The 69631-nt window shown below is 50.8% G+C and overlaps 2 long non-coding RNA genes across 2 annotated transcripts; both read left to right on the top strand.

The window, feature by feature from the left end:
- The first annotated feature begins 9353 nt into the window (after positions 1–9353).
- Positions 9354–11035, top strand: LOC138107095 (uncharacterized). The gene is made up of 3 exons (XR_011149222.1): positions 9354–9433; positions 10166–10248; positions 10910–11035. It is a non-coding gene; the product is annotated as an uncharacterized lncRNA (long non-coding RNA).
- Positions 11036–39838: 28803 nt separating this feature from the next.
- Positions 39839–41520, top strand: LOC138107094 (uncharacterized). The gene is made up of 3 exons (XR_011149221.1): positions 39839–39918; positions 40651–40733; positions 41395–41520. It is a non-coding gene; the product is annotated as an uncharacterized lncRNA (long non-coding RNA).
- Positions 41521–69631: the final 28111 nt, after the last annotated feature.

Below are 69631 nucleotides of genomic sequence, written 5' to 3'. Positions count from 1 at the left end.
AATTCCAGGCTTTACAACGCCAAAAATGCAGTACCAGAGAGTTCTGTTGTCCCGAGGACTTGGGGGATAGTTGGCAAAAATTTCTGGGGGCCCAGGCTGGACCGAGCTTTTCACACTCCCCGGATTCACGGGATCGGGGATTCCAGCGTGCCCTGCACGGGTGTTTCAGGGAAGTCCCAAATCCGTGTGAGCACGAAGCAGAATCCCCTGGGAGCTGAAGGCAACGGGATATTTCTTGGGAATTTTGAAGGATTAGGTGAGTCCTCAGTGATAGGTTGGAATGAACGCAAATTGTCCGGGAGTTGCTGGTTTAGGGATGGCCAGGTCTGGATTTGGATTTGTGGGCACCGAGCGTTCCTTGTGTCAGCTTTAGGTCTGGGTTGGTGGGAATTGTCGGAGAAAAGAGAAGGGAATTGCAATGCAGAGCTCCATTCCTGGAGAAAGGATCAGGATGGGAGAGGAAAGGCTGTGGAGCTGCTGGGAGCTCCTGGAGACCAAAAGGATCTGAGGTCCGGAGGCAAAAGCTGTGGAACAAAGCCTGAAAAGGGTGCGGGGTGGGGCGGGAGGGGGAGGAGGGCACCGCGGGGGGTGGGGGGAAAGAGGGAAAGGCTCCCTGCTCCGGGAATCCAGCAGGGGCCAGGAGAGGATCATTTTCCATCCACTGCTCTCAGTGGAATCCTAATAAGGAAGGTCGAAGGAAAGTGATTCGTTTGTTTGTTCTTAGGTTTGGAATGAAAGGTGCTCTTCCAGAGGGGAATATTCACCTGTTAAAATTCTGTTGGATCCAGGAAAAGAGGGAGGCAGCAGCTGGGGAATGAACGGGTGGATTTTTGGCGGATACAGGCAAAGGCATGGGCAGGGGCACTTAGGTAAAATACACTTCATGGGCAGCACCAGGAAAAGCCTCAACTGCCCTTTTTTTCCAAGCTCTGACATTCCAGAGGAGTAAGCAGCGGTCAGCACATCGCTCTCTAGAATTCCTTGGATGGCCAGTGCTTTGTTGGGAAGAGGTGACATTTGGAAAGGAACAAATCCGGGGATATAATTCCTGATAGTGAGGCCCAGGTTTTGATACCCTTCCAGCACCCGAACGCAACCGAGGGAATCCTGGAGGAGGAGGTGGAAAACGCTGTCGCTCCGTTGGTGGAATTCCTGGGAAATGGAAAGCAGCAGAAGCAGCAAGAACAGAGTTGGAAGCAGGCTCCAGCCGGGTAAGGCAGCCACCAAATCCTTTGGAATTAGAAGTGGGCAGGGGTGGGAAGAATTAATTCTTCAATTTGTAGCCCATGGATTCCTGAGCAGGATCCTGGCAGGGAAGACTGCAGGGATCGGCCTGGGGACTGTTCCCGGCTGGGGGCAGCGAGGCTTGGAATTGGCTGGAGGGAAGAAAGGGGGATCCTTTGAGCACAAGGATCAGCTGTGAAATGTGGAGATGGCATCAGACAATTCCTCGGGAGGGTTCGGTTCCTGGGCCAAATGGACCTCCTGCCTTGTGAAGGAGCTCAGAGATCTGGGAATCTCCCTGGCTATTCCCTGTGTGAGTCTTCATCTCCATCCCGCCTTATCCTGATCAAATAAGGGCCTGAGATGTGTTTAGCAGCAAATGCATTCCTGTAAAGAAAGCCAAGAGCAAAGAGCATCCAGATGCAGAGAAGTCTTTAGAAAAGCATTCCAGACGTGCAAATGAGGGATATGTCTTCCTGCATCTCCCGTTGTTTTTCTCTGTCAGGTTTTGGAGGGGTTTCTCTCCGTGATTTCCCGCAGTCCAGGTGCGTCCCTTCTTTTGTCCAAATCCAGTGCCAGAGGATTGAACAGCTGACGAGGGGGGTCTGGGATGAAAAGGGTTCTCCTAAAATGAGGGAAACAATGCTGGAAGAGAAATGAGCATCCTTTTAATGCCTGGAATAAAAATGCTGGAATGCTGAGGCGTCCCAGGGAAGGCTGAGGCGTCCCCTGCCCGGGGCACTCGGCAGCAAATCCCTGATGTTGAGCGGAAAAAGGAAAGTTCTGGGTTAGTGGGAGGAGGTTTCTGGAATGGAGTTGGGACAGGTGCTGATCCACGCAAGGAATCACGGGGTGGTTTGGCTTGGAAGAGCCACCAAGATCATTTACGCTCTGTTTGTTGTCCGATTCCGCAGCAAAGAACATCCAGAACTGGCACCTCACCCTCACGGACAGCAGGAATGTCTTGCATAGCTGTTGTTTTGGAATGGGAAGGGCCGTTGGGAGCTCTGGCAGGAGCAGGTAAGAAGAGAAATGGGATCATTCCGGCTGCTGCTGGAGGTGGTTTTCTGCTTTCAGGCTGTTCTTCTGACTGATCCTTTCACAGCACTGTTCTAGGGCACATTTGAGGGTAATTCCAGGAATTTCAAACCAGATGAAAACTGGTGGGGAAAAAATGTGAACCTGATCCATTTCTGGTAATTCCAAGCTTCTCCCACAACACCGTTCCAGGGGAAAGCTGATGAAAGGGTGAAGATGCAGAGGAGCAAGTGCTGTAAACCCCCCTGGCACTCAGACAGAGCAGACCTTGCCGTACTCCCAGCAGATCTCTTGGAGAAAGTGTGGGATGGCAAGGTTTTCTAGGAAAGCAAAAGGAGGGCAGAGATGAGGGAATAGGCTTCCAGTTATTCCTTTAGCTGAAAGCCTGGGGGAATTGAGAGGGGCCACAAGAACTGTTTGTGTAGGAAAATGGGAGTTTGGGGGCTGAATCGGAGTTTCTCTCTGGGGCATTTTTGAGGGAAAAGCTGAGGTGCTGTTTAAGGGAGGGAATGCACATTTTTGGGGTGGAAAAGGTTTAATCAATATTGTAGAGGAAGTAAAATGTTGGGGGTAAAAGTGGATGCAATCTGGAGGGGACAGAATGAATATTTTGAAGGCAAAATGGGGAACTCGGTAGTGGACAGAGGGGGAACATTTTGGAGGCAACACTTGACAAACTCTCTGGGGTGGAGAACGAAGACATTGAGGGAAAAATGAGGTGGTGAGCAGTGGGCACGTAGGGAAGGTTGTGGGGGTAAATCTTGAGAAAAGCCCCGTGGTATTCAAGAAATTCTTGGAATCAGGACGGAGGAATTCAGCGGTGGAAAACCAGGGGAATTTTGCGGGGGTAAAACTTTAAAAGATCTAAGAGTTGAGAGTGAGTGTTTTTAGGTGAAAAGGATGTCTTGTTGAAGTTGGGCATCTGGATTGCGGCATTTATGGATCAGAGGGTGTGTTTCCAGAAAGTAGAAGATAAAGAAGACTCCCAAAGCCTCGGTAGCTGTGTTAAGAAATCCCTGCCAGGGAAGAAAGGTACCTAAAGCTCCTAGAAGTAGGGACTAATTAGCATGGGAAGGGAAAAACCCAGCCCAGTGGGAGAGAGCAGGCCGGGTAAGGGAAGAGAAGGATGCCCTTAAGAAGAAGCAGGGAAGGGGAATTTCTCGGTTTGCTCAAATGTATCAAAAAGTTTGGAATCTGGGTCTGTGTGGAGGCCGGGATTTTCTCGGCCACATCCAGAGCCCAGCACTAGGAATAAAGTAATTCCAGGCTTTACAACGCCAAAAATGCAGTACCAGAGAGTTCTGTTGTCCCGAGGACTTGGGGGATAGTTGGCAAAAATTTCTGGGGGCCCAGGCTGGACCGAGCTTTTCACACTCCCCGGATTCACGGGATCGGGGATTCCAGCGTGCCCTGCACGGGTGTTTCAGGGAAGTCCCAAATCCGTGTGAGCACGAAGCAGAATCCCCTGGGAGCTGAAGGCAACGGGATATTTCTTGGGAATTTTGAAGGATTAGGTGAGTCCTCAGTGATAGGTTGGAATGAACGCAAATTGTCCGGGAGTTGCTGGTTTAGGGATGGCCAGGTCTGGATTTGGATTTGTGGGCACCGAGCGTTCCTTGTGTCAGCTTTAGGTCTGGGTTGGTGGGAATTGTCGGAGAAAAGAGAAGGGAATTGCAATGCAGAGCTCCATTCCTGGACAAAGGATCAGGATGGGAGAGGAAAGGCTGTGGAGCTGCTGGGAGCTCCTGGAGACCAAAAGGATCTGAGGTCCGGAGGCAAAAGCTGTGGAACAAAGCCTGAAAAGGGTGCGGGGTGGGGCGGGAGGGGGAGGAGGGCACCGCGGGGGGTGGGGGGAAAGAGGGAAAGGCTCCCTGCTCCGGGAATCCAGCAGGGGCCAGGAGAGGATCATTTTCCATCCACTGCTCTCAGTGGAATCCTAATAAGGAAGGTCGAAGGAAAGTGATTCATTTGTTTGTTCTTAGGTTTGGAATGAAAGGTGCTCTTCCAGAGGGGAATATTCACCTGTTAAAATTCTGTTGGATCCAGGAAAAGAGGGAGGCAGCAGCTGGGGAATGAACGGGTGGATTTTTGGCGGATACAGGCAAAGGCATGGGCAGGGGCACTTAGGTAAAATACACTTCATGGGCAGCACCAGGAAAAGCCTCAACTGCCCTTTTTTTCCAAGCTCTGACATTCCAGAGGAGTAAGCAGCGGTCAGCACATCGCTCTCTAGAATTCCTTGGATGGCCAGTGCTTTGTTGGGAAGAGGTGACATTTGGAAAGGAACAAATCCGGGGATATAATTCCTGATAGTGAGGCCCTGGTTTTGATATCCTTCCAGCACCCGAACGCGACAGAGGGAATGCTGGAGGAGGAGGTGGAAAACGCTGTCGCTCCGTTGGTGGAATTCCTGGGAAATGGAAAGCAGCAGAAGCAGCAAGAACAGAGTTGGAAGCAGGCTCCAGCCGGGTAAGGCAGCCACCAAATCCTTTGGAATTAGAAGTGGGCAGGGGTGGGAAGAATTAATTCTTCAATTTGTAGCCCATGGATTCCTGAGCAGGATCCTGGCAGGGAAGACTGCAGGGATCGGCCTGGGGACTGTTCCCGGCTGGGGGCAGCGAGGCTTGGAATTGGCTGGAGGGAAGAAAGGGGGATCCTTTGAGCACAAGGATCAGCTGTGAAATGTGGAGATGGCATCAGACAATTCCTCGGGAGGGTTCGGTTCCTGGGCCAAATGGATCTCCTGCCTTGTGAAGGAGCTCAGAGATCTGGGAATCTCCCTGGCTATTCCCTGTGTGAGTCTTCATCTCCATCCCGCCTTATCCTGATCAAATAAGGGCCTGAGATGTGTTTAGCAGCAAATGCATTCCTGTAAAGAAAGCCAAGAGCAAAGAGCATCCAGATGCAGAGAAGTCTTTAGAAAAGCATTCCAGACGTGCAAATGAGGGATATGTCTTCCTGCATCTCCCGTTGTTTTTCTCTGTCAGGTTTTGGAGGGGTTTCTCTCCGTGATTTCCCGCAGTCCAGGTGCGTCCCTTCTTTTGTCCAAATCCAGTGCCAGAGGATTGAACAGCTGACGAGGGGGGTCTGGGATGAAAAGGGTTCTCCTAAAATGAGGGAAACAATGCTGGAAGAGAAATGAGCATCCTTTTAATGCCTGGAATAAAAATGCTGGAATGCTGAGGCGTCCCAGGGAAGGCTGAGGCGTCCCCTGCCCGGGGCACTCGGCAGCAAATCCCTGATGTTGAGCGGAAAAAGGAAAGTTCTGGGTTAGTGGGAGGAGGTTTCTGGAATGGAGTTGGGACAGGTGCTGATCCACGCAAGGAATCACGGGGTGGTTTGGCTTGGAAGAGCCACCAAGATCATTTACGCTCTGTTTGTTGTCCGATTCCGCAGCAAAGAACATCCAGAACTGGCACCTCACCCTCACGGACAGCAGGAATGTCTTGCATAGCTCTTGGAATGGGAAGGGCCGTTGGGAGCTCTGGCAGGAAACAGAAATGGGATCATTCCGGCTGCTGCTGGAGGTGGTTTTCTGCTTTCAGGCTGTTCTTCTGACTGATCCTTTCACAGCACTGTTCTAGGGCACATTTGAGGGTAATTCCAGGAATTTCAAACCAGATGAAAACTGGTGGGGAAAAAATGTGAACCTGATCCATTTCTGGTAATTCCAAGCTTCTCCCACAACACCGTTCCAGGGGAAAGCTGATGAAAGGGTGAAGATGCAGAGGAGCAAGTGCTGTAAACCCCCCTGGCACTCTGACAGAGCAGACCTTGCCGTACTCCCAGCAGATCTCTTGGAGAAAGTGTGGGATGGCAAGGTTTTCCGGGAAAGCAAAAGGAGGGCAGAGATGAGGGAATAGGCTTCCAGTTATTCCTTTAGCTGAAAGCCTGGGGGAATTGAGAGGGGCCACAAGAACTGTTTGTGTAGGAAAATGGGAGTTTGGGGGCTGAATCGGAGTTTCTCTCTGGGGCATTTTTGAGGGAAAAGCTGAGGTGCTGTTTAAGGGAGGGAATGCACATTTTTGGGGTGGAAAAGGTTTAATCAATATTGTAGAGGAAGTAAAATGTTGGGGGTAAAAGTGGATGCAATCTGGAGGGGACAGAAGGAATATTTTGAAGGCAAAATGGGGAACTCCGTAGTGGACAGAGGGGGAACATTTTGGAGGCAACACTTGACAAACTCTCTGGGGTGGAGAACGAAGACATTGAGGGAAAAATGAGGTGGTGAGCAGTGGGCACGTAGGGAAGGTTGTGGGGGTAAATCTTGAGAAAAGCCCCGTGGTATTCAAGAAATTCTTGGAATCAGGACGGAGGAATTCAGCGGTGGAAAACCAGGGGAATTTTGCGGGGGTAAAACTTTAAAAGATCTAAGAGTTGAGAGTGAGTGTTTTTAGGTGAAAAGGATGTCTTGTTGAAGTTGGGCATCTGGATTGTGGCATTTATGGATCAGAGGGTGTGTTTCCAGAAAGTAGAAGATAAAGAAGACTCCCAAAGCCTCGGTAGCTGTGTTAAGAAATCCCTGCCAGGGAAGAAAGGTACCTAAAGCTCCTAGAAGTAGGGACTAATTAGCATGGGAAGGGAAAAACCCAGCCCAGTGGGAGAGAGCAGGCCGGGTAAGGGAAGAGAAGGATGCCCTTAAGAAGAAGCAGGGAAGGGGAATTTCTCGGTTTGCTCAAATGTATCAAAAAGTTTGGAATCTGGGTCTGTGTGGAGGCCGGGATTTTCTCGGCCACATCCAGAGCCCAGCACTAGGAATAAAGTAATTCCAGGCTTTACAACGCCAAAAATGCAGTACCAGAGAGTTCTGTTGTCCCGAGGACTTGGGGGATAGTTGGCAAAAATTTCTGGGGGCCCAGGCTGGACCGAGCTTTTCACACTCCCCGGATTCACGGGATCGGGGATTCCAGCGTGCCCTGCACGGGTGTTTCAGGGAAGTCCCAAATCCGTGTGAGCACGAAGCAGAATCCCCTGGGAGCTGAAGGCAACGGGATATTTCTTGGGAATTTTGAAGGATTAGGTGAGTCCTCAGTGATAGGTTGGAATGAACGCAAATTGTCCGGGAGTTGCTGGTTTAGGGATGGCCAGGTCTGGATTTGGATTTGTGGGCACCGAGCGTTCCTTGTGTCAGCTTTAGGTCTGGGTTGGTGGGAATTGTCGGAGAAAAGAGAAGGGAATTGCAATGCAGAGCTCCATTCCTGGAGAAAGGATCAGGATGGGAGAGGAAAGGCTGTGGAGCTGCTGGGAGCTCCTGGAGACCAAAAGGATCTGAGGTCCGGAGGCAAAAGCTGTGGAAGAAAGGCTGAAAAGGGTGCGGGGTGGGGCGGGAGGGGGAGGAGGGCACCGCGGGGGGTGGGGGGAAAGAGGGAAAGGCTCCCTGCTCCGGGAATCCAGCAGGGGCCAGGAGAGGATCATTTTCCATCCACTGCTCTCAGTGGAATCCTAATAAGGAAGGTCGAAGGAAAGTGATTCATTTGTTTGTTCTTAGGTTTGGAATGAAAGGTGCTCTTCCAGAGGGGAATATTCACCTGTTAAAATTCTGTTGGATCCAGGAAAAGAGGGAGGCAGCAGCTGGGGAATGAACGGGTGGATTTTTGGCGGATACAGGCAAAGGCATGGGCAGGGGCACTTAGGTAAAATACACTTCATGGGCAGCACCAGGAAAAGCCTCAACTGCCCTTTTTTTCCAAGCTCTGACATTCCAGAGGAGTAAGCAGCGGTCAGCACATCGCTCTCTAGAATTCCTTGGATGGCCAGTGCTTTGTTGGGAAGAGGTGACATTTGGAAAGGATCAAATCCGGGGATATAATTCCTGATAGTGAGGCCCAGGTTTTGATATCCTTCCAGCACCCGAACGCAACAGAGGGAATCCTGGAGGAGGAGGTGGAAAACGCTGTCGCTCCGTTGGTGGAATTCCTGGGAAATGGAAAGCAGCAGAAGCAGCAAGAACAGAGTTGGAAGCAGGCTCCAGCCGGGTAAGGCAGACACCAAATCCTTTGGAATTAGAAGTGGGCAGGGGTGGGAAGAATTAATTCTTCAATTTGTAGCCCATGGATTCCTGAGCAGGATCCTGGCAGGGAAGACTGCAGGGATCGGCCTGGGGACTGTTCCCGGCTGGGGGCAGCGAGGCTTGGAATTGGCTGGAGGGAAGAAAGAGGGATCCTTTGAGCACAAGGATCAGCTGTGAAATGTGGAGATGGCATCAGACAATTCCTCGGGAGGGTTCAGTTCCTGGGCCAAATGGATCTCCTGCCTTGTGAAGGAGCTCAGAGATCTGGGAAGAGCCCAACCAGCACAGGGAATGCACTGGCAGATAAAACTGCTGGGGAACGGTGGGGAAAAGCATCCGAACAGGGGGCCTCGTTTTGTACAGGAATGGTACAAAAAATTGTCCGAAAGAGCAGGAATCCAATGGGATTTACATATTCCTTGGAGACCACATTCCAGTGGGAAGTCTGAGAGACGGTAACAAAACCTAAAAACGCAATTGAGCCCAATCTGCCCAAAGCCTCCAATGGCCACATTCCCTGGGATTGCTGAGGAATTCAGCCGAGCTCCAAGCAGAAGGTGAGCCCCTATGGAATCCTTTCTGGGAGACCCTATCCAGCTGGGACTCTTCCTGGAGAAGGCCATGGGATATGGGTTATCCCAGGTCCAGAGAATATGTCATTTCCTTGTGAAAAACACTTGGATCACTGCATCACTTATTGTTTTAGGCTCACCAGTCACCCGGGCTATCCAAGTCCGTCCTCCCCAGCAGGGAGAGCGGGAGCGCGTCCGGACATGGAGAATTTCTGGGAGAGCCCGGGAGAAGGAAGAAGGCTCCAGCTTCACAGATCTGTGTCATAACCCATCCTGTCGGCCGCTCCTGTTTAAACCTGGTGGATTGGGCCTCTTGGATTCAACCTGAGCAGCGCTAATTGCTGGGAATGAAGCAGCCTTTGGTACTTCTTTTCCACAAAACCTCTCCATCCCGCCCTTCAATCCTGTTGCAAACAGGGGAAAAACCTGAAACTCTGATTTTTTCCCCCTCACTCCTTTTCACTTTGCCTCCTCTTTTCTTGCAGGCTTTGGGCTATCCAGGCTTGGATGTGGATTAGGCAGAGCACCCTGTAAGCTCAGCTCCAGGTGGGATTGCAGCGGTGTTGGAAGCACCAGGGATTCTCCCAAGGTTTGGTGTGAGGAGCTGCATCTTGGGAGGGGCTGGGATTTTGTGCACTTCTGGGGTTTTTTTTTTCCTGTTTGCCTTTTGGGCCGGCTCAGAGAAAAAGCTGAAAACCGAAGAAGCTGAGGGGGGTTCCCAAATTCCTTTCCAGCCCTTCAGAGGAGGCACAAAGCCACGTGCAGCTGAGGAAAGGGATGTGAGGAGAATGGCAATAATGGAGCCTCGGGACTCTGCACTTCCTTCTTTTCACGTGTTTGGAGGTGCAGGAAATGCCAAACCCCACAGGAATTCTGTGTCTGTAACATTGGGTGCAACCTCTTGAAACCCAAGTGCTGAGAGTGGGGTTTTCCCAAGGGTAAATCCCGATGTGACATGGCAAAGCTTCAGTGAGGATTTCCAGGCTTGACTGCACAGCTTTTGGGAAAGCTCAGGAGCCAAACAATATCAGATTTCTATGGGATTTGGATCAAACGTGGCGTTTAAATGTGGGACAGCTCAGCTCCCCGGGTGAGAAAGTGCTTGGAGTAGCCAAGCTGAGCCATTTTTGAGAATTCCAAGGATTGTGTCCTTACGCTCCTTAATACAGCGTTTAAATAATTGATACAGAATGGAGACAGTATCAGGGGGATTTGTTAGCCTGGCAGGGATGTTTTTTCACCTGGCAGTGTGTTGGAATAGTCAAGACTCCTTATGTCAGAATTAATTGGTCTTCCTTCTTTTCCTTTCTTTCCTTTCTAGATTGTGGCTGAGTGGGAAGAATGTTTGGGGTAAAGAAACGAAATGCCCGAGGGAAGCTTCGTGTTCCTGTGGGGCTGCTTTAGGTACGTGCAGGTTCTGAGCTGCACCGCGACTTGAGGCTCCCACAGAAGCCTTCCGAAGCTGGAAGGGCTGGGAAAGAGAAATTCCAGGAGAGGTGTGGGAAGCGCTTTCTGCCAGGTCTGGGCAGTGTTTAGCCAGCTTTAGTTAAGTTCCTTTTGCACAGGTTTCGTGTTGCTTTGATGGTGAAGTCACCAAACCCTGAAGTTTGCTAAATTACCCCTGAAAAGCTTTAATGAACCAATGCTGAGGGAACTGGGGATTGGATATCTGGGATCTTATGGCCCTTTGAGGCCATGTTGGGTTTACGCCCTGATTTTGGTGCCAAGGGAAACTCCCAAGTTAAGAATAATCCAAATATGAAGCACTTCTCACAAAACTCAGCTTTGCAAACCTTTATTTGGGCTAAAAAATAAGAGATGGGAATGCCCCTGGCAGAAAAGCAGCTGTGAGGCCCAGCAGGCTTCAAATGCCTGTCAGCTTGAGCTCCAGGAGAAATGGCTGCTGGCTCCAGGCATCCTGGGCTTCCCAGGCAGGTTTTGTACTGGATTGCAAGGCAGTTTTCCTGCCTCTGGGGGGTGGCACCTGCATCCCACTGGAAAGGGAAAAATGTGGAGAGAGCGCCAAGCGGGAAGGCGGTTGCTGATGTGTGTCCTTGGATTGCAGTTCCTCCCGGTGGGTCTGTGCTGCTGGAAGTACAAAGGAGATCAGTCCTGGAGTACGTGTGGGTTCGCCGGTGGGGCTTGGGAGAGACGCTGGACGTGAAATTCCAGGGATGTTCCCCTTGCTGGAGTGAGAAGCAGTGGAAGCAGTTTGCTGTCTGCTTCTTCATCCCCTTCACCTCGGTCCCCTGGGGCTCCAGGTAATCCCCTCTCACCTTTGCTTTTCCAAGGGTCTCTAAATGAGGGCTTGAGCTTTGGTGTTGCTCCCTTTTACAGGGAAGATCTGTTCCAGGAAAGGTCTCCTGGTCTGGACTGATGGCGTTGCAGGAAGAGCAGGAAACCCCACAGCTCCTGTGGCTCCCTCATCTGATTTGGCTGCAGGCCGCAAGGCTCATTCCCAAGTGTCATCCCCTGGCTCCGTGACTCGGTGAGGTTGTGTTCCCCCAAAGGCCAGGGGCCGCTTTGTGTTGCAGTTCACGAAAGTCCAGCTCGGTGGTGCTGGGTTTGGTTTTTGTGTGCCATGAAGGCACTAAAACTTCCCCTCCTTCACTGGCACAGCCCTGGAGTGGGAGCAGATTCCCCTTATCCCGGAGTTATCCCGCTCCTGCCCTGGATCCCTGTGGTGCCGTGTGTTCTCCAAGCTCACAGCACTGCTGGCTCTAAACAAGAAAAACAATCCCTGTTCCTTCTCTTCTCCGTCCTTGATGTTCCCAGGCCCTGCATCTCCCTGGCTATTCCCTGTGTGAGTCTTCATCTGCATCCGACCTTATCCTGATCAAATAAGGGCCTGAGACGTGTTTAGCAGCAAATGCATTCTTGTAAAGAAAGCCAAGTGCAAAGTGCATCCAGATGCAGGGAAGTCTTTAGAAAAGCACTCCGGACGTGCAAATGAGGGATGTGTCTTCCTGCATCTCCTGTTGTTTTTCTCTGTCAGGTTTTGGAGGGGTTTCTCTCTGTGATTTCCTGCGATCCAGGTGCGTCCCTTCCTTTGTCCAAATCCAGTGCCAGAGGATTGAACAGCTGATGAAGGGGGTCTGGGATGAAGACGGTTCTGCTAAAATGAGGGAAACAATGCTGGAAGAGAAATGAGCATCTTTTTAATGCTTGGAATAGAAGTGCTGGAGAAGGGCACTTTTTATTTGATATGGTGTCATTCTCCTTTTTTTTCTATGGATAATACTCTGCGGTGAGCAATCAGAGCAGAAATATGAAATGCAGGAGTCTTGCATTCCACAGTGGGATTAACTTCGCTTTTCTGCTCTCTTTCAGGACAGGAGCAACCACTGAACTCGTCCTATCTTTGGCACCAAGAGCTTTGGATGTTGGAGCAGCCAAAGCCAGCTTGGGCCCCCCTTGTCCTGCCCGTGGTGTGGATGAGTGACAGGCTCCTCTTCTCCTCTGTGCTGGGATGAACTGCCTAGGGAATGCTATTTCTGACAGCCCGGTCCTAGCCATGGCTGCTGGAAAAAGGCACAGGTGAAGAGGCAACCTGCCAGAGTTCCTTGGGGATGATGGAATTGTGGTGTTTGGCTGTGCCCGGAGGGGCAGGTTGGGCATTATTTGTGTGTCTGAGGACTGGTTTGGGTGTTGGGGAGCCCAGGGAGCTGAGCTCTCAGTGCATTCCCAGCTCTCCCAGGGGTGGGAGCTGGTGCAGGGCTGGGTGACAGCCTCTGGTTGGGCTCGGGGCAGGCACTGGCCCCGGCACAGACACGGGGTGGTTTGGGGACGCTTGGGGAGCAATGGGAGGAAAATGAGGGATGGTGCTGGGCAGAGCGATCAGCCTGTGCTCGTGTCAGTGCAGCTGTGCAGGGCACTGGGATCTGGGTAAAACTCCAGCTCTCCTGGTGTTCAGGGATGCAAGGTCTGAGGGACTGGATTTACCTGGGGCTTTCCAGGCCAGCAGGAACAAGAGGAAATGTGGTGCCAGGGCTGCGTCCCATTAGGTTGCATTTCCCTCTTTCCCATTTCCATTTCCTCCTCCGTGCAGGTGTCCCCTACAGCCCATGAGCACGGGGCCGGTGACAACTCCCTGTCTGTAGAGGGATTCCTTATGGAACAAGGGCATATGATACCCCTGGAAAGATTGGACAACCCAGGGTTGCTGAGGAAAAGCCCCTGAACAGGCCCCTGACTGCAGGCAGCCCTGAGAGTCCTTGGCAAGGTATACAGCTGCCCAGTTCCCCCTCTGATTAGAGGCCATCTAGAGGGACTGGGCGTGAATCTTTGCAAAAGTAGATATAAGTTGGCATAGTTGAACACTAAGGGGAGAAGGATGCTTAATCGTATCGGGGTACGTGTCGTTTATGCGGCCAGCCCTCCGGACTCGGTCCCTAACACCTGTCCTCCTCCTGTCCCCCCGTGCCCCTTTTGTTGGACAAGTCTCAAATGGCAGCGCACATTCCCAAAGACTGTCTGCTTCCTTAAATCCACGGACCAGCTAGTGTTGTCACTCAACAGCTGAAATGAGCTTTCAGAGCCTAGAAACTAGCAGGAGTGACAAACAAAGGGATTTGAATCTGGAAATAGGTGAGTTCCACCCACGTGCTGCTGCTGATGCAGAGACTGGGGCTCAGGGCGTCTGCGCAGCCCTTCCCTTTGGCACTGATCCTGCACTAGAATGTTGTGTTGTTGCCAAACCGGGCCTCAAACCAGGAGAAGGTAAGGCCTGACCGTTTGCCCCTGAACCTGGCACACCCACAGTGTGTTATCTGGAGAGTGTGCCTCAGCTGGTGTCACTTGAGTTTCACCAGAGTTGCAAGTTGGCTCCTGCTCTGGGCAATTCTGAGCGACCATCGCATCAGTTCTGCACTAAACACCGTTTAGCCAGACCCAGAGATTTGGCCACACAGTGACTTCTGAACAGAAAATCCAGATGCAGGAAAAGTGCTTGGACCATGGACGGGCCTGGGTCTTTGTGGGTCACTGTCAATCCCGGCCCTTACAGTCTCTCCTCATCTTTCTTGTAGGTTCCCTTCAGGCACAGGAGCCCTTGCTCACTGGTGTTTTTGACTATTCTCTGTCAAGGAAATGAGTTGAATTTCCTTGTCAAATCTAGTAGGCTTTTATACTCGGGCTTCTCTGCTGTGGGATTCATACTCAGAGACTGGTGTTTGTGTCTGGACACTTCCAGAAGGTGGATGTTATCCCTGGATGTATAAAGAAAACGCCTATCCATCATCTCTTAGGCAATGAGACTGTGCAGGTGACTGGCATGGCAGCCTTTCCACCAGTTCACCGGTTGAGCTGGTGCCAAGGTGAGCCCAGTCTCTAAATTTCCCTTGCATGCCTCAAGGCGTGCATCGTAAGATTCGTGCTTGTTGGAAGGACAGGATTGAGCCGGTCTCCCGTGCAGTGAGTGTCAGGCGACGTTCTCTTTGCTGCACATTGGTGACTCCAGGGGGTTCTGGAGTAATACAGACATGCTGGCTAGAGAAGGCACAAAAGAGTGCTTTCCTTTCAAACACGGGAACTGGTGAAAAAGTGTGGTTTGTCTCTCACTGCCTGCGTTCCTTTCAACCCAGGGAGGCCGTATGGAGCCGATGACTTCCTGCCTGTGTTGACACGTGTGCTAGCCCAGTGTGATGAGCTGGAGACTGAAATCGAATACATGACAGAGCTGCTGGATCCATCCTTGCTGTGTAGAGAAGGTAATGGATTTTTTTATTTTTACTAGAACTGCCTGAAGGACCAGCGAGGGGACGTTCTTCCTCACAGCACAGTTGCTGTTCCCCTTGTTTGAATAAGAATGCTGTTAAGGGGAGACCTAATGACAGGGATGTTGATAGTGTAGCAGGAGAATGTCCTCATCATTTGCACTGCTGGGTAGCTCGCAGAGCACAGGCCCAGCGGCCTAAAAATGTGCTGCTGTGCATTGCTTTAGGAGCAAATAGGTTGTAGTAGTTCTGATGTTACACCCTTCTTACAGATAACAGAAGTTTCCCAAGAACTCTCCTGGAACAGGGGAAGAAGAGAAAGCACACAGACTTTCAACGCAATACTCTAAAACCAGCAAGAGATTTAGTCTTGTCTATCAAATGTCAAAAATCACACCCATAATTATGGAATGCTAATGATATAATAATTATGCATAATTGTAATTACAGTTTAAAAGATACTTCAAAAAACACCCCTGACAGTTTACCTGCAATTGGCATCAAATATCTATTATCCATAGGAAGGAAAGCCTGGTGCCCCAGTGTATCAGGTACAGAGGATGAGCTGTCCAGGGAATGAGCAGCAAATGCTTTCTGCACCTGCCCTCACCCTGGGACCAGCAACAACCCCAGGTAATGCAGCGTTTGGTGCTCGAGGCACGAGCTCTGGCGTGCCCCAGGTCAGAGAGAGTCCAGCTGCGTTACTTCTGCCTGTCGCAGAAGCAACTTCGGGATCAGGAAGAGAGCTGCTTGTTGGGCAAGCTAGCTGGCTTCTCGGCAGAGGGAACACAGCAGGAGCCGACGGGCTCGGCTCACGTTAGCTCGGAGACAAAGGAAAAGAGAGGCTGTTCAGGTCTGGCTTCTAACAGGTTTAATGCGATGGGATGATGATGAGGTCGGTCGGAGGGAAGGGATCGGATCGCTCCTTGGACCCTTGTCCTCAGTTTTATAGGGAATTTGAAAACCCCGGTGAAAGGGGAAAACAAGCAATGAGTTACAAGCCAGGGGGAGGATACAATTCAACAAGAACCACTGGGGTAAACCGAGAGGCGGGAGGTATAACAGAACCAGTGAACGACCGAGTAACCGAGAATTTTCCCGATCCGGGGGAGGTGGCTTGGACCCGGGCACAGCCCAGGGGGTGCAGCTTAGGCTTCTGAGCCGCCCCCTGAATCTGACTCTTCGGGGGACTCGATCCAGGGGAGGGGCTGGGATTGATTGGCACGCTGCCCCAGCCCTGCAGTGGGCTGGGTCACCCCAACACCCGGGTGTGAGCTGTGACGGTGAGGAGAGGGCAGCTCCTGCCGGGGGCTGTTTTAGGATGGGTTTCCTCAGCTCCCTTTTGCGTGGCGCTGCTGGAGGAGAGGGGCTCGTGGTGGGCTCCTGGGGGGTCTCTCACAGAAGGATGGTGGGAGCATCTCCCAGCGTCTTGGGGGAGCACTTGGATGTGGAGCATTGCTTAAAGGAGGTGCCAAGGGACGAACCTTTGTGCCAGGCAGCAGCAGGTGAGCCACGGTGTGGATTTGCAAGGGGGGGGGTGGGTGTCTTTCTCCTTTTGCCTTTTGATTTCATCTTGCCACACCTTCCCCAAGTGCCCCCAGAAAAAAGAGGGGTTACGAGGACAGAAGGAGTTTAAATTGAGGGAAGAAGCCCCATTGTCCCTGCTTTTTAAGGGTTTTAATTGAGGTAAAAATCGCCCTTTTCCCATCATTTGAGAGATTTGAGGAAAGCCCCTCTCTTTCTGATATTTCAGGGGATTAAATTGAAGGGGAGAACCCCTTTATTTGCCATTGTATTTGCTTAAATTGAGGTAAACACCCCCCGTTGCCTCAGTTCCAGGGGTTAAATTGAAAGAAACTCCAGCTTTTCCAGCATTTGAAGGGTTTAGATGGGGGCGTGCCGCTGCATTTGAGGGCGCTTCTGGCTGTGCCCTGGCACCGAATGTCTTGCGTGGGAGCACTCCCGGCCCCTGGGGAATTTCTGAGGAGGAATGGCAATTTGGGGGCTGGGCTGCCGACAGGGACCGACGGAGCCGCGCCGGTCCGAGCCGTGCGGAGCCGAGGCGAGCGCAGGCGGGAGGCGAGGCACGGAGCCGCGCCGCTCCCGGCCGTCCCGCCCGCTCCGTGCCGTCCGTGCGCGGGGCTCGGGCGCCGCCGGGTGCCCCTCGGCCCGGTGCCTCGCTTTTGTCCGGTGAGGGAATGCTTAGACATTCAAGGTTGTTGGAGAAATCCAAACTGTGGCACCGAAGCAACAGCGGACGCGTTTCTCCAGAGAGCTGCGGCAGCGGTTCCATCTCTGGCCTCTGGTTGCAGACTCAGCGCTGCGCTCGCTGCTGTCAGACGGGGGCAGTGGAGGAGTGGTTTGTGAGGCTTCAGTGAGAAATTTTCTTAGTTTCAGTGCAAAGCTGAGCTCGCCCAGAGGAAAGGGTGTCGCTTTGTACAGTTTAGGACAGGGGGACTGGAAGACCAGTCACTAAGTCTTGAAATAACAGGATCTGTATCAGCACGCCTGCGTTTCGTGGTAATCACTTGTAACTGGTAGATGGTTCAGAGGTTCAAGACAGCTTATCTGCTGTGTTGAACGGCGTGTTTTGTTATCTTTTGATGTGTAGGATGGTGCTAGGTTTGGATGGCTTTATCTAAGTTTCAGCTGGCACTGGGAGCGCTGTATAGAAGTATTTTACACACCTTTTTGGTCAATGGTTAGTCTTTTCTTTGTGCTGCAAAAATAAGGTTTCTAGTATGGCTTAACTTATAATGCAATCATTTACCAAATTGATGTCGGTGCTGTGGATTACTTTTTATCTTTCTGATTTTTGTCAGCGAATCCATTTTGTTGTTACAATAGGCTTGTAAGGTCTGGGGTTTTTGTGTCAGGTAGAACTGGACTTGTATGGATCAGAATCGAGACAACCATTGAAGCTTTTTCTTGCTGAAACTTCTCTTTTTCATTCACTTGCCACTCTAACACTTTCAGCGATACAATCATCATGTGGCACCAGCCCAGATAACCATACAAAATTAGTCATACAGTGTTTGTCTTTCTTTTTACTACCAGTGCTTGTAATTCTTCGGCTGGTACACTTCCTAGTCTTTCTTTTATCACTTGTGCTCTTGTTTCAACATTTCGAGCTATTGCCCTGTATTTCTATAACTGCAGGAGTATTCATTATAACCAATTTTGCTGTAGGGTGCGATATCACTGGGGTTGGCTTTGCCTTTGGTATTTAAATTTCGTCTTTGCGAGCAGGCAGAGCTTGGGGGGTTGAGGGACAAAGGGAACTGGTTTAATCTCTCCCTCAGGCAGGAGGAGTTTCTGTGGTCTATCTCTTTCTTTAGCAGTGTTAATGTGTATCTCCTGAAGTGGTTCTCTTGATTGCCACACGTACACACAGAGGTAATTCACATATAGGAACAGAGTTTTCAAAAGGGAAGTTAAAGCATCTGAGCGAACTCTGTGGCTATCGCAGGAAAATCCAGGAACATTTCTTTTTGGTGGGGAGTAGGTAGAGCATCTGCTTTTGTAGTTACAGTTTGATTCACTGGTTATCAGTTTTCAGGAGTTTCACCTTCGAGAGGGATTTTGGTGTTTTGCTGAAGGCAGCCACTCCTACAAACTGCCCTTTATTTATGTGTAAATGCATTTGGGACGGTTGTAGCGACAGGGTTTTGTGTTAGGATTCGGTTTTGAGAATCAATTTTTAAACACTGGCTTCTGCTTGCCTCTTTGATTAGTCAAACAGAAGAGTTGTAAGTAGAATGCGTTCTAAATATAGTGCTTCTTAATGATATCTCAACAGATTTTAGCCGTGTAAGAGATAACACTTTTTATTAGAGTTAGTTTCACCAATTCTAATTTTATTTTTCTAAAACTTCAGTTTAGTTTTTGGCTTTTGTAGGAGTACAAGGGGCAATCAGAAGCTGTTGAAATGCAGGAATGTGGGGAAGCTGGCTCATGGGTCATCTAGCCCTTAGGATGTGTGGCCTTTGCTTGCTGTAAAGGAGTGTTAGGTTGATGGGTTGGTTGATTTTAGTTTTTTTGTGAGGTGTTTGAATTGCTGCTTTCCCCCCCTACCACTCGGAAAGCAGGTTTTGGCACTTGGAAACTCAAAATAGTTGTTACCTGTTTGTATTTCATATTTATGTAATCACAAAAAGCAAGGAAAGAGTCAATGTGACTGGTTCCCACTATTGCAATGTGAAGGTTTTTGAAAGGCTGGTGTATTTATGTTCTATTTCTCCACTCCAAGCTTGGCTTTTTCCCTCCTTTTCCAGTGTCTGCTGCATTGGGTGTCCCAAGGAAGGCTGGATTCCTCAGCAGCAGTCTTAGGAATTGGTGCTAATTCTGCTTTTTCTGAAGGTGTATCCAAGTATGCTACCAAAATGGCTGTTTTCTCCGCTGAAAAGCTTTCCCTCTATGACATCAGTGCATGCACGTGTTTTAATCATGTAGCCAGATGTGCTAAGAATTGTACTTTCAACGCAAACACCTGCAGTAGGTTTCTGTTTGGTTTGTGTCTGTGAGAGGTGGGATTTGTGCTGGAGAGGTGCTCTTGAGTACAAAGGACGGAGTAAATCCGCTCCCTGGATGTGCAGTGAAGGACTGACTTGCAGGGAAGGGGAGCATTTATAAACCGCATCAATATTTCCCTGAAATTCTGGGTACTTGGAGTTGGCTTGGGCCTGTCAGGGTGAGCCATAAGCAACCCGAGCAAGCCCCTGAACCCTCAATGGATGTTTGAAACACTTCCACAGAAAGCCAAAGCAGTAACGATTCCAGAGGAGAAGTTATAGGTGATTGCTTATGATCGGTGGGGAATTTCCTTGGGAATTACTAACCTTGGACATACAGCATTTTGGAGGTGGAATTTCAGTTTCAGCCACAGGTACCTGGATGAGAAGGAGAGTTCTTTGCCAGAGGAAGGGGAGTGTTCTTTTGCTAGTTAGTGCTATTAGTGAAGTGATCAGAACAAAAGAATGACTTCTTTTGGGATAGGCTTATTTATTATATGGATGATAAGCAAGTAAGAAGAATGAACTACATGGATAAGAAGCAGTAACAGAAATCAAGGTAGAAAGGCAATGCATCAAATCATTATTATGTGTTACAGTAGCGATTAGGAAGGGATACAAGAGCAGTTACCCTAAAACGTTCCTGTCATCCTGGTCTGAACTTCAGCTGGGGAGTCCCATTGCAGAGAAAGAGCAGAGAACCCCTCCTGGTAACCCTTATGGGAATGATCCAGACTTGCTCCAAGTTGGTCTCACTTTGATATTGTTTCTTGTACAAGGGTATGTGATCACATGTTTTGCTTTTCTTTTTTGTGACCTGGGGCTCTGTCACACCCGTCCACTGGCCAGGAGTCCAGGTACATTGAGCGCGCAGCTCCTGTTTTCCTAAAATTGCAAATCTGGGTTTGAAAAGACATATGTCTTTGGAAGTTAACATAGGGTTCAACTTGAGTTGATGTAGTGATTGACTTAGGTTCAGCTTAAAAAAGGCCCTACCGACATTTTATTGTATCTAATCCCTGCTTTCCCCTGCGTTTTAGTTCTTGCCTCTCTGTTTCACAGGTCTGTACATCGTAGAACACTTACCTATGTGCTGTCTGGGTTTGAGCTGCCCTGCCCCGGCACGTAGGGTCACGGTTAAGTAGAAGAGTTACAAAACTTAGTGGTTCATCTCTTTTCTATGGGTTTTTGGGTAGAAGACTTATGGGCCCGGTGTGGGAATAACTCCTAGCCCTCGGCGGCTCGTTGGCTGCCTCACGTTGTCTCGCAGGTCCCCGAGGCCGCCTCGGATCTCTGCGGTCACCGACGCTACCGATTTTCCCAGAGCGCCCCGTTCGGCGTCGAGGAGCGGCATCCAGAAGCTGCGTCGAAGCATCTTCATGGCTGGAATGTTTTGAGTCAGGGCTGCAGTCAGGGTGTAAGCTGAAGGCTGTGTGACTGTGTGTGTGTGTGACTGTCTGTGTCTGTCTGCCTGCGAGAAGAGTGCGTGTGTGGAATGCTTCTAACCTTGTGGGTGTGAGTTTTGCCTTTCAGGCTTTTCAGCTACTTTTTAAACTTAGAGTAAAAACCACCCAGCTCTGCTGTCTGGGGTTTTTTTCCCTCCCAGCTGGTTTTTTTATCTGGGCCCCGGCCGCTCTGTGAGGTGACGTTCATCGCCAGGGGTTGGGTGCTGACCGTGCCGGGGCTGGGCATTTGTCAGGCGCGATGATTTTGGGGCTCCCGGGAACCGCCTTCCCATGGGGTGCTCTCGAGACGAGAGCGAGGGTGGGTTTGTGTGGAAGCTGAAGGAGGTGGGTGGTGGATGAGTGTTTTGTTCTCTGTCTGCTGCTGTTGTTTTGGGTTTCCTGGACCAATAAGATGTCATACATTTTCCAGAAAGAGAACAATTGTTAGGTTGTACTGCGATGGGGTTGGCTTGTGTTGCTCTGGATTTGTGTTTGCTGCTGCACTTGCACGTATTGCTCTGGATGTCACTTGGACTTTGACCAGTGTGCAGATGGATTGGATTTGTACTTGTGCTTGTGCACATTGTTGTTTCCACTTGCTTTGCTGAAGTGTAACTAAAAAACCCTCATTCAATAAAGTTGAAGAAACCCTAAAAAACCCCCCTCCCCCCTTTGGTTGCTCTCTTCCTTTGGTGTGCTTTAGTAAGTTTTTTGCCGTATTTCTTGCTTTGCTGCTCTGCTTTGCTTTACTTTTTAGTCTATTCCTCACTTGACTTTTTCCAACTCTTTCTCTTTTTCTCACTGTTTAACTCTTTCTGGATGTCTCTGTCACTCTAGTTCTCAGTTGCTCTTTTTCTCTTCAACACTACTTCTCTTTTAAACTCCATTTCTTTTTCTCTCAAACCCGATTCTTCTCTTTCTCTATTCCTTTTTCTCTCTATTTTTCTTCCTTTCTTTCTCTCTGACTTGCTTTCTGCCTTGCTTTCTTTCTGCCTTTCCCTTTCTCTGACTTTCTCTCTTTCTCTCTCTGACTTTCTCTCTTTCTCTGACTTTGACTTTCGAACTACCTTTCTCACCTTCCCTCCTTTGTTCATTTTTACCTTTCTACCTTAGTTTGTTTCTGTAGCAGCTTGGAAAAAAACAGAGACCATTCTTTCTTCAGGCACAATCTGCCCCAGGCTTTGTGTTGCTCTTTTGGGCAAGTTTGAAGAGAGTTTTGGGAATGGGCACAGGGCAAGACCAAACAGATCCATGCCCACACACTTGTCAGGGCAGACTTTCTGCCCCTTTTAGGCCACTGCCTCAAACATGAAAGCTCCCAGCTTTCTGGGAGGTGAAGGAAAAGCATTCCCACCTGCTGCTTCTAGCTGGAGTCATGGCCTGGTCTGCATCTTTCCCAAGAGAGCAGAAGGCCCTTCTCGAAGTGAAGATCAATGGAACAAGTTGCTCTTCTCCACAGGGCTCTCCTTAAGGCTGGAATGGCTGCTGCCAGCCTCTGCACTTTCTGCCTCTCCAACTTTCTACCTTTGTTCATTTCTACCTTTTTGACTTTCTACCTTTGTTTGTTTCTAACTTTCTAGATTTGTCCCTTTCTGCCTCTGTTTGCTTCTAACTTTGAAACTTTCTGCCTTTGTTTTTCTCCCCATTTTTACCTTTCTGCCTTTGTTGGTTTCTAACACTCTACATTTCTAACTTTGTGCCTTTCTAAATGTATTTTTTGCTTTCTAACTTTTACCTTTCTAACCTTGTTTCTAACCTTCTTAGAGTGGAGGCTCCTCTGGCCTCAGGCCCAGAGGGAAGCCAAAGCCTTAGGTTTGAATTGAAACCTTTGGACAAGCTGGCATCCGTGAAGCCACAGCAAAGTGCAATAGAACTACGGATTTTTAACTTTTAGTAGAAATAGATGCCAAGTGCCTTAGTCATGAAAAAGCTGTAGCAGAGATCTTCAGCACAGCTCTTGCTGCAGCAGTGTTACCTTTTCACAGAATTCTTTACTTTAGACAAAATCTAGATTGAGTGGCACTGTTGCCATTTTTTAGATGGAGTGTTCACATAAACACTAAGAGCTGATAGAAACTGTAGATGCAAATCTGTGTAACACAGATGTAACACTTGTGTGAGGCTTACGACTGTTAGAATTAGACCAGGGTGGGTTAAGAAAAAGAAAACTAGAATCGTGTGTGAATCTTACTGGTCAATTAACAAATATAATCCACACTTCTGTAAGCAAAAAATATAGGGTATGGAGCATATAGAAGCAGCTGGTTTTGCCTGCTGCTGCTGCTTGGCTTTATCATGTAACCCCATTCAAAGTCTGCCTTCAAGACAGCTGTGAGACTGTGAAATCAAGAACTTAGCAGAACAGCAGCCTCCTCTGCTCTTTCACCCTGGTCTGAGAAGGAAGGGTACCCTGTCAAAAGCTCAACACTCGCCTTTCTGACTTTGTCTCTAAATGTCTACCTAACTTTGGTTCTAATTTTTTTTTGTTTCTACCTTTGTTTTTAACTTTCAACCTTTCTACCTTTAGAAATTTGTTCGTTTCTTGTATTGTACCTCTTTGTTTGTTTCTAAATTTCTGCCGTTGTAACTTTTTTCCTAACTTTTTACTGTTTAAATTTCATTTGTTTTTAACTTTTTACCATTCCTCCCAGGGAGGGATGTGTGCAGAATACCAAAACCTGCTAAGGTCTTCATTTTGACATCTATAGACAAAGGCGATGGATTTAGATGTAGATTCATTTTGAAATAAGCCAGCCCTCTCGGTCTACTCTGTTGCATATAGGAATATAAGAAGCTGGGACTAGAGATGAGCAAGTTTTGAGCATAACGAGGCGGCGTTTTTCTGTAGGAAGGGAAGAAGCGAGTGCCTGGCGCCAGGAGCCGAGAGGCTCGGGCTGCAGGAGCTGCAGAGCGCCCTGAGCCGGCTTTTGCCTCTGCTCTGTCCGTGCCCCGCAGCGCGGCCCGGCCCCGGGCTGAGCTGGGCGGCGCTGCTGCCGCCTGGTGGCGAGAGCGCGGCACTGCCGGCCCCGGCACGGCGCCCCGGCGCTGCTGCCGCCCGGGGCCGGGGGAGCCGAGAGGGCGGCGGCCTCGGTGGCTGCCGAGCGTGGCAAGGGCAAGGAGCGAGCGGGGCCGCGTCTGGCAGCGGAGGGGAGGGGCGAAGGACGGTTCGGAGCGCCAAGGGACACGGGCGTGCATGAGCGGGGCCAGAGCGCTGCAAAGGAGCGGGCGCCGTGCGGGGCGGTGACCGCGACGAATGACAGCGCGGGGGGCGGCCCGGCGGGGCCGGTTTTGCCGGGCAGCAGAGGCGCGGTCGCAGCGCGAGCCGGGGCGGGGAGCACCGGGCGAGCACGGTGGGAATAGAGCCGCCCGCGTGCCGCTCTCAAGGGGGCGGCTCGGAAAGGAAGGCGCAGTTCGGCGCTTTCGGGACGGCGTAAGTGGCGTTTTTATTCGAACCTGCCAGGACCTTGCAGAGGGTGGATGACACTTCCGCCACACTCAAGATGGCGGACGCACTAGGCCCCTAAGAGAGGTGTCCCTGCCGATGCCTGCCGCCGGTCGCGGGACCGTCGCCCGCCTCCGGCGCCGGTGACCCCACCACCCGTGTCCTCGCACCGGGGACCACCGCGGAAAATCGCGCGGAAAGCGCGGGGCCGGCGTCGGAGTCCGGGCTGGATTCAGGCAGCTGAATAGACAGAAGCCCTTGTGAGGGGCGGGGGCCTTGTGCGTACCACACTAAAGATGGCGGCTCGACCGGAAGTGGCTTCTGCCAGCACCCAAGATGGCGGCGAAACCGGAAGTTAGATCATCGCCACACTAAAGATGGCGGTCGTTTACGCTGTTTTCTGACCTTCTCAAGATGGTGGCAGGGAAGGCCCCCTCTAGCTGCGTCTATTCGGCTGCCTGAACGCGACGCCGACACCAACGCCAGCCCAGCGCTTGCACGCAATTTTCTGAGGCGTTTCCCGCTATGCGGACACCGACTGTGGGGTCAGTGGCGCCTGGGGTAGGCGGGAGCATTCAGGCAGCCGAATAGACGGAGCGGGGTCCTCCACCGCCGCCATCTTGAGAAGGTCGCATCGCCACATTGGTGTGGTCCCGGTAATTTCCGCCCTTCTTCGCCCGACGCGGCAATGGCGGGGAGTCCGGGGAGCAGCGCTGCCGGGCCGGGGGCACCGGGGCGGGTGCTGCGGGCTCGGAGGTGAGCGGGGAACGGGGACAGTCCCGAGCGGACGGTGGGGGCCGCGGGGGATCGGTATTCCGGCCCAGGGATGGGTGTCCCGGGACAGGGGTGGGGGTCCCGGCCCAGGGATGGGTTGCTGGACTATCTAATAAGATTATATAACGATCATACAAGGAGAACTATGTAAAAAATCCTCCCTTGTTACCCTTCTCCCAGCCCCGCTGTGTTTTCAGGATCCTGGGGGCAGAGTTTGTGTCTGGACAAGGCTCTCGGGCACAGGGTGGGATTCTTGGGGTGCAGGACCAGGATGTGGACTCGATGCTCCCTGCGGGTCCCTTCCAGCCCAGGGAATGCTGCGATCCTGTGCCTCTGGGGGTGAAAGAAAGGGGATCGGTGGGGTTTTTGCCCGCTGTGTTCACGGCCCCGCCGGCTCCGGGCGGGTTAAAGGCGCAGCTGCCCCGAGACAGCGGGACCGGCCGGGGCTGCTCGCTCCCGGTGCTGCCGCCTTGTGGGGAGAGCCCGGCACTGCAGCCCGGAACGGCGCTGGACACGGGATCGGCGTGGAACAGCAGCCCAGGGAATGCTGAGGCGTCCCAGGGAATGCTGAGGTATCCCAGGGAATGCTGAGGCACACCAGGGAATGCTGAGGCGTCCCAGGGAATGCTGAGGTGTCCCAGAGAGGGCTGAGGCGTCCCCTGCCCGGGGCACTCGGCAGCAAATCCCTGATGTTGAGCGGAAAAAGGAAGGTTCTGGGTTAGTGGGAGGAGGTTTCTGGAATGGAGTTGGGACAGGTGCTGATCCACGCAAGGAATCACGGGGTGGTTTGGCTTGGAAGAGCCACCAAGATCATTTACGCTCTGTTTGTTGTCCGATTCCGCAGCAAAGAACATCCAGAACTGGCACCTCACCCTCACGGACAGCAGGAATGTCTTGCATAGCTGTTGTTTTGGAATGGGAAGGGCCGTTGGGAGCTCTGGCAGGAGCAGGTAAGAACAGAAATGGGATCATTCCGGCTGCTGCTGGAGGTGGTTTTCTGCTTTCAGGCTGTTCTTCTGACTGATCCTTTCACAGCACTGTTCTAGGGCACATTTGAGGGTAATTCCAGGAATTTCAAACCAGATGAAAACTGGTGGGGAAAAAATGTGAACCTGATCCATTTCTGGTAATTCCAAGCTTCTCCCACAACACCGTTCCAGGGGAAAGCTGATGAAAGGGTGAAGATGCAGAGGAGCAAGTGCTGTAAACCCCCCTGGCACTCAGACAGAGCAGACCTTGCCGTACTCCCAGCAGATCTCTTGGAGAAAGTGTGGGATGGCAAGGTTTTCCAGGAAAGCAAAAGGAGGGCAGAGATGAGGGAATAGGCTTCCAGTTATTCCTTTAGCTGAAAGCCTGGGGGAATTGAGAGGGGCCACAAGAACTGTTTGTGTAGGAAAATGGGAGTTTGGGGGCTGAATCGGAGTTTCTCTCTGGGGCATTTTTGAGGGAAAAGCTGAGGTGCTGTTTAAGGGAGGGAATGCACATTTTTGGGGTGGAAAAGGTTTAATCAATATTGTAGAGGAAGTAAAATGTTGGGGGTAAAAGTGGATGCAATCTGGAGGGGACAGAATGAATATTTTGAAGGCAAAATGGGGAACTCGGTAGTGGACAGAGGGGGAACATTTTGGAGGCAACACTTGACAAACTCTCTGGGGTGGAGAACGAAGACATTGAGGGAAAAATGAGGTGGTGAGCAGTGGGCACGTAGGGAAGGTTGTGGGGGTAAATCTTGAGAAAAGCCCCGTGGTATTCAAGAAATTCTTGGAATCAGGACGGAGGAATTCAGCGGTGGAAAACCAGGGGAATTTTGCGGGGGTAAAACTTTAAAAGATCTAAGAGTTGAGAGTGAGTGTTTTTAGGTGAAAAGGATGTCTTGTTGAAGTTGGGCATCTGGATTGCGGCATTTATGGATCAGAGGGTGTGTTTCCAGAAAGTAGAAGATAAAGAAGACTCCCAAAGCCTCGGTAGCTGTGTTAAGAAATCCCTGCCAGGGAAGAAAGGTACCTAAACCTCCTAGGAGTAGGGACTAATTAGCATGGGAAGGGAAAAACCCAGCCCAGTGGGAGAGAGCAGGCCGGGTAAGGGAAGAGAAGGATGCCCTTAAGAAGAAGCAGGGAAGGGGAATTTCTCGGTTTGCTCAAATGTATCAAAAAGTTTGGAATCTGGGTCTGTGTGGAGGCCGGGATTTTCTCGGCCACATCCAGAGCCCAGCACTAGGAATAAAGTAATTCCAGGCTTTACAACGCCAAAAATGCAGTACCAGAGAGTTCTGTTGTCCCGAGGACTTGGGGGATAGTTGGCAAAAATTTCTGGGGGCCCAGGCTGGACCGAGCTTTTCACACTCCCCGGATTCACGGGATCGGGGATTCCAGCGTGCCCTGCACGGGTGTTTCAGGGAAGTCCCAAATCCGTGTGAGCACGAAGCAGAATCCCCTGGGAGCTGAAGGCAACGGGATATTTCTTGGGAATTTTGAAGGATTAGGTGAGTCCTCAGTGATAGGTTGGAATGAACGCAAATTGTCCGGGAGTTGCTGGTTTAGGGATGGCCAGGTCTGGATTTGGATTTGTGGGCACCGAGCGTTCCTTGTGTCAGCTTTAGGTCTGGGTTGGTGGGAATTGTCGGAGAAAAGAGAAGGGAATTGCAATGCAGAGCTCCATTCCTGGACAAAGGATCAGGATGGGAGAGGAAAGGCTGTGGAGCTGCTGGGAGCTCCTGGAGACCAAAAGGATCTGAGGTCCGGAGGCAAAAGCTGTGGAAGAAAGGCTGAAAAGGGTGCGGGGTGGGGCGGGAGGGGGAGGAGGGCACCGCGGGGGGTGGGGGGAAAGAGGGAAAGGCTCCCTGCTCCGGGAATCCAGCAGGGGCCAGGAGAGGATCATTTTCCATCCACTGCTCTCAGTGGAATCCTAATAAGGAAGGTCGAAGGAAAGTGATTCGTTTGTTTGTTCTTAGGTTTGGAATGAAAGGTGCTCTTCCAGAGGGGAATATTCACCTGTTAAAATTCTGTTGGATCCAGGAAAAGAGGGAGGCAGCAGCTGGGGAATGAACGGGTGGATTTTTGGCGGATACAGGCAAAGGCATGGGCAGGGGCACTTAGGTAAAATACACTTCATGGGCAGCACCAGGAAAAGCCTCAACTGCCCTTTTTTTCCAAGCTCTGACATTCCAGAGGAGTAAGCAGCGGTCAGCACATCGCTCTCTAGAATTCCTTGGATGGCCAGTGCTTTGTTGGGAAGAGGTGACATTTGGAAAGGAACAAATCCGGGGATATAATTCCTGATAGTGAGGCCCAGGTTTTGATACCCTTCCAGCACCCGAACGCAACCGAGGGAATCCTGGAGGAGGAGGTGGAAAACGCTGTCGCTCCGTTGGTGGAATTCCTGGGAAATGGAAAGCAGCAGAAGCAGCAAGAACAGAGTTGGAAGCAGGCTCCAGCCGGGTAAGGCAGCCACCAAATCCTTTGGAATTAGAAGTGGGCAGGGGTGGGAAGAATTAATTCTTCAATTTGTAGCCCATGGATTCCTGAGCAGGATCCTGGCAGGGAAGACTGCAGGGATCGGCCTGGGGACTGTTCCCGGCTGGGGGCAGCGAGGCTTGGAATTGGCTGGAGGGAAGAAAGGGGGATCCTTTGAGCACAAGGATCAGCTGTGAAATGTGGAGATGGCATCAGACAATTCCTCGGGAGGGTTCGGTTCCTGGGCCAAATGGACCTCCTGCCTTGTGAAGGAGCTCAGAGATCTGGGAATCTCCCTGGCTATTCCCTGTGTGAGTCTTCATCTCCATCCCGCCTTATCCTGATCAAATAAGGGCCTGAGATGTGTTTAGCAGCAAATGCATTCCTGTAAAGAAAGCCAAGAGCAAAGAGCATCCAGATGCAGAGAAGTCTTTAGAAAAGCATTCCAGACGTGCAAATGAGGGATATGTCTTCCTGCATCTCCCGTTGTTTTTCTCTGTCAGGTTTTGGAGGGGTTTCTCTCCGTGATTTCCCGCAGTCCAGGTGCGTCCCTTCTTTTGTCCAAATCCAGTGCCAGAGGATTGAACAGCTGACGAGGGGGGTCTGGGATGAAAAGGGTTCTCCTAAAATGAGGGAAACAATGCTGGAAGAGAAATGAGCATCCTTTTAATGCCTGGAATAAAAATGCTGGAATGCTGAGGCGTCCCAGGGAAGGCTGAGGCGTCCCCTGCCCGGGGCACTCGGCAGCAAATCCCTGATGTTGAGCGGAAAAAGGAAAGTTCTGGGTTAGTGGGAGGAGGTTTCTGGAATGGAGTTGGGACAGGTGCTGATCCACGCAAGGAATCACGGGGTGGTTTGGCTTGGAAGAGCCACCAAGATCATTTACGCTCTGTTTGTTGTCCGATTCCGCAGCAAAGAACATCCAGAACTGGCACCTCACCCTCACGGACAGCAGGAATGTCTTGCATAGCTGTTGTTTTGGAATGGGAAGGGCCGTTGGGAGCTCTGGCAGGAGCAGGTAAGAAGAGAAATGGGATCATTCCGGCTGCTGCTGGAGGTGGTTTTCTGCTTTCAGGCTGTTCTTCTGACTGATCCTTTCACAGCACTGTTCTAGGGCACATTTGAGGGTAATTCCAGGAATTTCAAACCAGATGAAAACTGGTGGGGAAAAAATGTGAACCTGATCCATTTCTGGTAATTCCAAGCTTCTCCCACAACACCGTTCCAGGGGAAAGCTGATGAAAGGGTGAAGATGCAGAGGAGCAAGTGCTGTAAACCCCCCTGGCACTCAGACAGAGCAGACCTTGCCGTACTCCCAGCAGATCTCTTGGAGAAAGTGTGGGATGGCAAGGTTTTCCAGGAAAGCAAAAGGAGGGCAGAGATGAGGGAATAGGCTTCCAGTTATTCCTTTAGCTGAAAGCCTGGGGGAATTGAGAGGGGCCACAAGAACTGTTTGTGTAGGAAAATGGGAGTTTGGGGGCTGAATCGGAGTTTCTCTCTGGGGCATTTTTGAGGGAAAAGCTGAGGTGCTGTTTAAGGGAGGGAATGCACATTTTTGGGGTGGAAAAGGTTTAATCAATATTGTAGAGGAAGTAAAATGTTGGGGGTAAAAGTGGATGCAATCTGGAGGGGACAGAATGAATATTTTGAAGGCAAAATGGGGAACTCGGTAGTGGACAGAGGGGGAACATTTTGGAGGCAACACTTGACAAACTCTCTGGGGTGGAGAACGAAGACATTGAGGGAAAAATGAGGTGGTGAGCAGTGGGCACGTAGGGAAGGTTGTGGGGGTAAATCTTGAGAAAAGCCCCGTGGTATTCAAGAAATTCTTGGAATCAGGACGGAGGAATTCAGCGGTGGAAAACCAGGGGAATTTTGCGGGGGTAAAACTTTAAAAGATCTAAGAGTTGAGAGTGAGTGTTTTTAGGTGAAAAGGATGTCTTGTTGAAGTTGGGCATCTGGATTGCGGCATTTATGGATCAGAGGGTGTGTTTCCAGAAAGTAGAAGATAAAGAAGACTCCCAAAGCCTCGGTAGCTGTGTTAAGAAATCCCTGCCAGGGAAGAAAGGTACCTAAACCTCCTAGGAGTAGGGACTAATTAGCATGGGAAGGGAAAAACCCAGCCCAGTGGGAGAGAGCAGGCCGGGTAAGGGAAGAGAAGGATGCCCTTAAGAAGAAGCAGGGAAGGGGAATTTCTCGGTTTGCTCAAATGTATCAAAAAGTTTGGAATCTGGGTCTGTGTGGAGGCCGGGATTTTCTCGGCCACATCCAGAGCCCAGCACTAGGAATAAAGTAATTCCAGGCTTTACAACGCCAAAAATGCAGTACCAGAGAGTTCTGTTGTCCCGAGGACTTGGGGGATAGTTGGCAAAAATTTCTGGGGGCCCAGGCTGGACCGAGCTTTTCACACTCCCCGGATTCACGGGATCGGGGATTCCAGCGTGCCCTGCACGGGTGTTTCAGGGAAGTCCCAAATCCGTGTGAGCACGAAGCAGAATCCCCTGGGAGCTGAAGGCAACGGGATATTTCTTGGGAATTTTGAAGGATTAGGTGAGTCCTCAGTGATAGGTTGGAATGAACGCAAATTGTCCGGGAGTTGCTGGTTTAGGGATGGCCAGGTCTGGATTTGGATTTGTGGGCACCGAGCGTTCCTTGTGTCAGCTTTAGGTCTGGGTTGGTGGGAATTGTCGGAGAAAAGAGAAGGGAATTGCAATGCAGAGCTCCATTCCTGGAGAAAGGATCAGGATGGGAGAGGAAAGGCTGTGGAGCTGCTGGGAGCTCCTGGAGACCAAAAGGATCTGAGGTCCGGAGGCAAAAGCTGTGGAACAAAGCCTGAAAAGGGTGCGGGGTGGGGCGGGAGGGGGAGGAGGGCACCGCGGGGGGTGGGGGGAAAGAGGGAAAGGCTCCCTGCTCCGGGAATCCAGCAGGGGCCAGGAGAGGATCATTTTCCATCCACTGCTCTCAGTGGAATCCTAATAAGGAAGGTCGAAGGAAAGTGATTCGTTTGTTTGTTCTTAGGTTTGGAATGAAAGGTGCTCTTCCAGAGGGGAATATTCACCTGTTAAAATTCTGTTGGATCCAGGAAAAGAGGGAGGCAGCAGCTGGGGAATGAACGGGTGGATTTTTGGCGGATACAGGCAAAGGCATGGGCAGGGGCACTTAGGTAAAATACACTTCATGGGCAGCACCAGGAAAAGCCTCAACTGCCCTTTTTTTCCAAGCTCTGACATTCCAGAGGAGTAAGCAGCGGTCAGCACATCGCTCTCTAGAATTCCTTGGATGGCCAGTGCTTTGTTGGGAAGAGGTGACATTTGGAAAGGAACAAATCCGGGGATATAATTCCTGATAGTGAGGCCCAGGTTTTGATACCCTTCCAGCACCCGAACGCAACCGAGGGAATCCTGGAGGAGGAGGTGGAAAACGCTGTCGCTCCGTTGGTGGAATTCCTGGGAAATGGAAAGCAGCAGAAGCAGCAAGAACAGAGTTGGAAGCAGGCTCCAGCCGGGTAAGGCAGCCACCAAATCCTTTGGAATTAGAAGTGGGCAGGGGTGGGAAGAATTAATTCTTCAATTTGTAGCCCATGGATTCCTGAGCAGGATCCTGGCAGGGAAGACTGCAGGGATCGGCCTGGGGACTGTTCCCGGCTGGGGGCAGCGAGGCTTGGAATTGGCTGGAGGGAAGAAAGGGGGATCCTTTGAGCACAAGGATCAGCTGTGAAATGTGGAGATGGCATCAGACAATTCCTCGGGAGGGTTCGGTTCCTGGGCCAAATGGACCTCCTGCCTTGTGAAGGAGCTCAGAGATCTGGGAATCTCCCTGGCTATTCCCTGTGTGAGTCTTCATCTCCATCCCGCCTTATCCTGATCAAATAAGGGCCTGAGATGTGTTTAGCAGCAAATGCATTCCTGTAAAGAAAGCCAAGAGCAAAGAGCATCCAGATGCAGAGAAGTCTTTAGAAAAGCATTCCAGACGTGCAAATGAGGGATATGTCTTCCTGCATCTCCCGTTGTTTTTCTCTGTCAGGTTTTGGAGGGGTTTCTCTCCGTGATTTCCCGCAGTCCAGGTGCGTCCCTTCTTTTGTCCAAATCCAGTGCCAGAGGATTGAACAGCTGACGAGGGGGGTCTGGGATGAAAAGGGTTCTCCTAAAATGAGGGAAACAATGCTGGAAGAGAAATGAGCATCCTTTTAATGCCTGGAATAAAAATGCTGGAATGCTGAGGCGTCCCAGGGAAGGCTGAGGCGTCCCCTGCCCGGGGCACTCGGCAGCAAATCCCTGATGTTGAGCGGAAAAAGGAAAGTTCTGGGTTAGTGGGAGGAGGTTTCTGGAATGGAGTTGGGACAGGTGCTGATCCACGCAAGGAATCACGGGGTGGTTTGGCTTGGAAGAGCCACCAAGATCATTTACGCTCTGTTTGTTGTCCGATTCCGCAGCAAAGAACATCCAGAACTGGCACCTCACCCTCACGGACAGCAGGAATGTCTTGCATAGCTGTTGTTTTGGAATGGGAAGGGCCGTTGGGAGCTCTGGCAGGAGCAGGTAAGAAGAGAAATGGGATCATTCCGGCTGCTGCTGGAGGTGGTTTTCTGCTTTCAGGCTGTTCTTCTGACTGATCCTTTCACAGCACTGTTCTAGGGCACATTTGAGGGTAATTCCAGGAATTTCAAACCAGATGAAAACTGGTGGGGAAAAAATGTGAACCTGATCCATTTCTGGTAATTCCAAGCTTCTCCCACAACACCGTTCCAGGGGAAAGCTGATGAAAGGGTGAAGATGCAGAGGAGCAAGTGCTGTAAACCCCCCTGGCACTCAGACAGAGCAGACCTTGCCGTACTCCCAGCAGATCTCTTGGAGAAAGTGTGGGATGGCAAGGTTTTCCAGGAAAGCAAAAGGAGGGCAGAGATGAGGGAATAGGCTTCCAGTTATTCCTTTAGCTGAAAGCCTGGGGGAATTGAGAGGGGCCACAAGAACTGTTTGTGTAGGAAAATGGGAGTTTGGGGGCTGAATCGGAGTTTCTCTCTGGGGCATTTTTGAGGGAAAAGCTGAGGTGCTGTTTAAGGGAGGGAATGCACATTTTTGGGGTGGAAAAGGTTTAATCAATATTGTAGAGGAAGTAAAATGTTGGGGGTAAAAGTGGATGCAATCTGGAGGGGACAGAATGAATATTTTGAAGGCAAAATGGGGAACTCGGTAGTGGACAGAGGGGGAACATTTTGGAGGCAACACTTGACAAACTCTCTGGGGTGGAGAACGAAGACATTGAGGGAAAAATGAGGTGGTGAGCAGTGGGCACGTAGGGAAGGTTGTGGGGGTAAATCTTGAGAAAAGCCCCGTGGTATTCAAGAAATTCTTGGAATCAGGACGGAGGAATTCAGCGGTGGAAAACCAGGGGAATTTTGCGGGGGTAAAACTTTAAAAGATCTAAGAGTTGAGAGTGAGTGTTTTTAGGTGAAAAGGATGTCTTGTTGAAGTTGGGCATCTGGATTGCGGCATTTATGGATCAGAGGGTGTGTTTCCAGAAAGTAGAAGATAAAGAAGACTCCCAAAGCCTCGGTAGCTGTGTTAAGAAATCCCTGCCAGGGAAGAAAGGTACCTAAAGCTCCTAGAAGTAGGGACTAATTAGCATGGGAAGGGAAAAACCCAGCCCAGTGGGAGAGAGCAGGCCGGGTAAGGGAAGAGAAGGATGCCCTTAAGAAGAAGCAGGGAAGGGGAATTTCTCGGTTTGCTCAAATGTATCAAAAAGTTTGGAATCTGGGTCTGTGTGGAGGCCGGGATTTTCTCGGCCACATCCAGAGCCCAGCACTAGGAATAAAGTAATTCCAGGCTTTACAACGCCAAAAATGCAGTACCAGAGAGTTCTGTTGTCCCGAGGACTTGGGGGATAGTTGGCAAAAATTTCTGGGGGCCCAGGCTGGACCGAGCTTTTCACACTCCCCGGATTCACGGGATCGGGGATTCCAGCGTGCCCTGCACGGGTGTTTCAGGGAAGTCCCAAATCCGTGTGAGCACGAAGCAGAATCCCCTGGGAGCTGAAGGCAACGGGATATTTCTTGGGAATTTTGAAGGATTAGGTGAGTCCTCAGTGATAGGTTGGAATGAACGCAAATTGTCCGGGAGTTGCTGGTTTAGGGATGGCCAGGTCTGGATTTGGATTTGTGGGCACCGAGCGTTCCTTGTGTCAGCTTTAGGTCTGGGTTGGTGGGAATTGTCGGAGAAAAGAGAAGGGAATTGCAATGCAGAGCTCCATTCCTGGACAAAGGATCAGGATGGGAGAGGAAAGGCTGTGGAGCTGCTGGGAGCTCCTGGAGACCAAAAGGATCTGAGGTCCGGAGGCAAAAGCTGTGGAACAAAGCCTGAAAAGGGTGCGGGGTGGGGCGGGAGGGGGAGGAGGGCACCGCGGGGGGTGGGGGGAAAGAGGGAAAGGCTCCCTGCTCCGGGAATCCAGCAGGGGCCAGGAGAGGATCATTTTCCATCCACTGCTCTCAGTGGAATCCTAATAAGGAAGGTCGAAGGAAAGTGATTCATTTGTTTGTTCTTAGGTTTGGAATGAAAGGTGCTCTTCCAGAGGGGAATATTCACCTGTTAAAATTCTGTTGGATCCAGGAAAAGAGGGAGGCAGCAGCTGGGGAATGAACGGGTGGATTTTTGGCGGATACAGGCAAAGGCATGGGCAGGGGCACTTAGGTAAAATACACTTCATGGGCAGCACCAGGAAAAGCCTCAACTGCCCTTTTTTTCCAAGCTCTGACATTCCAGAGGAGTAAGCAGCGGTCAGCACATCGCTCTCTAGAATTCCTTGGATGGCCAGTGCTTTGTTGGGAAGAGGTGACATTTGGAAAGGAACAAATCCGGGGATATAATTCCTGATAGTGAGGCCCTGGTTTTGATATCCTTCCAGCACCCGAACGCGACAGAGGGAATGCTGGAGGAGGAGGTGGAAAACGCTGTCGCTCCGTTGGTGGAATTCCTGGGAAATGGAAAGCAGCAGAAGCAGCAAGAACAGAGTTGGAAGCAGGCTCCAGCCGGGTAAGGCAGCCACCAAATCCTTTGGAATTAGAAGTGGGCAGGGGTGGGAAGAATTAATTCTTCAATTTGTAGCCCATGGATTCCTGAGCAGGATCCTGGCAGGGAAGACTGCAGGGATCGGCCTGGGGACTGTTCCCGGCTGGGGGCAGCGAGGCTTGGAATTGGCTGGAGGGAAGAAAGGGGGATCCTTTGAGCACAAGGATCAGCTGTGAAATGTGGAGATGGCATCAGACAATTCCTCGGGAGGGTTCGGTTCCTGGGCCAAATGGATCTCCTGCCTTGTGAAGGAGCTCAGAGATCTGGGAATCTCCCTGGCTATTCCCTGTGTGAGTCTTCATCTCCATCCCGCCTTATCCTGATCAAATAAGGGCCTGAGATGTGTTTAGCAGCAAATGCATTCCTGTAAAGAAAGCCAAGAGCAAAGAGCATCCAGATGCAGAGAAGTCTTTAGAAAAGCATTCCAGACGTGCAAATGAGGGATATGTCTTCCTGCATCTCCCGTTGTTTTTCTCTGTCAGGTTTTGGAGGGGTTTCTCTCCGTGATTTCCCGCAGTCCAGGTGCGTCCCTTCTTTTGTCCAAATCCAGTGCCAGAGGATTGAACAGCTGACGAGGGGGGTCTGGGATGAAAAGGGTTCTCCTAAAATGAGGGAAACAATGCTGGAAGAGAAATGAGCATCCTTTTAATGCCTGGAATAAAAATGCTGGAATGCTGAGGCGTCCCAGGGAAGGCTGAGGCGTCCCCTGCCCGGGGCACTCGGCAGCAAATCCCTGATGTTGAGCGGAAAAAGGAAAGTTCTGGGTTAGTGGGAGGAGGTTTCTGGAATGGAGTTGGGACAGGTGCTGATCCACGCAAGGAATCACGGGGTGGTTTGGCTTGGAAGAGCCACCAAGATCATTTACGCTCTGTTTGTTGTCCGATTCCGCAGCAAAGAACATCCAGAACTGGCACCTCACCCTCACGGACAGCAGGAATGTCTTGCATAGCTCTTGGAATGGGAAGGGCCGTTGGGAGCTCTGGCAGGAGCAGGTAAGAACAGAAATGGGATCATTCCGGCTGCTGCTGGAGGTGGTTTTCTGCTTTCAGGCTGTTCTTCTGACTGATCCTTTCACAGCACTGTTCTAGGGCACATTTGAGGGTAATTCCAGGAATTTCAAACCAGATGAAAACTGGTGGGGAAAAAATGTGAACCTGATCCATTTCTGGTAATTCCAAGCTTCTCCCACAACACCGTTCCAGGGGAAAGCTGATGAAAGGGTGAAGATGCAGAGGAGCAAGTGCTGTAAACCCCCCTGGCACTCTGACAGAGCAGACCTTGCCGTACTCCCAGCAGATCTCTTGGAGAAAGTGTGGGATGGCAAGGTTTTCCGGGAAAGCAAAAGGAGGGCAGAGATGAGGGAATAGGCTTCCAGTTATTCCTTTAGCTGAAAGCCTGGGGGAATTGAGAGGGGCCACAAGAACTGTTTGTGTAGGAAAATGGGAGTTTGGGGGCTGAATCGGAGTTTCTCTCTGGGGCATTTTTGAGGGAAAAGCTGAGGTGCTGTTTAAGGGAGGGAATGCACATTTTTGGGGTGGAAAAGGTTTAATCAATATTGTAGAGGAAGTAAAATGTTGGGGGTAAAAGTGGATGCAATCTGGAGGGGACAGAATGAATATTTTGAAGGCAAAATGGGGAACTCCGTAGTGGACAGAGGGGGAACATTTTGGAGGCAACACTTGACAAACTCTCTGGGGTGGAGAACGAAGACATTGAGGGAAAAATGAGGTGGTGAGCAGTGGGCACGTAGGGAAGGTTGTGGGGGTAAATCTTGAGAAAAGCCCCGTGGTATTCAAGAAATTCTTGGAATCAGGACGGAGGAATTCAGCGGTGGAAAACCAGGGGAATTTTGCGGGGGTAAAACTTTAAAAGATCTAAGAGTTGAGAGTGAGTGTTTTTAGGTGAAAAGGATGTCTTGTTGAAGTTGGGCATCTGGATTGTGGCATTTATGGATCAGAGGGTGTGTTTCCAGAAAGTAGAAGATAAAGAAGACTCCCAAAGCCTCGGTAGCTGTGTTAAGAAATCCCTGCCAGGGAAGAAAGGTACCTAAAGCTCCTAGAAGTAGGGACTAATTAGCATGGGAAGGGAAAAACCCAGCCCAGTGGGAGAGAGCAGGCCGGGTAAGGGAAGAGAAGGATGCCCTTAAGAAGAAGCAGGGAAGGGGAATTTCTCGGTTTGCTCAAATGTATCAAAAAGTTTGGAATCTGGGTCTGTGTGGAGGCCGGGATTTTCTCGGCCACATCCAGAGCCCAGCACTAGGAATAAAGTAATTCCAGGCTTTACAACGCCAAAAATGCAGTACCAGAGAGTTCTGTTGTCCCGAGGACTTGGGGGATAGTTGGCAAAAATTTCTGGGGGCCCAGGCTGGACCGAGCTTTTCACACTCCCCGGATTCACGGGATCGGGGATTCCAGCGTGCCCTGCACGGGTGTTTCAGGGAAGTCCCAAATCCGTGTGAGCACGAAGCAGAATCCCCTGGGAGCTGAAGGCAACGGGATATTTCTTGGGAATTTTGAAGGATTAGGTGAGTCCTCAGTGATAGGTTGGAATGAACGCAAATTGTCCGGGAGTTGCTGGTTTAGGGATGGCCAGGTCTGGATTTGGATTTGTGGGCACCGAGCGTTCCTTGTGTCAGCTTTAGGTCTGGGTTGGTGGGAATTGTCGGAGAAAAGAGAAGGGAATTGCAATGCAGAGCTCCATTCCTGGACAAAGGATCAGGATGGGAGAGGAAAGGCTGTGGAGCTGCTGGGAGCTCCTGGAGACCAAAAGGATCTGAGGTCCGGAGGCAAAAGCTGTGGAAGAAAGGCTGAAAAGGGTGCGGGGTGGGGCGGGAGGGGGAGGAGGGCACCGCGGGGGGTGGGGGGAAAGAGGGAAAGGCTCCCTGCTCCGGGAATCCAGCAGGGGCCAGGAGAGGATCATTTTCCATCCACTGCTCTCAGTGGAATCCTAATAAGGAAGGTCGAAGGAAAGTGATTCATTTGTTTGTTCTTAGGTTTGGAATGAAAGGTGCTCTTCCAGAGGGGAATATTCACCTGTTAAAATTCTGTTGGATCCAGGAAAAGAGGGAGGCAGCAGCTGGGGAATGAACGGGTGGATTTTTGGCGGATACAGGCAAAGGCATGGGCAGGGGCACTTAGGTAAAATACACTTCATGGGCAGCACCAGGAAAAGCCTCAACTGCCCTTTTTTTCCAAGCTCTGACATTCCAGAGGAGTAAGCAGCGGTCAGCACATCGCTCTCTAGAATTCCTTGGATGGCCAGTGCTTTGTTGGGAAGAGGTGACATTTGGAAAGGATCAAATCCGGGGATATAATTCCTGATAGTGAGGCCCAGGTTTTGATATCCTTCCAGCACCCGAACGCAACAGAGGGAATCCTGGAGGAGGAGGTGGAAAACGCTGTCGCTCCGTTGGTGGAATTCCTGGGAAATGGAAAGCAGCAGAAGCAGCAAGAACAGAGTTGGAAGCAGGCTCCAGCCGGGTAAGGCAGACACCAAATCCTTTGGAATTAGAAGTGGGCAGGGGTGGGAAGAATTAATTCTTCAATTTGTAGCCCATGGATTCCTGAGCAGGATCCTGGCAGGGAAGACTGCAGGGATCGGCCTGGGGACTGTTCCCGGCTGGGGGCAGCGAGGCTTGGAATTGGCTGGAGGGAAGAAAGAGGGATCCTTTGAGCACAAGGATCAGCTGTGAAATGTGGAGATGGCATCAGACAATTCCTCGGGAGGGTTCAGTTCCTGGGCCAAATGGATCTCCTGCCTTGTGAAGGAGCTCAGAGATCTGGGAAGAGCCCAACCAGCACAGGGAATGCACTGGCAGATAAAACTGCTGGGGAACGGTGGGGAAAAGCATCCGAACAGGGGGCCTCGTTTTGTACAGGAATGGTACAAAAAATTGTCCGAAAGAGCAGGAATCCAATGGGATTTACATATTCCTTGGAGACCACATTCCAGTGGGAAGTCTGAGAGACGGTAACAAAACCTAAAAACGCAATTGAGCCCAATCTGCCCAAAGCCTCCAATGGCCACATTCCCTGGGATTGCTGAGGAATTCAGCCGAGCTCCAAGCAGAAGGTGAGCCCCTATGGAATCCTTTCTGGGAGACCCTATCCAGCTGGGACTCTTCCTGGAGAAGGCCATGGGATATGGGTTATCCCAGGTCCAGAGAATATGTCATTTCCTTGTGAAAAACACTTGGATCACTGCATCACTTATTGTTTTAGGCTCACCAGTCACCCGGGCTATCCAAGTCCGTCCTCCCCAGCAGGGAGAGCGGGAGCGCGTCCGGACATGGAGAATTTCTGGGAGAGCCCGGGAGAAGGAAGAAGGCTCCAGCTTCACAGATCTGTGTCATAACCCATCCTGTCGGCCGCTCCTGTTTAAACCTGGTGGATTGGGCCTCTTGGATTCAACCTGAGCAGCGCTAATTGCTGGGAATGAAGCAGCCTTTGGTACTTCTTTTCCACAAAACCTCTCCATCCCGCCCTTCAATCCTGTTGCAAACAGGGGAAAAACCTGAAACTCTGATTTTTTCCCCCTCACTCCTTTTCACTTTGCCTCCTCTTTTCTTGCAGGCTTTGGGCTATCCAGGCTTGGATGTGGATTAGGCAGAGCACCCTGTAAGCTCAGCTCCAGGTGGGATTGCAGCGGTGTTGGAAGCACCAGGGATTCTCCCAAGGTTTGGTGTGAGGAGCTGCATCTTGGGAGGGGCTGGGATTTTGTGCACTTCTGGGGTTTTTTTTTTCCTGTTTGCCTTTTGGGCCGGCTCAGAGAAAAAGCTGAAAACCGAAGAAGCTGAGGGGGGTTCCCAAATTCCTTTCCAGCCCTTCAGAGGAGGCACAAAGCCACGTGCAGCTGAGGAAAGGGATGTGAGGAGAATGGCAATAATGGAGCCTCGGGACTCTGCACTTCCTTCTTTTCACGTGTTTGGAGGTGCAGGAAATGCCAAACCCCACAGGAATTCTGTGTCTGTAACATTGGGTGCAACCTCTTGAAACCCAAGTGCTGAGAGTGGGGTTTTCCCAAGGGTAAATCCCGATGTGACATGGCAAAGCTTCAGTGAGGATTTCCAGGCTTGACTGCACAGCTTTTGGGAAAGCTCAGGAGCCAAACAATATCAGATTTCTATGGGATTTGGATCAAACGTGGCGTTTAAATGTGGGACAGCTCAGCTCCCCGGGTGAGAAAGTGCTTGGAGTAGCCAAGCTGAGCCATTTTTGAGAATTCCAAGGATTGTGTCCTTACGCTCCTTAATACAGCGTTTAAATAATTGATACAGAATGGAGACAGTATCAGGGGGATTTGTTAGCCTGGCAGGGATGTTTTTTCACCTGGCAGTGTGTTGGAATAGTCAAGACTCCTTATGTCAGAATTAATTGGTCTTCCTTCTTTTCCTTTCTTTCCTTTCTAGATTGTGGCTGAGTGGGAAGAATGTTTGGGGTAAAGAAACGAAATGCCCGAGGGAAGCTTCGTGTTCCTGTGGGGCTGCTTTAGGTACGTGCAGGTTCTGAGCTGCACCGCGACTTGAGGCTCCCACAGAAGCCTTCCGAAGCTGGAAGGGCTGGGAAAGAGAAATTCCAGGAGAGGTGTGGGAAGCGCTTTCTGCCAGGTCTGGGCAGTGTTTAGCCAGCTTTAGTTAAGTTCCTTTTGCACAGGTTTCGTGTTGCTTTGATGGTGAAGTCACCAAACCCTGAAGTTTGCTAAATTACCCCTGAAAAGCTTTAATGAACCAATGCTGAGGGAACTGGGGATTGGATATCTGGGATCTTATGGCCCTTTGAGGCCATGTTGGGTTTACGCCCTGATTTTGGTGCCAAGGGAAACTCCCAAGTTAAGAATAATCCAAATATGAAGCACTTCTCACAAAACTCAGCTTTGCAAACCTTTATTTGGGCTAAAAAATAAGAGATGGGAATGCCCCTGGCAGAAAAGCAGCTGTGAGGCCCAGCAGGCTTCAAATGCCTGTCAGCTTGAGCTCCAGGAGAAATGGCTGCTGGCTCCAGGCATCCTGGGCTTCCCAGGCAGGTTTTGTACTGGATTGCAAGGCAGTTTTCCTGCCTCTGGGGGGTGGCACCTGCATCCCACTGGAAAGGGAAAAATGTGGAGAGAGCGCCAAGCGGGAAGGCGGTTGCTGATGTGTGTCCTTGGATTGCAGTTCCTCCCGGTGGGTCTGTGCTGCTGGAAGTACAAAGGAGATCAGTCCTGGAGTACGTGTGGGTTCGCCGGTGGGGCTTGGGAGAGACGCTGGACGTGAAATTCCAGGGATGTTCCCCTTGCTGGAGTGAGAAGCAGTGGAAGCAGTTTGCTGTCTGCTTCTTCATCCCCTTCACCTCGGTCCCCTGGGGCTCCAGGTAATCCCCTCTCACCTTTGCTTTTCCAAGGGTCTCTAAATGAGGGCTTGAGCTTTGGTGTTGCTCCCTTTTACAGGGAAGATCTGTTCCAGGAAAGGTCTCCTGGTCTGGACTGATGGCGTTGCAGGAAGAGCAGGAAACCCCACAGCTCCTGTGGCTCCCTCATCTGATTTGGCTGCAGGCCGCAAGGCTCATTCCCAAGTGTCATCCCCTGGCTCCGTGACTCGGTGAGGTTGTGTTCCCCCAAAGGCCAGGGGCCGCTTTGTGTTGCAGTTCACGAAAGTCCAGCTCGGTGGTGCTGGGTTTGGTTTTTGTGTGCCATGAAGGCACTAAAACTTCCCCTCCTTCACTGGCACAGCCCTGGAGTGGGAGCAGATTCCCCTTATCCCGGAGTTATCCCGCTCCTGCCCTGGATCCCTGTGGTGCCGTGTGTTCTCCAAGCTCACAGCACTGCTGGCTCTAAACAAGAAAAACAATCCCTGTTCCTTCTCTTCTCCGTCCTTGATGTTCCCAGGCCCTGCATCTCCCTGGCTATTCCCTGTGTGAGTCTTCATCTGCATCCGACCTTATCCTGATCAAATAAGGGCCTGAGACGTGTTTAGCAGCAAATGCATTCTTGTAAAGAAAGCCAAGTGCAAAGTGCATCCAGATGCAGGGAAGTCTTTAGAAAAGCACTCCGGACGTGCAAATGAGGGATGTGTCTTCCTGCATCTCCTGTTGTTTTTCTCTGTCAGGTTTTGGAGGGGTTTCTCTCTGTGATTTCCTGCGATCCAGGTGCGTCCCTTCCTTTGTCCAAATCCAGTGCCAGAGGATTGAACAGCTGATGAAGGGGGTCTGGGATGAAGACGGTTCTGCTAAAATGAGGGAAACAATGCTGGAAGAGAAATGAGCATCTTTTTAATGCTTGGAATAGAAGTGCTGGAGAAGGGCACTTTTTATTTGATATGGTGTCATTCTCCTTTTTTTTCTATGGATAATACTCTGCGGTGAGCAATCAGAGCAGAAATATGAAATGCAGGAGTCTTGCATTCCACAGTGGGATTAACTTCGCTTTTCTGCTCTCTTTCAGGACAGGAGCAACCACTGAACTCGTCCTATCTTTGGCACCAAGAGCTTTGGATGTTGGAGCAGCCAAAGCCAGCTTGGGCCCCCCTTGTCCTGCCCGTGGTGTGGATGAGTGACAGGCTCCTCTTCTCCTCTGTGCTGGGATGAACTGCCTAGGGAATGCTATTTCTGACAGCCCGGTCCTAGCCATGGCTGCTGGAAAAAGGCACAGGTGAAGAGGCAACCTGCCAGAGTTCCTTGGGGATGATGGAATTGTGGTGTTTGGCTGTGCCCGGAGGGGCAGGTTGGGCATTATTTGTGTGTCTGAGGACTGGTTTGGGTGTTGGGGAGCCCAGGGAGCTGAGCTCTCAGTGCATTCCCAGCTCTCCCAGGGGTGGGAGCTGGTGCAGGGCTGGGTGACAGCCTCTGGTTGGGCTCGGGGCAGGCACTGGCCCCGGCACAGACACGGGGTGGTTTGGGGACGCTTGGGGAGCAATGGGAGGAAAATGAGGGATGGTGCTGGGCAGAGCGATCAGCCTGTGCTCGTGTCAGTGCAGCTGTGCAGGGCACTGGGATCTGGGTAAAACTCCAGCTCTCCTGGTGTTCAGGGATGCAAGGTCTGAGGGACTGGATTTACCTGGGGCTTTCCAGGCCAGCAGGAACAAGAGGAAATGTGGTGCCAGGGCTGCGTCCCATTAGGTTGCATTTCCCTCTTTCCCATTTCCATTTCCTCCTCCGTGCAGGTGTCCCCTACAGCCCATGAGCACGGGGCCGGTGACAACTCCCTGTCTGTAGAGGGATTCCTTATGGAACAAGGGCATATGATACCCCTGGAAAGATTGGACAACCCAGGGTTGCTGAGGAAAAGCCCCTGAACAGGCCCCTGACTGCAGGCAGCCCTGAGAGTCCTTGGCAAGGTATACAGCTGCCCAGTTCCCCCTCTGATTAGAGGCCATCTAGAGGGACTGGGCGTGAATCTTTGCAAAAGTAGATATAAGTTGGCATAGTTGAACACTAAGGGGAGAAGGATGCTTAATCGTATCGGGGTACGTGTCGTTTATGCGGCCAGCCCTCCGGACTCGGTCCCTAACACCTGTCCTCCTCCTGTCCCCCCGTGCCCCTTTTGTTGGACAAGTCTCAAATGGCAGCGCACATTCCCAAAGACTGTCTGCTTCCTTAAATCCACGGACCAGCTAGTGTTGTCACTCAACAGCTGAAATGAGCTTTCAGAGCCTAGAAACTAGCAGGAGTGACAAACAAAGGGATTTGAATCTGGAAATAGGTGAGTTCCACCCACGTGCTGCTGCTGATGCAGAGACTGGGGCTCAGGGCGTCTGCGCAGCCCTTCCCTTTGGCACTGATCCTGCACTAGAATGTTGTGTTGTTGCCAAACCGGGCCTCAAACCAGGAGAAGGTAAGGCCTGACCGTTTGCCCCTGAACCTGGCACACCCACAGTGTGTTATCTGGAGAGTGTGCCTCAGCTGGTGTCACTTGAGTTTCACCAGAGTTGCAAGTTGGCTCCTGCTCTGGGCAATTCTGAGCGACCATCGCATCAGTTCTGCACTAAACACCGTTTAGCCAGACCCAGAGATTTGGCCACACAGTGACTTCTGAACAGAAAATCCAGATGCAGGAAAAGTGCTTGGACCATGGACGGGCCTGGGTCTTTGTGGGTCACTGTCAATCCCGGCCCTTACAGTCTCTCCTCATCTTTCTTGTAGGTTCCCTTCAGGCACAGGAGCCCTTGCTCACTGGTGTTTTTGACTATTCTCTGTCAAGGAAATGAGTTGAATTTCCTTGTCAAATCTAGTAGGCTTTTATACTCGGGCTTCTCTGCTGTGGGATTCATACTCAGAGACTGGTGTTTGTGTCTGGACACTTCCAGAAGGTGGATGTTATCCCTGGATGTATAAAGAAAACGCCTATCCATCATCTCTTAGGCAATGAGACTGTGCAGGTGACTGGCATGGCAGCCTTTCCACCAGTTCACCGGTTGAGCTGGTGCCAAGGTGAGCCCAGTCTCTAAATTTCCCTTGCATGCCTCAAGGCGTGCATCGTAAGATTCGTGCTTGTTGGAAGGACAGGATTGAGCCGGTCTCCCGTGCAGTGAGTGTCAGGCGACGTTCTCTTTGCTGCACATTGGTGACTCCAGGGGGTTCTGGAGTAATACAGACATGCTGGCTAGAGAAGGCACAAAAGAGTGCTTTCCTTTCAAACACGGGAACTGGTGAAAAAGTGTGGTTTGTCTCTCACTGCCTGCGTTCCTTTCAACCCAGGGAGGCCGTATGGAGCCGATGACTTCCTGCCTGTGTTGACACGTGTGCTAGCCCAGTGTGATGAGCTGGAGACTGAAATCGAATACATGACAGAGCTGCTGGATCCATCCTTGCTGTGTAGAGAAGGTAATGGATTTTTTTATTTTTACTAGAACTGCCTGAAGGACCAGCGAGGGGACGTTCTTCCTCACAGCACAGTTGCTGTTCCCCTTGTTTGAATAAGAATGCTGTTAAGGGGAGACCTAATGACAGGGATGTTGATAGTGTAGCAGGAGAATGTCCTCATCATTTGCACTGCTGGGTAGCTCGCAGAGCACAGGCCCAGCGGCCTAAAAATGTGCTGCTGTGCATTGCTTTAGGAGCAAATAGGTTGTAGTAGTTCTGATGTTACACCCTTCTTACAGATAACAGAAGTTTCCCAAGAACTCTCCTGGAACAGGGGAAGAAGAGAAAGCACACAGACTTTCAACGCAATACTCTAAAACCAGCAAGAGATTTAGTCTTGTCTATCAAATGTCAAAAATCACACCCATAATTATGGAATGCTAATGATATAATAATTATGCATAATTGTAATTACAGTTTAAAAGATACTTCAAAAAACACCCCTGACAGTTTACCTGCAATTGGCATCAAATATCTATTATCCATAGGAAGGAAAGCCTGGTGCCCCAGTGTATCAGGTACAGAGGATGAGCTGTCCAGGGAATGAGCAGCAAATGCTTTCTGCACCTGCCCTCACCCTGGGACCAGCAACAACCCCAGGTAATGCAGCGTTTGGTGCTCGAGGCACGAGCTCTGGCGTGCCCCAGGTCAGAGAGAGTCCAGCTGCGTTACTTCTGCCTGTCGCAGAAGCAACTTCGGGATCAGGAAGAGAGCTGCTTGTTGGGCAAGCTAGCTGGCTTCTCGGCAGAGGGAACACAGCAGGAGCCGACGGGCTCGGCTCACGTTAGCTCGGAGACAAAGGAAAAGAGAGGCTGTTCAGGTCTGGCTTCTAACAGGTTTAATGCGATGGGATGATGATGAGGTCGGTCGGAGGGAAGGGATCGGATCGCTCCTTGGACCCTTGTCCTCAGTTTTATAGGGAATTTGAAAACCCCGGTGAAAGGGGAAAACAAGCAATGAGTTACAAGCCAGGGGGAGGATACAATTCAACAAGAACCACTGGGGTAAACCGAGAGGCGGGAGGTATAACAGAACCAGTGAACGACCGAGTAACCGAGAATTTTCCCGATCCGGGGGAGGTGGCTTGGACCCGGGCACAGCCCAGGGGGTGCAGCTTAGGCTTCTGAGCCGCCCCCTGAATCTGACTCTTCGGGGGACTCGATCCAGGGGAGGGGCTGGGATTGATTGGCACGCTGCCCCAGCCCTGCAGTGGGCTGGGTCACCCCAACACCCGGGTGTGAGCTGTGACGGTGAGGAGAGGGCAGCTCCTGCCGGGGGCTGTTTTAGGATGGGTTTCCTCAGCTCCCTTTTGCGTGGCGCTGCTGGAGGAGAGGGGCTCGTGGTGGGCTCCTGGGGGGTCTCTCACAGAAGGATGGTGGGAGCATCTCCCAGCGTCTTGGGGGAGCACTTGGATGTGGAGCATTGCTTAAAGGAGGTGCCAAGGGACGAACCTTTGTGCCAGGCAGCAGCAGGTGAGCCACGGTGTGGATTTGCAAGGGGGGGGGTGGGTGTCTTTCTCCTTTTGCCTTTTGATTTCATCTTGCCACACCTTCCCCAAGTGCCCCCAGAAAAAAGAGGGGTTACGAGGACAGAAGGAGTTTAAATTGAGGGAAGAAGCCCCATTGTCCCTGCTTTTTAAGGGTTTTAATTGAGGTAAAAATCGCCCTTTTCCCATCATTTGAGAGATTTGAGGAAAGCCCCTCTCTTTCTGATATTTCAGGGGATTAAATTGAAGGGGAGAACCCCTTTATTTGCCATTGTATTTGCTTAAATTGAGGTAAACACCCCCCGTTGCCTCAGTTCCAGGGGTTAAATTGAAAGAAACTCCAGCTTTTCCAGCATTTGAAGGGTTTAGATGGGGGCGTGCCGCTGCATTTGAGGGCGCTTCTGGCTGTGCCCTGGCACCGAATGTCTTGCGTGGGAGCACTCCCGGCCCCTGGGGAATTTCTGAGGAGGAATGGCAATTTGGGGGCTGGGCTGCCGACAGGGACCGACGGAGCCGCGCCGGTCCGAGCCGTGCGGAGCCGAGGCGAGCGCAGGCGGGAGGCGAGGCACGGAGCCGCGCCGCTCCCGGCCGTCCCGCCCGCTCCGTGCCGTCCGTGCGCGGGGCTCGGGCGCCGCCGGGTGCCCCTCGGCCCGGTGCCTCGCTTTTGTCCGGTGAGGGAATGCTTAGACATTCAAGGTTGTTGGAGAAATCCAAACTGTGGCACCGAAGCAACAGCGGACGCGTTTCTCCAGAGAGCTGCGGCAGCGGTTCCATCTCTGGCCTCTGGTTGCAGACTCAGCGCTGCGCTCGCTGCTGTCAGACGGGGGCAGTGGAGGAGTGGTTTGTGAGGCTTCAGTGAGAAATTTTCTTAGTTTCAGTGCAAAGCTGAGCTCGCCCAGAGGAAAGGGTGTCGCTTTGTACAGTTTAGGACAGGGGGACTGGAAGACCAGTCACTAAGTCTTGAAATAACAGGATCTGTATCAGCACGCCTGCGTTTCGTGGTAATCACTTGTAACTGGTAGATGGTTCAGAGGTTCAAGACAGCTTATCTGCTGTGTTGAACGGCGTGTTTTGTTATCTTTTGATGTGTAGGATGGTGCTAGGTTTGGATGGCTTTATCTAAGTTTCAGCTGGCACTGGGAGCGCTGTATAGAAGTATTTTACACACCTTTTTGGTCAATGGTTAGTCTTTTCTTTGTGCTGCAAAAATAAGGTTTCTAGTATGGCTTAACTTATAATGCAATCATTTACCAAATTGATGTCGGTGCTGTGGATTACTTTTTATCTTTCTGATTTTTGTCAGCGAATCCATTTTGTTGTTACAATAGGCTTGTAAGGTCTGGGGTTTTTGTGTCAGGTAGAACTGGACTTGTATGGATCAGAATCGAGACAACCATTGAAGCTTTTTCTTGCTGAAACTTCTCTTTTTCATTCACTTGCCACTCTAACACTTTCAGCGATACAATCATCATGTGGCACCAGCCCAGATAACCATACAAAATTAGTCATACAGTGTTTGTCTTTCTTTTTACTACCAGTGCTTGTAATTCTTCGGCTGGTACACTTCCTAGTCTTTCTTTTATCACTTGTGCTCTTGTTTCAACATTTCGAGCTATTGCCCTGTATTTCTATAACTGCAGGAGTATTCATTATAACCAATTTTGCTGTAGGGTGCGATATCACTGGGGTTGGCTTTGCCTTTGGTATTTAAATTTCGTCTTTGCGAGCAGGCAGAGCTTGGGGGGTTGAGGGACAAAGGGAACTGGTTTAATCTCTCCCTCAGGCAGGAGGAGTTTCTGTGGTCTATCTCTTTCTTTAGCAGTGTTAATGTGTATCTCCTGAAGTGGTTCTCTTGATTGCCACACGTACACACAGAGGTAATTCACATATAGGAACAGAGTTTTCAAAAGGGAAGTTAAAGCATCTGAGCGAACTCTGTGGCTATCGCAGGAAAATCCAGGAACATTTCTTTTTGGTGGGGAGTAGGTAGAGCATCTGCTTTTGTAGTTACAGTTTGATTCACTGGTTATCAGTTTTCAGGAGTTTCACCTTCGAGAGGGATTTTGGTGTTTTGCTGAAGGCAGCCACTCCTACAAACTGCCCTTTATTTATGTGTAAATGCATTTGGGACGGTTGTAGCGACAGGGTTTTGTGTTAGGATTCGGTTTTGAGAATCAATTTTTAAACACTGGCTTCTGCTTGCCTCTTTGATTAGTCAAACAGAAGAGTTGTAAGTAGAATGCGTTCTAAATATAGTGCTTCTTAATGATATCTCAACAGATTTTAGCCGTGTAAGAGATAACACTTTTTATTAGAGTTAGTTTCACCAATTCTAATTTTATTTTTCTAAAACTTCAGTTTAGTTTTTGGCTTTTGTAGGAGTACAAGGGGCAATCAGAAGCTGTTGAAATGCAGGAATGTGGGGAAGCTGGCTCATGGGTCATCTAGCCCTTAGGATGTGTGGCCTTTGCTTGCTGTAAAGGAGTGTTAGGTTGATGGGTTGGTTGATTTTAGTTTTTTTGTGAGGTGTTTGAATTGCTGCTTTCCCCCCCTACCACTCGGAAAGCAGGTTTTGGCACTTGGAAACTCAAAATAGTTGTTACCTGTTTGTATTTCATATTTATGTAATCACAAAAAGCAAGGAAAGAGTCAATGTGACTGGTTCCCACTATTGCAATGTGAAGGTTTTTGAAAGGCTGGTGTATTTATGTTCTATTTCTCCACTCCAAGCTTGGCTTTTTCCCTCCTTTTCCAGTGTCTGCTGCATTGGGTGTCCCAAGGAAGGCTGGATTCCTCAGCAGCAGTCTTAGGAATTGGTGCTAATTCTGCTTTTTCTGAAGGTGTATCCAAGTATGCTACCAAAATGGCTGTTTTCTCCGCTGAAAAGCTTTCCCTCTATGACATCAGTGCATGCACGTGTTTTAATCATGTAGCCAGATGTGCTAAGAATTGTACTTTCAACGCAAACACCTGCAGTAGGTTTCTGTTTGGTTTGTGTCTGTGAGAGGTGGGATTTGTGCTGGAGAGGTGCTCTTGAGTACAAAGGACGGAGTAAATCCGCTCCCTGGATGTGCAGTGAAGGACTGACTTGCAGGGAAGGGGAGCATTTATAAACCGCATCAATATTTCCCTGAAATTCTGGGTACTTGGAGTTGGCTTGGGCCTGTCAGGGTGAGCCATAAGCAACCCGAGCAAGCCCCTGAACCCTCAATGGATGTTTGAAACACTTCCACAGAAAGCCAAAGCAGTAACGATTCCAGAGGAGAAGTTATAGGTGATTGCTTATGATCGGTGGGGAATTTCCTTGGGAATTACTAACCTTGGACATACAGCATTTTGGAGGTGGAATTTCAGTTTCAGCCACAGGTACCTGGATGAGAAGGAGAGTTCTTTGCCAGAGGAAGGGGAGTGTTCTTTTGCTAGTTAGTGCTATTAGTGAAGTGATCAGAACAAAAGAATGACTTCTTTTGGGATAGGCTTATTTATTATATGGATGATAAGCAAGTAAGAAGAATGAACTACATGGATAAGAAGCAGTAACAGAAATCAAGGTAGAAAGGCAATGCATCAAATCATTATTATGTGTTACAGTAGCGATTAGGAAGGGATACAAGAGCAGTTACCCTAAAACGTTCCTGTCATCCTGGTCTGAACTTCAGCTGGGGAGTCCCATTGCAGAGAAAGAGCAGAGAACCCCTCCTGGTAACCCTTATGGGAATGATCCAGACTTGCTCCAAGTTGGTCTCACTTTGATATTGTTTCTTGTACAAGGGTATGTGATCACATGTTTTGCTTTTCTTTTTTGTGACCTGGGGCTCTGTCACACCCGTCCACTGGCCAGGAGTCCAGGTACATTGAGCGCGCAGCTCCTGTTTTCCTAAAATTGCAAATCTGGGTTTGAAAAGACATATGTCTTTGGAAGTTAACATAGGGTTCAACTTGAGTTGATGTAGTGATTGACTTAGGTTCAGCTTAAAAAAGGCCCTACCGACATTTTATTGTATCTAATCCCTGCTTTCCCCTGCGTTTTAGTTCTTGCCTCTCTGTTTCACAGGTCTGTACATCGTAGAACACTTACCTATGTGCTGTCTGGGTTTGAGCTGCCCTGCCCCGGCACGTAGGGTCACGGTTAAGTAGAAGAGTTACAAAACTTAGTGGTTCATCTCTTTTCTATGGGTTTTTGGGTAGAAGACTTATGGGCCCGGTGTGGGAATAACTCCTAGCCCTCGGCGGCTCGTTGGCTGCCTCACGTTGTCTCGCAGGTCCCCGAGGCCGCCTCGGATCTCTGCGGTCACCGACGCTACCGATTTTCCCAGAGCGCCCCGTTCGGCGTCGAGGAGCGGCATCCAGAAGCTGCGTCGAAGCATCTTCATGGCTGGAATGTTTTGAGTCAGGGCTGCAGTCAGGGTGTAAGCTGAAGGCTGTGTGACTGTGTGTGTGTGTGACTGTCTGTGTCTGTCTGCCTGCGAGAAGAGTGCGTGTGTGGAATGCTTCTAACCTTGTGGGTGTGAGTTTTGCCTTTCAGGCTTTTCAGCTACTTTTTAAACTTAGAGTAAAAACCACCCAGCTCTGCTGTCTGGGGTTTTTTTCCCTCCCAGCTGGTTTTTTTATCTGGGCCCCGGCCGCTCTGTGAGGTGACGTTCATCGCCAGGGGTTGGGTGCTGACCGTGCCGGGGCTGGGCATTTGTCAGGCGCGATGATTTTGGGGCTCCCGGGAACCGCCTTCCCATGGGGTGCTCTCGAGACGAGAGCGAGGGTGGGTTTGTGTGGAAGCTGAAGGAGGTGGGTGGTGGATGAGTGTTTTGTTCTCTGTCTGCTGCTGTTGTTTTGGGTTTCCTGGACCAATAAGATGTCATACATTTTCCAGAAAGAGAACAATTGTTAGGTTGTACTGCGATGGGGTTGGCTTGTGTTGCTCTGGATTTGTGTTTGCTGCTGCACTTGCACGTATTGCTCTGGATGTCACTTGGACTTTGACCAGTGTGCAGATGGATTGGATTTGTACTTGTGCTTGTGCACATTGTTGTTTCCACTTGCTTTGCTGAAGTGTAACTAAAAAACCCTCATTCAATAAAGTTGAAGAAACCCTAAAAAACCCCCCTCCCCCCTTTGGTTGCTCTCTTCCTTTGGTGTGCTTTAGTAAGTTTTTTGCCGTATTTCTTGCTTTGCTGCTCTGCTTTGCTTTACTTTTTAGTCTATTCCTCACTTGACTTTTTCCAACTCTTTCTCTTTTTCTCACTGTTTAACTCTTTCTGGATGTCTCTGTCACTCTAGTTCTCAGTTGCTCTTTTTCTCTTCAACACTACTTCTCTTTTAAACTCCATTTCTTTTTCTCTCAAACCCGATTCTTCTCTTTCTCTATTCCTTTTTCTCTCTATTTTTCTTCCTTTCTTTCTCTCTGACTTGCTTTCTGCCTTGCTTTCTTTCTGCCTTTCCCTTTCTCTGACTTTCTCTCTTTCTCTCTCTGACTTTCTCTCTTTCTCTGACTTTGACTTTCGAACTACCTTTCTCACCTTCCCTCCTTTGTTCATTTTTACCTTTCTACCTTAGTTTGTTTCTGTAGCAGCTTGGAAAAAAACAGAGACCATTCTTTCTTCAGGCACAATCTGCCCCAGGCTTTGTGTTGCTCTTTTGGGCAAGTTTGAAGAGAGTTTTGGGAATGGGCACAGGGCAAGACCAAACAGATCCATGCCCACACACTTGTCAGGGCAGACTTTCTGCCCCTTTTAGGCCACTGCCTCAAACATGAAAGCTCCCAGCTTTCTGGGAGGTGAAGGAAAAGCATTCCCACCTGCTGCTTCTAGCTGGAGTCATGGCCTGGTCTGCATCTTTCCCAAGAGAGCAGAAGGCCCTTCTCGAAGTGAAGATCAATGGAACAAGTTGCTCTTCTCCACAGGGCTCTCCTTAAGGCTGGAATGGCTGCTGCCAGCCTCTGCACTTTCTGCCTCTCCAACTTTCTACCTTTGTTCATTTCTACCTTTTTGACTTTCTACCTTTGTTTGTTTCTAACTTTCTAGATTTGTCCCTTTCTGCCTCTGTTTGCTTCTAACTTTGAAACTTTCTGCCTTTGTTTTTCTCCCCATTTTTACCTTTCTGCCTTTGTTGGTTTCTAACACTCTACATTTCTAACTTTGTGCCTTTCTAAATGTATTTTTTGCTTTCTAACTTTTACCTTTCTAACCTTGTTTCTAACCTTCTTAGAGTGGAGGCTCCTCTGGCCTCAGGCCCAGAGGGAAGCCAAAGCCTTAGGTTTGAATTGAAACCTTTGGACAAGCTGGCATCCGTGAAGCCACAGCAAAGTGCAATAGAACTACGGATTTTTAACTTTTAGTAGAAATAGATGCCAAGTGCCTTAGTCATGAAAAAGCTGTAGCAGAGATCTTCAGCACAGCTCTTGCTGCAGCAGTGTTACCTTTTCACAGAATTCTTTACTTTAGACAAAATCTAGATTGAGTGGCACTGTTGCCATTTTTTAGATGGAGTGTTCACATAAACACTAAGAGCTGATAGAAACTGTAGATGCAAATCTGTGTAACACAGATGTAACACTTGTGTGAGGCTTACGACTGTTAGAATTAGACCAGGGTGGGTTAAGAAAAAGAAAACTAGAATCGTGTGTGAATCTTACTGGTCAATTAACAAATATAATCCACACTTCTGTAAGCAAAAAATATAGGGTATGGAGCATATAGAAGCAGCTGGTTTTGCCTGCTGCTGCTGCTTGGCTTTATCATGTAACCCCATTCAAAGTCTGCCTTCAAGACAGCTGTGAGACTGTGAAATCAAGAACTTAGCAGAACAGCAGCCTCCTCTGCTCTTTCACCCTGGTCTGAGAAGGAAGGGTACCCTGTCAAAAGCTCAACACTCGCCTTTCTGACTTTGTCTCTAAATGTCTACCTAACTTTGGTTCTAATTTTTTTTTGTTTCTACCTTTGTTTTTAACTTTCAACCTTTCTACCTTTAGAAATTTGTTCGTTTCTTGTATTGTACCTCTTTGTTTGTTTCTAAATTTCTGCCGTTGTAACTTTTTTCCTAACTTTTTACTGTTTAAATTTCATTTGTTTTTAACTTTTTACCATTCCTCCCAGGGAGGGATGTGTGCAGAATACCAAAACCTGCTAAGGTCTTCATTTTGACATCTATAGACAAAGGCGATGGATTTAGATGTAGATTCATTTTGAAATAAGCCAGCCCTCTCGGTCTACTCTGTTGCATATAGGAATATAAGAAGCTGGGACTAGAGATGAGCAAGTTTTGAGCATAACGAGGCGGCGTTTTTCTGTAGGAAGGGAAGAAGCGAGTGCCTGGCGCCAGGAGCCGAGAGGCTCGGGCTGCAGGAGCTGCAGAGCGCCCTGAGCCGGCTTTTGCCTCTGCTCTGTCCGTGCCCCGCAGCGCGGCCCGGCCCCGGGCTGAGCTGGGCGGCGCTGCTGCCGCCTGGTGGCGAGAGCGCGGCACTGCCGGCCCCGGCACGGCGCCCCGGCGCTGCTGCCGCCCGGGGCCGGGGGAGCCGAGAGGGCGGCGGCCTCGGTGGCTGCCGAGCGTGGCAAGGGCAAGGAGCGAGCGGGGCCGCGTCTGGCAGCGGAGGGGAGGGGCGAAGGACGGTTCGGAGCGCCAAGGGACACGGGCGTGCATGAGCGGGGCCAGAGCGCTGCAAAGGAGCGGGCGCCGTGCGGGGCGGTGACCGCGACGAATGACAGCGCGGGGGGCGGCCCGGCGGGGCCGGTTTTGCCGGGCAGCAGAGGCGCGGTCGCCGCGCGAGACGGGGCGGGGAGCACCGGGCGAGCACGGTGGGAATAGAGCCGCCCGCGTGCCGCTCTCAAGGGGGCGGCTCGGAAAGGAAGGCGCAGTTCGGCGCTTTCGGGACGGCGTAAGTGGCGTTTTTATTCGAACCTGCCAGGACCTTGCAGAGGGTGGATGACACTTCCGCCACACTCAAGATGGCGGACGCACTAGGCCCCTAAGAGAGGTGTCCCTGCCGATGCCTGCCGCCGGTCGCGGGACCGTCGCCCGCCTCCGGCGCCGGTGACCCCACCACCCGTGTCCTCGCACCGGGGACCACCGCGGAAAATCGCGCGGAAAGCGCGGGGCCGGCGTCGGAGTCCGGGCTGGATTCAGGCAGCTGAATAGACAGAAGCTCTTGTGAGGGGCGGGGGCCTTGTGCGTACCACACTAAAGATGGCGGCTCGACCGGAAGTGGCTTCTGCCAGCACCCAAGATGGCGGCGAAACCGGAAGTTAGATCATCGCCACACTAAAGATGGCGGTCGTTTACGCTGTTTTCTGACCTTCTCAAGATGGTGGCAGGGAAGGCCCCCTCTAGCTGCGTCTATTCGGCTGCCTGAACGCGACGCCGACACCAACGCCAGCCCAGCGCTTGCACGCAATTTTCTGAGGCGTTTCCCGCTATGCGGACACCGACTGTGGGGTCAGTGGCGCCTGGGGTAGGCGGGAGCATTCAGGCAGCCGAATAGACGGAGCGGGGTCCTCCACCGCCGCCATCTTGAGAAGGTCGCATCGCCACATTGGTGTGGTCCCGGTAATTTCCGCCCTTCTTCGCCCGACGCGGCAATGGCGGGGAGTCCGGGGAGCAGCGCTGCCGGGCCGGGGGCACCGGGGCGGGTGCTGCGGGCTCGGAGGTGAGCGGGGAACGGGGACAGTCCCGAGCGGACGGTGGGGGCCGCGGGGGATCGGTATTCCGGCCCAGGGATGGGTGTCCCGGGACAGGGGTGGGGGTCCCGGCCCAGGGATGGGTTGCTGGACTATCTAATAAGATTATATAACGATCATACAAGGAGAACTATGTAAAAAATCCTCCCTTGTTACCCTTCTCCCAGCCCCGCTGTGTTTTCAGGATCCTGGGGGCAGAGTTTGTGTCTGGACAAGGCTCTCGGGCACAGGGTGGGATTCTTGGGGTGCAGGACCAGGATGTGGACTCGATGCTCCCTGCGGGTCCCTTCCAGCCCAGGGAATGCTGCGATCCTGTGCCTCTGGGGGTGAAAGAAAGGGGATCGGTGGGGTTTTTGCCCGCTGTGTTCACGGCCCCGCCGGCTCCGGGCGGGTTAAAGGCGCAGCTGCCCCGAGACAGCGGGACCGGCCGGGGCTGCTCGCTCCCGGTGCTGCCGCCTTGTGGGGAGAGCCCGGCACTGCAGCCCGGAACGGCGCTGGACACGGGATCGGCGTGGAACAGCAGCCCAGGGAATGCTGAGGCGTCCCAGGGAATGCTGAGGTATCCCAGGGAATGCTGAGGCACCCCAGGGAATGCTGAGGCGTCCCAGGGAATGCTGAGGTGTCCCAGAGAGGGCTGAGGCGTCCCCTGCCCGGGGCACTCGGCAGCAAATCCCTGATGTTGAGCGGAAAAAGGAAGGTTCTGGGTTAGTGGGAGGAGGTTTCTGGAATGGAGTTGGGACAGGTGCTGATCCACGCAAGGAATCACGGGGTGGTTTGGCTTGGAAGAGCCACCAAGATCATTTACGCTCTGTTTGTTGTCCGATTCCGCAGCAAAGAACATCCAGAACTGGCACCTCACCCTCACGGACAGCAGGAATGTCTTGCATAGCTGTTGTTTTGGAATGGGAAGGGCCGTTGGGAGCTCTGGCAGGAGCAGGTAAGAACAGAAATGGGATCATTCCGGCTGCTGCTGGAGGTGGTTTTCTGCTTTCAGGCTGTTCTTCTGACTGATCCTTTCACAGCACTGTTCTAGGGCACATTTGAGGGTAATTCCAGGAATTTCAAACCAGATGAAAACTGGTGGGGAAAAAATGTGAACCTGATCCATTTCTGGTAATTCCAAGCTTCTCCCACAACACCGTTCCAGGGGAAAGCTGATGAAAGGGTGAAGATGCAGAGGAGCAAGTGCTGTAAACCCCCCTGGCACTCAGACAGAGCAGACCTTGCCGTACTCCCAGCAGATCTCTTGGAGAAAGTGTGGGATGGCAAGGTTTTCCAGGAAAGCAAAAGGAGGGCAGAGATGAGGGAATAGGCTTCCAGTTATTCCTTTAGCTGAAAGCCTGGGGGAATTGAGAGGGGCCACAAGAACTGTTTGTGTAGGAAAATGGGAGTTTGGGGGCTGAATCGGAGTTTCTCTCTGGGGCATTTTTGAGGGAAAAGCTGAGGTGCTGTTTAAGGGAGGGAATGCACATTTTTGGGGTGCAAAAGGTTTAATCAATATTGTAGAGGAAGTAAAATGTTGGGGGTAAAAGTGGATGCAATCTGGAGGGGACAGAATGAATATTTTGAAGGCAAAATGGGGAACTCGGTAGTGGACAGAGGGGGAACATTTTGGAGGCAACACTTGACAAACTCTCTGGGGTGGAGAACGAAGACATTGAGGGAAAAATGAGGTGGTGAGCAGTGGGCACGTAGGGAAGGTTGTGGGGGTAAATCTTGAGAAAAGCCCCGTGGTATTCAAGAAATTCTTGGAATCAGGACGGAGGAATTCAGCGGTGGAAAACCAGGGGAATTTTGCGGGGGTAAAACTTTAAAAGATCTAAGAGTTGAGAGTGAGTGTTTTTAGGTGAAAAGGATGTCTTGTTGAAGTTGGGCATCTGGATTGCGGCATTTATGGATCAGAGGGTGTGTTTCCAGAAAGTAGAAGATAAAGAAGACTCCCAAAGCCTCGGTAGCTGTGTTAAGAAATCCCTGCCAGGGAAGAAAGGTACCTAAAGCTCCTAGGAGTAGGGACTAATTAGCATGGGAAGGGAAAAACCCAGCCCAGTGGGAGAGAGCAGGCCGGGTAAGGGAAGAGAAGGATGCCCTTAAGAAGAAGCAGGGAAGGGGAATTTCTCGGTTTGCTCAAATGTATCAAAAAGTTTGGAATCTGGGTCTGTGTGGAGGCCGGGATTTTCTCGGCCACATCCAGAGCCCAGCACTAGGAATAAAGTAATTCCAGGCTTTACAACGCCAAAAATGCAGTACCAGAGAGTTCTGTTGTCCCGAGGACTTGGGGGATAGTTGGCAAAAATTTCTGGGGGCCCAGGCTGGACCGAGCTTTTCACACTCCCCGGATTCACGGGATCGGGGATTCCAGCGTGCCCTGCACGGGTGTTTCAGGGAAGTCCCAAATCCGTGTGAGCACGAAGCAGAATCCCCTGGGAGCTGAAGGCAACGGGATATTTCTTGGGAATTTTGAAGGATTAGGTGAGTCCTCAGTGATAGGTTGGAATGAACGCAAATTGTCCGGGAGTTGCTGGTTTAGGGATGGCCAGGTCTGGATTTGGATTTGTGGGCACCGAGCGTTCCTTGTGTCAGCTTTAGGTCTGGGTTGGTGGGAATTGTCGGAGAAAAGAGAAGGGAATTGCAATGCAGAGCTCCATTCCTGGACAAAGGATCAGGATGGGAGAGGAAAGGCTGTGGAGCTGCTGGGAGCTCCTGGAGACCAAAAGGATCTGAGGTCCGGAGGCAAAAGCTGTGGAACAAAGCCTGAAAAGGGTGCGGGGTGGGGCGGGAGGGGGAGGAGGGCACCGCGGGGGGTGGGGGGAAAGAGGGAAAGGCTCCCTGCTCCGGGAATCCAGCAGGGGCCAGGAGAGGATCATTTTCCATCCACTGCTCTCAGTGGAATCCTAATAAGGAAGGTCGAAGGAAAGTGATTCGTTTGTTTGTTCTTAGGTTTGGAATGAAAGGTGCTCTTCCAGAGGGGAATATTCACCTGTTAAAATTCTGTTGGATCCAGGAAAAGAGGGAGGCAGCAGCTGGGGAATGAACGGGTGGATTTTTGGCGGATACAGGCAAAGGCATGGGCAGGGGCACTTAGGTAAAATACACTTCATGGGCAGCACCAGGAAAAGCCTCAACTGCCCTTTTTTTCCAAGCTCTGACATTCCAGAGGAGTAAGCAGCGGTCAGCACATCGCTCTCTAGAATTCCTTGGATGGCCAGTGCTTTGTTGGGAAGAGGTGACATTTGGAAAGGAACAAATCCGGGGATATAATTCCTGATAGTGAGGCCCAGGTTTTGATACCCTTCCAGCACCCGAACGCAACCGAGGGAATCCTGGAGGAGGAGGTGGAAAACGCTGTCGCTCCGTTGGTGGAATTCCTGGGAAATGGAAAGCAGCAGAAGCAGCAAGAACAGAGTTGGAAGCAGGCTCCAGCCGGGTAAGGCAGCCACCAAATCCTTTGGAATTAGAAGTGGGCAGGGGTGGGAAGAATTAATTCTTCAATTTGTAGCCCATGGATTCCTGAGCAGGATCCTGGCAGGGAAGACTGCAGGGATCGGCCTGGGGACTGTTCCCGGCTGGGGGCAGCGAGGCTTGGAATTGGCTGGAGGGAAGAAAGGGGGATCCTTTGAGCACAAGGATCAGCTGTGAAATGTGGAGATGGCATCAGACAATTCCTCGGGAGGGTTCGGTTCCTGGGCCAAATGGACCTCCTGCCTTGTGAAGGAGCTCAGAGATCTGGGAATCTCCCTGGCTATTCCCTGTGTGAGTCTTCATCTCCATCCCGCCTTATCCTGATCAAATAAGGGCCTGAGATGTGTTTAGCAGCAAATGCATTCCTGTAAAGAAAGCCAAGAGCAAAGAGCATCCAGATGCAGAGAAGTCTTTAGAAAAGCATTCCAGACGTGCAAATGAGGGATATGTCTTCCTGCATCTCCCGTTGTTTTTCTCTGTCAGGTTTTGGAGGGGTTTCTCTCCGTGATTTCCCGCAGTCCAGGTGCGTCCCTTCTTTTGTCCAAATCCAGTGCCAGAGGATTGAACAGCTGACGAGGGGGGTCTGGGATGAAAAGGGTTCTCCTAAAATGAGGGAAACAGTGCTGGAAGAGAAATGAGCATCCTTTTAATGCCTGGAATAAAAATGCTGGAATGCTGAGGCGTCCCAGGGAAGGCTGAGGCGTCCCCTGCCCGGGGCACTCGGCAGCAAATCCCTGATGTTGAGCGGAAAAAGGAAAGTTCTGGGTTAGTGGGAGGAGGTTTCTGGAATGGAGTTGGGACAGGTGCTGATCCACGCAAGGAATCACGGGGTGGTTTGGCTTGGAAGAGCCACCAAGATCATTTACGCTCTGTTTGTTGTCCGATTCCGCAGCAAAGAACATCCAGAACTGGCACCTCACCCTCACGGACAGCAGGAATGTCTTGCATAGCTGTTGTTTTGGAATGGGAAGGGCCGTTGGGAGCTCTGGCAGGAGCAGGTAAGAAGAGAAATGGGATCATTCCGGCTGCTGCTGGAGGTGGTTTTCTGCTTTCAGGCTGTTCTTCTGACTGATCCTTTCACAGCACTGTTCTAGGGCACATTTGAGGGTAATTCCAGGAATTTCAAACCAGATGAAAACTGGTGGGGAAAAAATGTGAACCTGATCCATTTCTGGTAATTCCAAGCTTCTCCCACAACACCGTTCCAGGGGAAAGCTGATGAAAGGGTGAAGATGCAGAGGAGCAAGTGCTGTAAACCCCCCTGGCACTCAGACAGAGCAGACCTTGCCGTACTCCCAGCAGATCTCTTGGAGAAAGTGTGGGATGGCAAGGTTTTCCAGGAAAGCAAAAGGAGGGCAGAGATGAGGGAATAGGCTTCCAGTTATTCCTTTAGCTGAAAGCCTGGGGGAATTGAGAGGGGCCACAAGAACTGTTTGTGTAGGAAAATGGGAGTTTGGGGGCTGAATCGGAGTTTCTCTCTGGGGCATTTTTGAGGGAAAAGCTGAGGTGCTGTTTAAGGGAGGGAATGCACATTTTTGGGGTGGAAAAGGTTTAATCAATATTGTAGAGGAAGTAAAATGTTGGGGGTAAAAGTGGATGCAATCTGGAGGGGACAGAATGAATATTTTGAAGGCAAAATGGGGAACTCGGTAGTGGACAGAGGGGGAACATTTTGGAGGCAACACTTGACAAACTCTCTGGGGTGGAGAACGAAGACATTGAGGGAAAAATGAGGTGGTGAGCAGTGGGCACGTAGGGAAGGTTGTGGGGGTAAATCTTGAGAAAAGCCCCGTGGTATTCAAGAAATTCTTGGAATCAGGACGGAGGAATTCAGCGGTGGAAAACCAGGGGAATTTTGCGGGGGTAAAACTTTAAAAGATCTAAGAGTTGAGAGTGAGTGTTTTTAGGTGAAAAGGATGTCTTGTTGAAGTTGGGCATCTGGATTGCGGCATTTATGGATCAGAGGGTGTGTTTCCAGAAAGTAGAAGATAAAGAAGACTCCCAAAGCCTCGGTAGCTGTGTTAAGAAATCCCTGCCAGGGAAGAAAGGTACCTAAAGCTCCTAGAAGTAGGGACTAATTAGCATGGGAAGGGAAAAACCCAGCCCAGTGGGAGAGAGCAGGCCGGGTAAGGGAAGAGAAGGATGCCCTTAAGAAGAAGCAGGGAAGGGGAATTTCTCGGTTTGCTCAAATGTATCAAAAAGTTTGGAATCTGGGTCTGTGTGGAGGCCGGGATTTTCTCGGCCACATCCAGAGCCCAGCACTAGGAATAAAGTAATTCCAGGCTTTACAATGCCAAAAATGCAGTACCAGAGAGTTCTGTTGTCCCGAGGACTTGGGGGATAGTTGGCAAAAATTTCTGGGGGCCCAGGCTGGACCGAGCTTTTCACACTCCCCGGATTCACGGGATCGGGGATTCCAGCGTGCCCTGCACGGGTGTTTCAGGGAAGTCCCAAATCCGTGTGAGCACGAAGCAGAATCCCCTGGGAGCTGAAGGCAACGGGATATTTCTTGGGAATTTTGAAGGATTAGGTGAGTCCTCAGTGATAGGTTGGAATGAACGCAAATTGTCCGGGAGTTGCTGGTTTAGGGATGGCCAGGTCTGGATTTGGATTTGTGGGCACCGAGCGTTCCTTGTGTCAGCTTTAGGTCTGGGTTGGTGGGAATTGTCGGAGAAAAGAGAAGGGAATTGCAATGCAGAGCTCCATTCCTGGACAAAGGATCAGGATGGGAGAGGAAAGGCTGTGGAGCTGCTGGGAGCTCCTGGAGACCAAAAGGATCTGAGGTCCGGAGGCAAAAGCTGTGGAACAAAGCCTGAAAAGGGTGCGGGGTGGGGCGGGAGGGGGAGGAGGGCACCGCGGGGGGTGGGGGGAAAGAGGGAAAGGCTCCCTGCTCCGGGAATCCAGCAGGGGCCAGGAGAGGATCATTTTCCATCCACTGCTCTCAGTGGAATCCTAATAAGGAAGGTCGAAGGAAAGTGATTCATTTGTTTGTTCTTAGGTTTGGAATGAAAGGTGCTCTTCCAGAGGGGAATATTCACCTGTTAAAATTCTGTTGGATCCAGGAAAAGAGGGAGGCAGCAGCTGGGGAATGAACGGGTGGATTTTTGGCGGATACAGGCAAAGGCATGGGCAGGGGCACTTAGGTAAAATACACTTCATGGGCAGCACCAGGAAAAGCCTCAACTGCCCTTTTTTTCCAAGCTCTGACATTCCAGAGGAGTAAGCAGCGGTCAGCACATCGCTCTCTAGAATTCCTTGGATGGCCAGTGCTTTGTTGGGAAGAGGTGACATTTGGAAAGGAACAAATCCGGGGATATAATTCCTGATAGTGAGGCCCTGGTTTTGATATCCTTCCAGCACCCGAACGCAACAGAGGGAATGCTGGAGGAGGAGGTGGAAAACGCTGTCGCTCCGTTGGTGGAATTCCTGGGAAATGGAAAGCAGCAGAAGCAGCAAGAACAGAGTTGGAAGCAGGCTCCAGCCGGGTAAGGCAGCCACCAAATCCTTTGGAATTAGAAGTGGGCAGGGGTGGGAAGAATTAATTCTTCAATTTGTAGCCCATGGATTCCTGAGCAGGATCCTGGCAGGGAAGACTGCAGGGATCGGCCTGGGGACTGTTCCCGGCTGGGGGCAGCGAGGCTTGGAATTGGCTGGAGGGAAGAAAGGGGGATCCTTTGAGCACAAGGATCAGCTGTGAAATGTGGAGATGGCATCAGACAATTCCTCGGGAGGGTTCGGTTCCTGGGCCAAATGGATCTCCTGCCTTGTGAAGGAGCTCAGAGATCTGGGAATCTCCCTGGCTATTCCCTGTGTGAGTCTTCATCTCCATCCCGCCTTATCCTGATCAAATAAGGGCCTGAGATGTGTTTAGCAGCAAATGCATTCCTGTAAAGAAAGCCAAGAGCAAAGAGCATCCAGATGCAGAGAAGTCTTTAGAAAAGCATTCCAGACGTGCAAATGAGGGATATGTCTTCCTGCATCTCCCGTTGTTTTTCTCTGTCAGGTTTTGGAGGGGTTTCTCTCCGTGATTTCCCGCAGTCCAGGTGCGTCCCTTCTTTTGTCCAAATCCAGTGCCAGAGGATTGAACAGCTGACGAGGGGGGTCTGGGATGAAAAGGGTTCTCCTAAAATGAGGGAAACAATGCTGGAAGAGAAATGAGCATCCTTTTAATGCCTGGAATAAAAATGCTGGAATGCTGAGGCGTCCCAGGGAAGGCTGAGGCGTCCCCTGCCCGGGGCACTCGGCAGCAAATCCCTGATGTTGAGCGGAAAAAGGAAAGTTCTGGGTTAGTGGGAGGAGGTTTCTGGAATGGAGTTGGGACAGGTGCTGATCCACGCAAGGAATCACGGGGTGGTTTGGCTTGGAAGAGCCACCAAGATCATTTACGCTCTGTTTGTTGTCCGATTCCGCAGCAAAGAACATCCAGAACTGGCACCTCACCCTCACGGACAGCAGGAATGTCTTGCATAGCTGTTGTTTTGGAATGGGAAGGGCCGTTGGGAGCTCTGGCAGGAGCAGGTAAGAACAGAAATGGGATCATTCCGGCTGCTGCTGGAGGTGGTTTTCTGCTTTCAGGCTGTTCTTCTGACTGATCCTTTCACAGCACTGTTCTAGGGCACATTTGAGGGTAATTCCAGGAATTTCAAACCAGATGAAAACTGGTGGGGAAAAAATGTGAACCTGATCCATTTCTGGTAATTCCAAGCTTCTCCCACAACACCGTTCCAGGGGAAAGCTGATGAAAGGGTGAAGATGCAGAGGAGCAAGTGCTGTAAACCCCCCTGGCACTCAGACAGAGCAGACCTTGCCGTACTCCCAGCAGATCTCTTGGAGAAAGTGTGGGATGGCAAGGTTTTCCAGGAAAGCAAAAGGAGGGCAGAGATGAGGGAATAGGCTTCCAGTTATTCCTTTAGCTGAAAGCCTGGGGGAATTGAGAGGGGCCACAAGAACTGTTTGTGTAGGAAAATGGGAGTTTGGGGGCTGAATCGGAGTTTCTCTCTGGGGCATTTTTGAGGGAAAAGCTGAGGTGCTGTTTAAGGGAGGGAATGCACATTTTTGGGGTGCAAAAGGTTTAATCAATATTGTAGAGGAAGTAAAATGTTGGGGGTAAAAGTGGATGCAATCTGGAGGGGACAGAAGGAATATTTTGAAGGCAAAATGGGGAACTCCGTAGTGGACAGAGGGGGAACATTTTGGAGGCAACACTTGACAAACTCTCTGGGGTGGAGAACGAAGACATTGAGGGAAAAATGAGGTGGTGAGCAGTGGGCACGTAGGGAAGGTTGTGGGGGTAAATCTTGAGAAAAGCCCCGTGGTATTCAAGAAATTCTTGGAATCAGGACGGAGGAATTCAGCGGTGGAAAACCAGGGGAATTTTGCGGGGGTAAAACTTTAAAAGATCTAAGAGTTGAGAGTGAGTGTTTTTAGGTGAAAAGGATGTCTTGTTGAAGTTGGGCATCTGGATTGTGGCATTTATGGATCAGAGGGTGTGTTTCCAGAAAGTAGAAGATGAAGAAGGCTCCCAAAGCCTCGGTAGCTGTGTTAAGAAATCCCTGCCAGGGAAGAAAGGTACCTAAAGCTCCTAGAAGTAGGGACTAATTAGCATGGGAAGGGAAAAACCCAGCCCAGTGGGAGAGAGCAGGCCGGGTAAGGGAAGAGAAGGATGCCCTTAAGAAGAAGCAGGGAAGGGGAATTTCTCGGTTTGCTCAAATGTATCAAAAAGTTTGGAATCTGGGTCTGTGTGGAGGCCGGGATTTTCTCGGCCACATCCAGAGCCCAGCACTAGGAATAAAGTAATTCCAGGCTTTACAACGCCAAAAATGCAGTACCAGAGAGTTCTGTTGTCCCGAGGACTTGGGGGATATTTGGCAAAAATTTCTGGGGGCCCAGGCTGGACCGAGCTTTTCACACTCCCCGGATTCACGGGATCGGGGATTCCAGCGTGCCCTGCACGGGTGTTTCAGGGAAGTCCCAAATCCGTGTGAGCACGAAGCAGAATCCCCTGGGAGCTGAAGGCAACGGGATATTTCTTGGGAATTTTGAAGGATTAGGTGAGTCCTCAGTGATAGGTTGGAATGAACGCAAATTGTCCGGGAGTTGCTGGTTTAGGGATGGCCAGGTCTGGATTTGGATTTGTGGGCACCGAGCGTTCCTTGTGTCAGCTTTAGGTCTGGGTTGGTGGGAATTGTCGGAGAAAAGAGAAGGGAATTGCAATGCAGAGCTCCATTCCTGGAGAAAGGATCAGGATGGGAGAGGAAAGGCTGTGGAGCTGCTGGGAGCTCCTGGAGACCAAAAGGATCTGAGGTCCGGAGGCAAAAGCTGTGGAACAAAGGCTGAAAAGGGTGCGGGGTGGGGCGGGAGGGGGAGGAGGGCACCGCGGGGGGTGGGGGGAAAGAGGGAAAGGATCCCTGCTCCGGGAATCCAGCAGGGGCCAGGAGAGGATCATTTTCCATCCACTGCTCTCAGTGGAATCCTAATAAGGAAGGTTGAAGGAAAGTGATTCATTTGTTTGTTCTTAGGTTTGGAATGAAAGGTGCTCTTCCAGAGGGGAATATTCACCTGTTAAAATTCTGTTGGATCCAGGAAAAGAGGGAGGCAGCAGCTGGGGAATGAACGGGTGGATTTTTGGCGGATACAGGCAAAGGCATGGGCAGGGGCACTTAGGTAAAATACACTTCATGGGCAGCACCAGGAAAAGCCTCAACTGCCCTTTTTTTCCAAGCTCTGACATTCCAGAGGAGTAAGCAGCGGTCAGCACATCGCTCTCTAGAATTCCTTGGATGGCCAGTGCTTTGTTGGGAAGAGGTGACATTTGGAAAGGAACAAATCCGGGGATATAATTCCTGATAGTGAGGCCCTGGTTTTGATATCCTTCCAGCACCCGAACGCAACAGAGGGAATGCTGGAGGAGGAGGTGGAAAACGCTGTCGCTCCGTTGGTGGAATTCCTGGGAAATGGAAAGCAGCAGAAGCAGCAAGAACAGAGTTGGAAGCAGGCTCCAGCCGGGTAAGGCAGCCACCAAATCCTTTGGAATTAGAAGTGGGCAGGGGTGGGAAGAATTAATTCTTCAATTTGTAGCCCATGGATTCCTGAGCAGGATCCTGGCAGGGAAGACTGCAGGGATCGGCCTGGGGACTGTTCCCGGCTGGGGGCAGCGAGGCTTGGAATTGGCTGGAGGGAAGAAAGGGGGATCCTTTGAGCACAAGGATCAGCTGTGAAATGTGGAGATGGCATCAGACAATTCCTCGGGAGGGTTCGGTTCCTGGGCCAAATGGACCTCCTGCCTTGTGAAGGAGCTCAGAGATCTGGGAATCTCCCTGGCTATTCCCTGTGTGAGTCTTCATCTCCATCCCGCCTTATCCTGATCAAATAAGGGCCTGAGATGTGTTTAGCAGCAAATGCATTCCTGTAAAGAAAGCCAAGAGCAAAGAGCATCCAGATGCAGAGAAGTCTTTAGAAAAGCATTCCAGACGTGCAAATGAGGGATATGTCTTCCTGCATCTCCCGTTGTTTTTCTCTGTCAGGTTTTGGAGGGGTTTCTCTCCGTGATTTCCCGCAGTCCAGGTGCGTCCCTTCTTTTGTCCAAATCCAGTGCCAGAGGATTGAACAGCTGACGAGGGGGGTCTGGGATGAAAAGGGTTCTCCTAAAATGAGGGAAACAATGCTGGAAGAGAAATGAGCATCCTTTTAATGCCTGGAATAAAAATGCTGGAATGCTGAGGCGTCCCAGGGAAGGCTGAGGCGTCCCCTGCCCGGGGCACTCGGCAGCAAATCCCTGATGTTGAGCGGAAAAAGGAAAGTTCTGGGTTAGTGGGAGGAGGTTTCTGGAATGGAGTTGGGACAGGTGCTGATCCACGCAAGGAATCACGGGGTGGTTTGGCTTGGAAGAGCCACCAAGATCATTTACGCTCTGTTTGTTGTCCGATTCCGCAGCAAAGAACATCCAGAACTGGCACCTCACCCTCACGGACAGCAGGAATGTCTTGCATAGCTGTTGTTTTGGAATGGGAAGGGCCGTTGGGAGCTCTGGCAGGAGCAGGTAAGAACAGAAATGGGATCATTCCGGCTGCTGCTGGAGGTGGTTTTCTGCTTTCAGGCTGTTCTTCTGACTGATCCTTTCACAGCACTGTTCTAGGGCACATTTGAGGGTAATTCCAGGAATTTCAAACCAGATGAAAACTGGTGGGGAAAAAATGTGAACCTGATCCATTTCTGGTAATTCCAAGCTTCTCCCACAACACCGTTCCAGGGGAAAGCTGATGAAAGGGTGAAGATGCAGAGGAGCAAGTGCTGTAAACCCCCCTGGCACTCAGACAGAGCAGACCTTGCCGTACTCCCAGCAGATCTCTTGGAGAAAGTGTGGGATGGCAAGGTTTTCCAGGAAAGCAAAAGGAGGGCAGAGATGAGGGAATAGGCTTCCAGTTATTCCTTTAGCTGAAAGCCTGGGGGAATTGAGAGGGGCCACAAGAACTGTTTGTGTAGGAAAATGGGAGTTTGGGGGCTGAATCGGAGTTTCTCTCTGGGGCATTTTTGAGGGAAAAGCTGAGGTGCTGTTTAAGGGAGGGAATGCACATTTTTGGGGTGGAAAAGGTTTAATCAATATTGTAGAGGAAGTAAAATGTTGGGGGTAAAAGTGGATGCAATCTGGAGGGGACAGAAGGAATATTTTGAAGGCAAAATGGGGAACTCCGTAGTGGACAGAGGGGGAACATTTTGGAGGCAACACTTGACAAACTCTCTGGGGTGGAGAACGAAGACATTGAGGGAAAAATGAGGTGGTGAGCAGTGGGCACGTAGGGAAGGTTGTGGGGGTAAATCTTGAGAAAAGCCCCGTGGTATTCAAGAAATTCTTGGAATCAGGACGGAGGAATTCAGCGGTGGAAAACCAGGGGAATTTTGCGGGGGTAAAACTTTAAAAGATCTAAGAGTTGAGAGTGAGTGTTTTTAGGTGAAAAGGATGTCTTGTTGAAGTTGGGCATCTGGATTGCGGCATTTATGGATCAGAGGGTGTGTTTCCAGAAAGTAGAAGATAAAGAAGACTCCCAAAGCCTCGGTAGCTGTGTTAAGAAATCCCTGCCAGGGAAGAAAGGTACCTAAAGCTCCTAGAAGTAGGGACTAATTAGCATGGGAAGGGAAAAACCCAGCCCAGTGGGAGAGAGCAGGCCGGGTAAGGGAAGAGAAGGATGCCCTTAAGAAGAAGCAGGGAAGGGGAATTTCTCGGTTTGCTCAAATGTATCAAAAAGTTTGGAATCTGGGTCTGTGTGGAGGCCGGGATTTTCTCGGCCACATCCAGAGCCCAGCACTAGGAATAAAGTAATTCCAGGCTTTACAACGCCAAAAATGCAGTACCAGAGAGTTCTGTTGTCCCGAGGACTTGGGGGATAGTTGGCAAAAATTTCTGGGGGCCCAGGCTGGACCGAGCTTTTCACACTCCCCGGATTCACGGGATCGGGGATTCCAGCGTGCCCTGCACGGGTGTTTCAGGGAAGTCCCAAATCCGTGTGAGCACGAAGCAGAATCCCCTGGGAGCTGAAGGCAACGGGATATTTCTTGGGAATTTTGAAGGATTAGGTGAGTCCTCAGTGATAGGTTGGAATGAACGCAAATTGTCCGGGAGTTGCTGGTTTAGGGATGGCCAGGTCTGGATTTGGATTTGTGGGCACCGAGCGTTCCTTGTGTCAGCTTTAGGTCTGGGTTGGTGGGAATTGTCGGAGAAAAGAGAAGGGAATTGCAATGCAGAGCTCCATTCCTGGAGAAAGGATCAGGATGGGAGAGGAAAGGCTGTGGAGCTGCTGGGAGCTCCTGGAGACCAAAAGGATCTGAGGTCCGGAGGCAAAAGCTGTGGAACAAAGCCTGAAAAGGGTGCGGGGTGGGGCGGGAGGGGGAGGAGGGCACCGCGGGGGGTGGGGGGAAAGAGGGAAAGGATCCCTGCTCCGGGAATCCAGCAGGGGCCAGGAGAGGATCATTTTCCATCCACTGCTCTCAGTGGAATCCTAATAAGGAAGGTCGAAGGAAAGTGATTCATTTGTTTGTTCTTAGGTTTGGAATGAAAGGTGCTCTTCCAGAGGGGAATATTCACCTGTTAAAATTCTGTTGGATCCAGGAAAAGAGGGAGGCAGCAGCTGGGGAATGAACGGGTGGATTTTTGGCGGATACAGGCAAAGGCATGGGCAGGGGCACTTAGGTAAAATACACTTCATGGGCAGCACCAGGAAAAGCCTCAACTGCCCTTTTTTTCCAAGCTCTGACATTCCAGAGGAGTAAGCAGCGGTCAGCACATCGCTCTCTAGAATTCCTTGGATGGCCAGTGCTTTGTTGGGAAGAGGTGACATTTGGAAAGGAACAAATCCGGGGATATAATTCCTGATAGTGAGGCCCTGGTTTTGATATCCTTCCAGCACCCGAACGCAACAGAGGGAATCCTGGAGGAGGAGGCGGAAAACGCTGTCGCTCCGTTGGTGGAATTCCTGGGAAGTGGAAAGCAGCAGAAGCAGCAAGAACAGAGTTGGAAGCAGGCTCCAGCCGGGTAAGGCAGACACCAAATCCTTTGGAATTAGAAGTGGGCAGGGGTGGGAAGAATTAATTCTTCAATTTGTAGCCCATGGATTCCTGAGCAGGATCCTGACAGGGAAGACTGCAGGGATCGGCCTGGGGACTGTTCCCGGCTGGGGGCAGCGAGGCTTGGAATTGGCTGGAGGGAAGAAAGGGGGATCCTTTGAGCACAAGGATCAGCTGTGAAATGTGGAGATGGCATCAGACAATTCCTCGGGAGGGTTCGGTTCCTGGGCCAAATGGATCTCCTGCCTTGTGAAGGAGCTCAGAGATCTGGGAATCTCCCTGGCTATTCCCTGTGTGAGTCTTCATCTCCATCCCGCCTTATCCTGATCAAATAAGGGCCTGAGATGTGTTTAGCAGCAAATGCATTCCTGTAAAGAAAGCCAAGAG

This window comes from Aphelocoma coerulescens, chromosome 3, assembly GCF_041296385.1.
Source record: "Aphelocoma coerulescens isolate FSJ_1873_10779 chromosome 3, UR_Acoe_1.0, whole genome shotgun sequence".
Classification (NCBI taxonomy): Eukaryota; Metazoa; Chordata; class Aves; order Passeriformes; family Corvidae; genus Aphelocoma; species Aphelocoma coerulescens.
This window is presented reverse-complemented; position numbering and strand designations above follow the sequence as displayed.